General features: G+C 38.1%; 1 long non-coding RNA gene and 1 pseudogene across 2 annotated transcripts; one reads left to right on the top strand and one right to left on the bottom strand.

The window, feature by feature from the left end:
- The first annotated feature begins 25769 nt into the window (after window positions 1–25769).
- LOC117070305 lies at window positions 25770–34596 on the top strand. Of its 2 annotated transcripts, none has more exons than XR_004431863.1 (3): window positions 25770–25849; window positions 33906–34025; window positions 34436–34596. It is a non-coding gene; the product is annotated as an uncharacterized LOC117070305 (long non-coding RNA). The 2 variants fall into 2 exon arrangements; XR_004431864.1 differs by lacking the exon at window positions 25770–25849 and adding an exon at window positions 28562–28658.
- Window positions 34597–53981: 19385 nt separating this feature from the next.
- LOC117071282 lies at window positions 53982–55444 on the bottom strand (annotated as a pseudogene).
- Window positions 55445–72089: the final 16645 nt, after the last annotated feature.

Below are 72089 nucleotides of genomic sequence, written 5' to 3' on the forward strand. Positions count from 1 at the left end.
ATGCAACTGGAACAGATGTTTGAATATTTTAAAACATGGTGAATGTTGTAAATTAAGATTTTGGTCATTAGAATACTTTAAAATTTCTACCTAATCATTTTATGATGTGGCAGAAAAATAGTGTCACTCACATAGTGGCCCTCTTGACAAGTCACCAACCATCTGGAGAAAAAACAAACACCCCTCACAAGTAATTATTTAAATTTTCTTTTTAAAAAAATGCAATATAGAAATACTTTTTCTCCACAAAGAAAAATTAAATAAATTCAGCAATCAGGCAACATTGCGTCATACATAGAAGATGTAAAATTATTATACAACTATACAAAAAACAATAGTATAAAAACGATCTGAAGTTGTTTGTTTTGTTAACTAGCTCATTGATATATCGTGTGACTGGCCTCAAAAGAGTCTTGCAATCATAAATTCAAACACCAAAATAACATAGCTTTTTAAAAACGAGGACAGAGTGGTAAGGAAGAAAAATAATGCCTGGAAGTAGAATGAAACTCTGCACAAGAGTCATACATTAAATGCACACTGGGGGCTGGGCACGGTGGCTCATGCCTGTAATCCCAGCACTTTGGGAGGCCGAGGTGGGCGGATTACATGAGGCCAGGAGTTCGAGAACAGCCTGGCCAACAAAGTGAAACCCTGTCTCTACTAAAAATCCAAAAATTAACCAGGCATGGTGGCATGCACCTATAATCCCAGCTACTTGGGACGGTGAGGTGGGAGAATTGCTTAAACCTGGGAGGCAGAGGTTGCAGTGAGCTGAGATCGTGCCACTGCACTCTAGCCTAGGCAAACAAACATGCTGTTTGTTTTGTTTTGTTTTGCCAGAGGTGGATCACAGAATGAGCACTAAACTTTCTAGCAGCCAACAAGCTGAGAGAAGCATGATTAAACAATTCATGATGTTCACAAGATTCGAGTCAAACATGTTGGAAAGAAGTTTGACTGTTCCTGAAATTGAGACCAGAGAGAATTTCTCCCAAATGATCCTCATGAGAGGAGTGTGCATAATTAGGGAACAATATTTTGCATTTGAAAATGTCTTCACATTAAATAGAAGGAGTTGTTTTACAGGCTAGTTTTTTAAGCTATCCCTAAATATTGGCCAAAGCCATTATGCTAATGGAAGTGCCAGTATGTGCAGTATGATGCAGTATGTGCAGTATGATGAGGGATGTAGCAGTGGGTCCCAGGGTGCTGGTGCACCCGAGGTTGGGGCGTGCAGTGGGGAAGAGATTCATCTGGTTGGGAGGCGTGGTTATGCAGTGGTCATGTGGTGCTTCCTAAAAGAGGGGCTTAAACTGCATACCAAAACAAGAGTAGGCACACCACCGCTAGACAGCCTAGTATGCTATTTTGTAACAAATTTAAATGATAAAATATTCATTTTGCTTCCATTTGTTTTTATTATTGCAGGTAAACTTTTTTTCAAAATAATATTCTTCTCTTTTTAAATTTAAAAAGTAATACCTGGTTATTTAGAACATTTAAAAATATGAAAGTATAGTAAAGAAAATAAAAATTACCCAGAAATAAAATGGCTGGTGTATTCATATATTTTCTTCCAGTTTTTTGTTTGTGCAATATTTATGTACATATGTATTTCACAATTGATATCATACAGTTTGTAAAATGTTGAATGTAACATTGTGTCATTTTTCCAAGTCATTACCAGTCTTTGAAAACTTTAAATAGCTGCATGTTATGAACTTTAATAATCATTTAGGTTGTTTCCATCTTTTTCTAAATAAAAGTGTGCTTCAGTAAATATTTTTTATACATAATCTTTGGATAACTACTGATTATTTTCTTAGGATAGGTTTTTCTAGATGTGCATTTATTGAGTTAAAGAATATAAATATTTCCAAATCATGTAGGACTATTGTGAAATACAAAATGTTTCTACTTTAATTTACATAAACATTTGTGCTTACATATATTTACTTATTTATATTTATGTATCTGAGAGTTTATTTTATTCACATGACAATTAAGTGTATTAGTAAGGCCAGATATTTTCAATAGAAGAAAAAACGTACATACAGAGCAGTCAGATGATCTGCTCAAAGTCATGCAATATGTGAGTGTGCTTTGCCCGAATTGAGCCATGCTTTGTTTTTCTCCTTCATTCTGCAGAACTAGACACTACAATGGTATTTTAAAAATTATATTCTTCTTTTATGAAAATCATCAGATGGCCTGGTGATTTGTTTTGGTGTTCCTTTTGATTATTAATATCTTGTCTTCTAAATATTTAAGTTATAGATGAATTATAAAGCACCTCTAGGGGGAATAGAATTGTTTAACAGAAGTATGAGCTTGTCTGCACGAATATATTATCAAGGTGATCTAACAATACAATAATGTCTTTGCCAATATGCTTGCCTGTCTTGAAAGGATCCTAGCACATTTCAAACGAGTGGCAGTAATGATCTTCACAGAGAGAAATGTAGAAGCAAGGCAAATACATGAATGATTCAGCTAAATAAACATTTTTACCTCAAACATTATATGATCACAACAAAGGCTATTTTCTTTCATTAATGTATTTCATAAGAATCCCACAAATTTTATTTTAATTTTTATGTAAATGCACATATTGAAAGAAATCTTTTGCTCCTTGGACCTAATCAGAACTTGTGAAACAGCAGTGTCCTGAAGTTGGCCTATGATATTTTCCTTGCGTCTTTGCCAGAGGCAGCTTCATAAGGGAGGCCACGTCATAGAAGGTCCTCTTGGTTTTCCATCCAGGACCTAGATGGTGCTACCGCTGAGAATTCTGCCCAGAACTAAGGAGTGGTAAACAGAAAATTCTACTTCTGCTGCTGTTGATCACAAAAGGCTTTGAAAAATGGGGGATACTAAGTGTTTCTTGAGGAAAATGAAGCTATGGATGAGGACTCAAGTCTTCAATGTGAAAATATGAATCAAAAAAAGTCTTTTTTTTTTTGAGATGGAGTCTCACTGTGTCACACAGGCTGGAGTGCAATGGCCTGATCTTGGCCCACTGCAACCTCAGCCTCCTGGGTTCAAGTGATTCTCCTGCCTCAGCCTCCCAAGGAGCTGGGATTCCAGGTGTACACAACCATTCCTGGCTAATTTTTGTATTTTTAGTAGAGACAGGGTTTCATCATGTTGGCCAGGCTGGTCTCAAACTCCTGACCTCAGGTGATCTGCCTACCTTGACCTCCCAAAGTGCTGTGATTACAGGCATGAGTCACCATGCCTGGCCTCAAAGAGTCTTGATCCATTAGAAATGTATCACCGTGGAGGCCAGGTGCAGTGGCTCACATCTGTAATCCCAGCTACTCGGGAGGCTGGGGCAGGAGAATCTCTTGAACCTGGGAGGTGGAGGTTGCAGTGAGGTGAGATCACGCCACTGCACTCCAGCCTGGGCAATAGAGTGAGACCCCGTTCAAAAAAAAAAAAAAGAAAGAAAGAAAAGAAAATGTATCACCATGGAATAAACATATTGCCATCCATACAATTTGGGATACAATTACTTCCGCATTTAGAAGTCCTTTAGGGTAGAGTTTTTTTCTTAGTCCTTTATACAGATTTGTTCCAACCAGATAAGAGGAAAGGTCTATTATCTGCACAATTTTAATTGTAATAATACATTTTAGATAGTTTCATAACATTTAATAAAGCTATAGGCATATAATAAGGTAAAATCCATCTGGAATCTCTTTGATCATGTGTAAGTGATATTAAAATCAATATTTCTCTAAATGCAAACCTATTGACTCATTTACCAAAGGGAATATGCAGCTCAGTGGTTTTAGTACATAAACTCTTTAGAGCATGGCTCATTACCATGAGGCTGAAAAGCCAGCTACATAATATTTCTGCCCTGAGCTCATTATGCACAGAGTTTTGGACTGACTTGTCTTTGTGGCAAGGGTTGTTACTGAACTCGATGATCCAGCTCATTGAGTTGCTGGTCTGTCCCTGCACCTCTAGGGAGCTGTGTGTTAGAACTGTGTGAAGCTGCCTGTTCATGCTCCAGGTTGGCTTGGCAGTTAAAATGGATGCATTTTGCCTAATAAGTAAAGTTGATGTTTTGTCTAGTTCTTAAGAAGTATACCTTGTCCTCTCAGTAAGTTCCACTTTCTCCAGTAAGACCTCGGATTTCATATTTGGGCAAATCCACACATATACTTTAATTTTCTTCTGCAGACACATTGATCCTCTCTTGTGGGAGTCAATCTGCTGTTTTATTTTGAAGAGGAAGCTTTTATTTGAAAAATAAATCCTCTGTTTTTAAGGAAGCATAAGCAAGATTTTGTTGTTTTTAAATAATTTAAAATCTTTAACATTGTTTTGTACTTTTTGGTTTGGTGCATCTTTGCTGTTTTGCATTCATTGCTACTGTTGTCAAAAGTTGTATCACATTAACATGACATTTCTAAGTATATATAAAGTATCCAGTTGTTTGCTAGGCATTGGAAGACAGGCTGCTTCCTTTGGGGAGCCAGCAGTCTAATGGGGATAGAAAGCGATAACATATATCCACAATAATAAATGGAAACATCATCTATAATCAAATGCCAGGTTACATGTTTACTAGAAGAATCACAAGAATTTAGAGACTGGGCAATGGGTAGAGCAGATTGAAAAGAATACAGTGTGTGTGGTGAAGAAACCAGTTAATTAGGATAGGTAAGAATGGCAGGGGTGTACACTGGATTGTGGTGGGAAATACAGGTAAAGTTGAGGAGGCCTGTAGACCAGTGTCAAAGAGCTTGGTTTTGATTAAAAAATAGTAGGAATATATTGTGGTTTCTGAATTAGGGAGATGACATAATAGCTTAGAACAATGTGTATGGCAGTGACATGTCGAGATAATTTATAGAGGGAGAATGTAGAGACAGAAAAATTTAAAAAATTATTATACATCTATCTAATGGGTTTCCTCAGGTGTCTTAATCTGCCATTTGGCTTATTAGTATGTTCAACTTTATTTAGGGTACAGACATTAATCAGACTTGGATTTTTTAGAGTGTGATGATCTGGAATTATTACTTGAATTATTGCTTGAGACTTTCTGTAGTAATTGATGAAGTTCATGTACAACACTCTGCACTTAGCTTTTTAACATCATATTTATGGTTCTACTGTGATTTATTATTTTAAAGAATCTTAAATAGATGTCTTACACTTGCTTTGTGAGTGGACTTCTAGAAATTACCGGAACCACTAAGAATCTTTATTGAGTCAGGATAGGTTAAGTTTGCTGAAGTAACAAACAACTACCAACTCTCAGTGCTTTACCAGTATATGTTTATTTCTGGAAAATGTTTATATACTAAATGTCTATTGTGAGTTATTGCACAGATTCATTGCAGCCAGCTGGAGCTTTTATCACACTATGTTCTTCCATACTTAACAACACTAGAGAAAAGGAACTTGGTGAATTAAATATTTTCTCTTAAAGCTTCTACACAGAAGGGTGTATGTAATTTTTAGTCATTTTGTTGGGTAAAGATATCACCGGGCCATGCCTAACTTCAAAGTGGCAGGGAAGTACTGTGCCATCACATGCCCAAAATAAGGGAAAACAATGTGTGTGAACAGTTCTAATGACTACCACAGGGACATAGCCCCTTTTCAAAGTACTGATGAGCATAGTGCTAGAAAGAATAATGTCTTTCAAATGGAATTTTTTTTTACCGAGAAATATTTCACTATTGCTAAGGTCTTTAGGCTCACAGGCCCAGAGCAAATTCGAATTTAATATAAATGGACAAGGTGACCCCTAACATGACTAGAATATGATTCACCGTTGTGAATTGGTAAGTGTGAAGAGAGTTTATAAAAACTTCTTGTCATAGAAGTTTAGTATTAGATTCATACTTGGTTCTGTACATTTGAGTATGAAAGGCCGGTATCTTTTTTTATGTGAATTTTAGATGATAAAACCATTCAATATAATATGTAAGTCATTATAAATGTAAATTACATAAACACATGCTATTTATTCCCATATACATGGATCTTATTACTTAGTTAACAATTGAGGGATGAGTGATAAACATTGCTGACTCATGGTGAATATGGGTCTCTGTATATGCAACATTATATCCTGGATGATCTTTGAAGCTACAGTACATAGATTTTTAAAGTTTTAAGAAGAGAATTAGAGTATTAGAATAGGAACTGCATTTAAATATATTTCATAATTTATCAGACACAGGCAACAAGATTTGCCAGTATCAGCCACACGCAATAAGATTTACCATTGCTGTACAAAGATCAGATGCTATCTCTTCTATCTAGAAATCTCAATTCAAAGAAAATATCACATTATTGGTACCTTCACTGTTTGCAATTGAGCTGATCAATATGAGACTTCAGATATTTAAGTATGCCTTGTTACTTACAGGACATTTTGGGTTCTTTATAAAGAACTCAAGAAAAATGATACTTTTCAAAATAATTTCATCAACTTGCAATCAAGTGTGTTCTGTATGTACACTTTCACAAGGGCTGACCATTCAGTAATGACTATCAAATAACATGTATTTCTGTATGTGTGTGTGTGTACACAGCATGCACACATAATAGTGAAACTTTCTGATCAATTGATGTTAAAATATCAAAACTGGTTTTCTACTCGCAATTTCACACTGCAAAATATATACCAGTTTTTTGTTTTACTTTTTTTTTTTTTTTTTGAGACAGAGTCTCTCTGTTGCCCAGGCTGGAGTGCAATGGTGTGATCTCAGCTCACTACAACCTCTGCCTCCTGGGTTCAAGCGATTCTCCTGCCTCAGCTCCCAAGTAGCTGGGATTACAGGTGCCCACCATCGAGCCAGGCTAATTTTTTTGTATTTATAGTAGAGATGGGGTTTCGCCAGGCTGGTTTTGAACTCCTGACGTCAGGTGATCCACCTGCCTTGGCCTCCCAAGTGCTGGGATTACAGGCATGAGCCACTACGTCTGGCTTTTTTTTTTTTACTTTTCATTGACAAATGATAATTGTATATATTTATGGGGTACGATGTGACATTTGTATACATTGTGGAATGATCAAAACAGGTTAATTAGCATATCTGTCACATAAAATATTGATCATTTCTTTGTGGTGAGAACATTTAAGATCTTCTCTTTTAGTTATTTTGAAATGTATAATGTTATTATTAACTTCTAGCTTTATGTTGAATAAAAGTGGTCCAAGTGGGCATTCTTGTCTTGTTTCAGTCCTTAGAGAAAATACCTTTAATTTTTGCCTTTTCAGTATGATATTAGCTGTGGATTTGCCATATGTGGCCTTTACTATTTTGAAGTATGTTCCTTCTAACCCATGTTGATGAGGGTGTTGATCTGAAAGGGCTGTTGAACTTTTTCAGAATTTTTTTGGCATCTTGTAAAACAATCATGGAGTTTGTATTCTAGATTCTGTTAATGTGGTGCGCCACATTCATTGATTTGCATGTGTTGAACTATTCTTGCATCCCTGGAATGAATCCCACTTGGGTCACGGTGAATGATCTTTTTAAAGTGTTGCTGAATTTGGTTTGCTTGTATTTTGTTGAGGATGTTTGCATTGATGTTTATCAGTGATTTTGTCCTGTAATTTTCTTTCTTTTGTTGAGTCCTTGTCTGGTTATCAGGGTATGCTGGATACCCTGATATCAGGGTAATGCTGGCCTCATGAATGAATTTGGAAATATCTCCTCCTCTTCAATTTTTTTTTGAAGAATTTGAGTACAATGATATTAGTTCTTCTTTAAGTGTTTGGTAAAATTCAGCAGTGAAGTCATCAGATCCTGGGCTTTTCTTTGATGGGACGATTACGATTGAAATCTTGTTACTCATTATTGATTTGATGACATGTGGTATTTCTTCATGGTTCAATCTTGGCAGGTTTTATATGTCCAGGAATTTATCTATTTCTTCTAGGTTTTCTAATTCATTAGTGTATAGTTGTTCATAATAGTCTCTAACAATCCTGTGTATTTCCGAAGCCTCAGTTGTTATGTCTCCTTTATTTGCCTCTGATTTTAATTATTTGGGTCCTTTCCCGTTTTTCTTAGTCTAGCTAAAGCTTTTTATTTTGTTTATCTTTTCAGAAAACCAGCTTTCATTTCCTTGTCTTGGTGTTCGTGCTCAGCGGACCCATGGAACGCACTTTCTACAGCATTCTGCTGGCATACAACCACTCTGATTTGGCATCTCCTCTGGCTCAGATAGAGAGTAAAGTTTTCAGGGCTGGAGGTGGTATTCCTCTCACTGCTGAATCCTCTATATGTCCTCAGGGATGTTACTGTCTTCACACACTCATGATCTTCCTGTTGGTTAAGGCAGAGACAGTTCTCTTGCCAGGGAACTTAAGATGATGGGCAAGGTGGTTGTCCACATAGATCTCACTTTTTCTAGTGTAGAAACTGAGTTGGGGAAAAATTTCCCACGTGCTTGGTGCTAGGCAGAATGGAGGGAGGGGTGTTGTGAATATGGAAGATTAATCTTCCTGTCCCCTGCTTGGAGTTTTTTCCCTTCCCTGTGGCCCTGGGAATCTGTCTTATCTTTATATATGAGTTCTAGAATATTGCTGGTGATCATCTCAGCACTGCATATTTGTTTTCTGTTTTCTGTGGAAAAAAGTGAAGCCAGCTTGCTTCTGTGCTGCCATTTTGTAACTGGAAGTCCCCTGATGGGAGACTTTTCATTACTAATTCAATCTCCTTATTTGTTATTGGTCTGTTCAGATTTCTAATTGCTTTATTTTTCAGTCTTGTTAGGTTATATATTTTTAAAAATTTATTGATTTCTTCTAGGTTTTTCAGTTTGTTGGCATATAGTTATTCATAGCAGTTATGATCTTTGGATTTCTGTGCTGTCAGTTGTAATGTCTCCCTTTCATTTCTGACTTTATTTGAATTGTCTCTCATTTTTCTTAGTTTAGCTAAGGGTTTGTCAATTTTGTATGGTTTATCAGAAAACCAACTATTAGTTTCATTAATCTTTTCTATTGTTTTTCTAGTTTCTATTTCATTTATTTCTGTTTATATCAGTTTGTTTTGGTAACTGTTGGGCAGGCTGCATAGTATGGTCTTCAGTCACATCTGTCATTTCTAGGTTACTATCTAGGGCAGGTGTCCCCAACCCCTGGCCATGGACCAGTACCAGTTCGTGGCCTGTTAGGAGCCAGGCCACACAGCAGGAGGTGAGCAGCAGGCAAGCAAGCATTATGGCCTTAGCTCTGCCTCCTGTCAGCAAGGCCATTAGTTCTCATAGGAGTGCCAACCCTACTGTGAACTGTGCATGGGAAGGATCTAGGTTACATGTTCCTTATGGGAATCTAACTAATGCCTGATGATCTGAGGTAAAAATGTCATCCTCAAACCACCCCCTCCATCTCGTGTCTGTGGGAAAATTGTCTTCTACAAAACTTGCCCTGATTCCAAAAAGGTTGGGGACCACTGATTAGGGGACCCATCTCAAGGGTCTTCTAGCTATAATTTCAGCCCCTGCTCTCCACTTATGCCCCTCTCTAGTCTTCCTTCCTCCTGCAATATAAGATTGTCCTGGAAAGTTGCTTTCTTTTCAATTCACTGATGTTATTTATCTTAGGATCACTAATTTGGAAGGCATTGGACTGAGATCCTAGGTAAGCAAACCAAAACTTAACTCGGTGTAACTGGTCATATTCTAGGCCATTCAGAAATAGCCAACTAACTTCTCACCTGGAACTTCCTGCTGGGATGTACTCTTTGCCTTGCTTCTGCATTCACCCTGTGAAATCCTTTCCAGAGCAGCTTGTAGTCTGGTGCTATACAATTCATGTATCGCTGTTTTCATACATAAACTCTTCAATATTTGAATGTGTCTAACGTTATCTTTTAACACATATATGAATACAATTTAATGTACTTTGTTGTTGTAGACAAGCTCAGGTGCTACATGAAGAATAGCAGGTTACAGAAGGATAACTACTACTTAGTGTTCAGAGTAGGGTTCTTGTCCTAGCCTTTATCATACATACAAATTCAAATGGAATAAATGGGAAAGAGAGACAAGGACTTGGAAGCATTATAGGTAGTTAGGGCAGCCAAGCACTTGGGAATGAAATCCAGATGGCACAGAATGGGCGTATACTTTTAGGTCACATTTCTTTTCCTGATATTGTCAATTAAGGACATGCATCATCTTACTCTATCATTCATATGAAGGCTTAGTCTACCTTCCACTTTGAGGTAGAGTGTTAAGTCATTTATGCAGATAATTTAGACCAAAAAGAACCCCCTCCACCCACCCATTTACTTGAATTGTCTAGATGTTGCAGGGAAATATGTATTTTAGATCATGAATTAGGCGGATAAGTTTTTTCAATCATCATTTTACTTTTTTCCCAAGCTTTCCACAAGTACAACTTTGGTGAAATATAAAGAGACGAGATATGTGTGTCAGAGACTCAAATTTCTCTTAGCCTTATGTGTTATTATTCAGGCTGCCATGTAATTTCCTCTGAGGATGTCATGATTTGTATACACCCTGAATACATAGCAATTTGCTTGTTTTCATTGGCACTGTGTCTGATATTTGCTGTAATCTTTGGGAAACCTCTTTCATATTTGGGAAGATTACCAGTCTTCTAGAATAGATAATGTTTATTATGTTCTTTCTCATTTTTAATCTCACCCTTAAACTTTTTCTTTTATAGTAGTATCCCCTAGTGATAGAGGCACAATATCATAAAAGCCTAGACCAGTCTCCATTACGTGGAAATTAAGGGAAGGAATATTGTGGATAATATAAAGGAAACATACTCAGCTGAATCTCCATTTTGTGCACTTGTGTTATGAGCTATTTTGGGCTTTATAATGTTTCTAATACAATCATAAAGTCATTATGAGAAATCAGAAGAACATGGAAAATTGTCTCACTTTCTAATTCTTCCCTTTGCTTATGCAACTCCTCCTCCACAGTGTGAAGCTTTATTTTGCTAACACTGAGCTGTACCTTTGCCCTCGATTCTCCGATTGTTTAGTGTATATGGTTTGGGAAGGAGAATATGGGAGGGTCTATTTTTATTTTAAATGCGTGTGTGTGTGTGTGTGTGTGTGTGTGTGTGGTTAGATCTGGATATTTAAAGAGAAGGCAGCTTTCTAAAGTTGTTTGCCCTTCCAGCTCCAAGTGAGCTGTACACATTCAACACATGAAAAGCCAGGGAATACTTCTGGTCCTTTCACACAAAATGAATACTTCTCCAGGAGATAACTAAGATTTGATTCTAATAAAGATTCAGTCATTTCCACTGAAGACTTAAAAAACATACACACAAGACAGAGGAACAGTAAACTCTGGACATTACTTTTTCAGTAACACATCTTTTTCGTGTGTTTTGATAAATGTTCAGTTATCTCCTGTTATCTGCTGCCGGTTTTGCTGGTTGCCACTTGCTGAGACAGACACGCTGGAGGACGAGGGTGCCAGACAGGACCTAGTCAGAACTATTTGCCCTGAAGTGATAGAGACAGTATCACTGAAAATAACACCAGGCCTTTGAAAAGGAAGTCAAGGTCAAATACCAAGAAATGACAGGATTCATATCAGGATGGCACAGGAAACATAGAGTCAGGTTGAGGCTGGGACCATCAGTGCTCCTAATTAGTCAAGTAGATGCTGACCAATATCTTTTTTTACAAGCTCCTCCCTGATCTCTGGCTTCTGCATACATCTCCAGCTTTTTTCTCTCTGGTTCCCAATTTGAATTCTGCTCTAGACCAGTGACTGTCATGCATATCCTCATAGAGGCTTGCTTGCTTTCACCACTAAACCTTCATCCACACCGTCTCTTGCTCAGCAGTCTCTTTCCTCTGTCCCATCTTTGGCTATCTCCTCTAGCTCAGAGAAGAAGCACTTTGTTTACAGGGAGAGTCCAATGTGCTAAGGAGAAAGGCAGAGTTGATACTATTAGGAAAATTTAAAGGACATTGGAAAAAAGCCTTCAAGGAAGAACGGGTAACTACCTGCAACACTGTTGTGTAGGAACAAATGCATATACTTTTTCCTAATCTTAATCAACCACATAGTCAATCTACTTTTTAGGTTCCTGGCAGAAACATTAACCTTGAGTTCCCTGCTGCTCAACTCTTTCCTAAAGCTCACTTAGGGAATAATATTCATAGAGGGACAAGCAATCTATCTATTTCTCTTAATAAATGTTACCCCTGGATCAAGTCACATTATAGGAGAGCAGTGAATGACTTTAAGTGAATTATGCTCTGATGTCCTCCTCTTTATGCACCATGTGAAGTTCCACCCTTTATGGAGCACTTATCTGTAAGTGACTATATTTATTAAGGGGATTTGTTAAATATGATCCAGACTTGATGACCCAGCAATTTCACTTTTAGATATGTTACCAAGTGAAACTCCTGTGCATTTTTAGCAGGAGTCATGTACACAATATTCACAATATTACCACTATTCACAATAGCAAAAACCTCAAAATAATCCAAACATCCACCAAAGAGAGTAAATGAAGGAACTGCGTTATAGTCACACAATGGAAGTTTATTAAGGAATCAAAACAAATGAATTATAGCAACATACAATAGTATAAATGAATCTTAGAAATACAATGTTAAGTGAGAGAATAAGTCCTAAAATCACATACAAAATGATACCCATTTTTATAAAGTTGCAAACAATTAAAATAGGAGAGAGTAAAATTTTAGGAGTACATATAAAATGCTATACATATATATAAAAAGAAAACCAAGGTAATGAGGAGCATGTGATACAGGATGTTGGTTACTTTTCTTGGAGGAGTCTGGATTGGGCTGTGTTGGGAGCATAGAGGTGGTATAGGTTATTGTCAAGGTCCTAGCTCTGGTCATCTGTGGTAGATTCACAGATGCTTATTACATCATTAAAACTCACTCACTCACTCACTAGAAGTGGGAAGAAAAGAACAATGTCCAGTCTAACTCATAAAATCCCCTTAATGAGTGCCCTTGGGGAGATTTCTTTAAAAAATCAGATTTGAGAAATTGGAGCTTCTCCTGAAAAATCACGGGTTTCTATTATATTAACTCTAAGAATTCTCTTTTTCCTTTGGCTGCTAGAAGCCTGAGTCGAATTTACAGGCCATCTTCAGTAAGTATATAGGGCTTATGGTATACATTTCTATGTCTAATTTGAATCCTGATTTCATATTACCCTACCCTAGTTTCTTTTAGTTTTGATTTTTTAAAATCCACTTATTAAAAAAAACCCATTCTATTGTATGCATTTCTATGAGCCTCTGTAAATTCCCTTTAACTAGGCAGAAGATATAAATGAATGAAAATAGATTTACCTGTTATTGTAAAGTATCCAGCATCTATTGCTTGAGAATGAGGGTGACATGTGGCGATTGGTTGTGATGTTATTCCATAGGTATTGTGTTTGTTGTGTTTTGCAGTTGGTAGGAAGGGGAAGTGAGCAAATTTGTTAAGATCAGTCTGGAGGAAATGTGCTGGATAGGTTCTACTCAAATACATGTTTTTTAAATAATAACTTTAAGTACTGTCTACCACACTATGAGAATCCTATAACCTAGATATTACTAAGTACTTGTATTTTAAGACAAGTGGAATATCAGAAAATGGTGTGAAGTAATCAAGGCTTGACAAATTGGCAGAGATTGAGAAGTAGCATTCAAGCAGATATATAGTTACTGATAAAAGCCAGATCTCAGTTATTGGAAGTAACATTTCCTTGAGTCTGGATTGTTGGTCCATTGACAATAGCAATGTGAAATGTGACAATGCATTTGATTATCTGCAATGGATAACCTCCCACATTGGAGGCATAATCTAATCAGAAAACTGTATGGTTCAGGGCTGGTTTCCTTTCATGGTTCCCCCACAAAAGGTATTTAACTGTCTAGACACAGAGCCACTTGATACAAAATTAAGAAAAGTAGCATTTCTTTCTCATTAGATTATATTTAAAAAGTATTTTAGATTAAAGATTCTAATAGGAGATGTTGTGTTTGAATTCCTTGAGAAATTTATAAGTTTTTGGAAAAAATATATCTGTAAAAATGTTCTAATGATCAGCTATAATCTAGTCACTGAATGTGACATCTTCAAAATTGTTAGTTAATAAAATTTCTCTTTGGTATGTACTTATGACCTTTTTTATTTTGGAATCAAATAATTTAGCTGTTTCTTAAGATTCTCAGTATTTTGGCATGTGACCGAATTAATTAAATTGAATAATATTTATAAAAAACAAGTGAAACCACAATTTGTTTTTAAGTGAGCCAAATAATTTTGGAAGATAATTTCTTCAAAAGTAATTTTATTTAGGAAAAATTATAAGTTTAGATGTCTGTCTTCATCACCAAGACATATCAGAAACCCAATGTAGAAGAAAGCATTTCTCAAATTCAAGAATGTGTGAAACAAATTGCTGGCATTTCAAAGCACGGTTGACACAGATTGGTTAGTTTAGTTATGAACATGGTGCTAATTAGAGTGAAATCCACAAGTTCTGTCGTTTAAAAGATATAGCTGTGTTTCTTCATACTGCCATAGATAGCATCACACGTATCTATTAAGATAACAAGTATTTATTAAATACTTTTTATATGTGAAGCAAAGTGGCAGGTATTGTAGAGAATATGAAGATGAATAAAATATAATTCCTGCCCTTAAGGAGCATATGACTCATTGATAGGGATAAGACAAACAGATGAGAATACTGCAAGGATGCAATGGTATAAGAGAAGTATAAGGTGGAAGGACTCTTTCAGTTTTGCTCATCAAACAGGGTCTTTATGTATTGGACAAGCATATGTCCTGATTTGTGTGGGATACCTCCAGTTTACATCTATTGTCCTAGGATAACTATTAGTAGGCCCTCTTACACTCTTTAAAGCATTCCAGTTTGGAAGAAATATCACATGGTTATCCTATTTAGGGAGAAAACATTTAATATTGGTTTTGAAGATTGAATATAATTTCAACAAATAGAGTTCCATAGTATCGGGATACCAAAGATGAATTAGTCAGTTCATCCCGGAGATGGATAGACACCAGGGAAAACACCAAAGAAAAACCAGGGTTGTTTTAAAGATGATTATTCATTTGTGGACAAAGTGAAGGAAGCAACACGCAAACACAGGGACATGAAATGCGTCATACCTGGAGAAGTGCAAGTAATCGATGCTAATGGATGATTGGTGAGAAATGAGCCTAAGGAAATTGTTCAAGGTTCTACAGGCCTTGAAGTAGTTACATACATGTAGTGTAACTGTGTGACTTTTTCTTCTGAGCAATAACGATAGTAGTAGTGGGGTGTTATTGAAACACTTTAGATGGTGCTTTATTATTGGGGTTTTAATTTAAAAATTTGGTGGCAGCATGAACGGATAGATTGGAAGGGTACAAGCTTGGAGACATTATGACCAGTTAAAAGACCATCACAATAGTCATGATAAGAAAAAAATCAAGGTCTGGACTAAGATAGTGACAATAAGAATGAAACTACATATCAAGGGATAAGACAGAAAATGTATTTCAAAAATAATGTCATTTAGCTTTTGACCTACATATAATTCTGCTTTTAAAAATAATTTAAACAAAACTTCGTGAATTATACAAACTTAACTTGATTTTCGTGACCTTAGAAAAATAAATTCTTTTTTTACTGACCAGAATGGAATTAATCTTGCTATGTCAATGACGTTAGGAACTTTGTAATTCAATGCCTTGTTCTTCATTACCAAGCATGGCAAACAGAATACATTATAATCTCAGATGAACTCCTTAGTTAACATATGTCTGTCTATCTATACATGGAAAATGAAAGGTAATATAAAATTATGATAGTATATGTATAATTTAGGGTGAAAAGCACTGAGACATTTGCAATGAAAGCGGGAGTTTTAGAAATGAACTACTTGTACAGTAGCCTCAGTTCTACTGTTGATTCTGTTTACAGTCATAGCCTAAGAATATAGGCTAATAAAGGGAAATGGACCTTTGAACAAAGCAGACTCTGATGGGAAAGGCCTTTAGGGGTTTGTCTATTTCTTCTGCCTCCCACCTGATAAATAATCTTGTATAGTGCCTGGACAGAAGGAAAGAGTGAAATTGTATTTCCTTAACTACATAGAGGCCATAAAGTTTGGGATATGTTCTTTAGGTTGATCCTAAAGCTGCAATATTCTTTGAGCCCTGGATGACTCATAAAAGTGCACTATAATCTTAGATTTGCACTCTCCTGGTCTGCCTTTAACCAAATGGCTTGATTGCTTTTTAAATTGCTTTTTCATGACCAGAGTACACCTAAGTAGCCATTTTCTTCTTTGTAGAATCTCAAAGAAATAGGCCGTATCTATATGTGTAGCAAACGAATTACAGAATTGAAGCAATTACTGAATAATTGAAGAGAATAGACTTATTGTTCTGAAATATGTGAATATTTGAGGAAAGCAAGGCCCTGTTCTGCTGATTTATGTTATCTAAATGATTTCTGTTAATCTTTCATTTTGCTTGTTATGCACAGCTAAATGTCTGCTCGATGGCTTAATTTAGTCTTGCTTTCAAATCTCATTCAATGCTTTCCAATGATCTTTACTTTCTTGTGAGATATAGATCCTTACAAATCGAAGATGCTATGATTTTTTCCCAATGATCTTAGACTCCATCTAACCCTGTTATTGGATTCTTCCTCAACCTACCCCTCACTTTAATTATTCAGATATCCCAAGAATTAACTTAATATTTCACACTTATCTAATTCAAGTAATAAATAATATTAAATGGAAAAAAATCCATTGAAGGAAATAAAAGCACAGAAAGTAGGAAAATGTATATTCTTTATTGAGTACCTATTACATGGATGGCTTTTTACATGAATTATCCAAAATAATCTTCATAGTGACTCTAGAAAATAGGTATCACTATCTCCATAATATACAATGAAATAACAGAGACTCCAGAATAGGGATTGGATCTAGGATTAGTATGTGTTGGTACCCTGTACTACCAAACACCAGGCTCTACCCCAAGCAGGCTTTTGAACCTATGAGAAGTAATGCAGTTGATTTGAACAAGTAGATTGTGGAACTGGTCTCACCTAATCATCTTCTTGAAAGGTTTTCATTTTGTTATCATTCCCTGTATTCCAGCATATCCCCAACAGAAGCAGAATAACCCTTCAGTTTTGCAGTGGCAAATGTGGAAAGATTGGCATTTTGTGGAATGCCACTTGAGAAATGTTTGTCTAGCAGAATGGGTATGCAAAGAAACACTGGTTTTTCTTTTTATTTATTTATTTATTATACTTTAAGTTCTAGGGTACATGTGCATAACGTGCAGGTTTGTTACATATGTATACTTATGCCATGTTGGTGTGCTGCACCCATCAACTCGTCAGCACCCATCAATTCATCATTTATATCAAGTATAACTCCCCAATGCAATCCCTCCCTCCTCCCCCCTCCCCATGATAGGCCCCAGTGTGTGATGTTCCCCTTCCCGAGTCCAAGTGATCTCATTGTTCAGTTCCCACCTATGAGTGAGAACATGCGGTGTTTGGTTTTCTCTTCTTGTGATAGTTTGCTAAGAATGATGGTTTCCAGCTGCATCCATGTCCCTACAAAGGACGCAAACTCATCCTTTTTTATAGCTGCATAGTATTCCATGGTGTATATGTGCCACATTTTCTTAATCCAGTCTGTCACAGATGGACATTTGGGTTGATTCCAAGTCTTTGCTATTGTGAATAGTGCCGCAATAAACATACGTGGAAACACTGGTTTTTCTTATTCCAAAAAGGAAAATAAGTAGAAATCACCTCAGGTCTCTCTGACTACTACTTCCTTTCTTCATGTGTTGGATTGTCACTAGGAGTCTAATAACTATTCACATAGAAATTGCCCTATAAATCACCAACATGCTGTTGAGCTCTTTGAGGTAATTTAAAAATTAAATCCAGTCAGAAGCGCACTAATATATTAACACTTTTTCTCTATTGTGTCTCAGAGTCAGATTAATTATCAATTCAGCACTGAAAAAGACATCGGGAAGTTGCCTAAATAAATAATTGCTTGTTTTTTACTTCACAATAGATACACAAACATTTTGGAAGAAGCTTAGCTAATACACAGGACCATGAATATTAGTTTTAGAAAGAAATAGGTAGCACCAATTCTTTTTTTTTTTTTCTTTTTGAGATGGAGTCTCCCTCTGCCGCCCAAGCTGGGGTGCAGTGGTGTGATCTTGGCTCACTGCAAGCTCCGCCTCCCGGGTTCATGCCATTCTCCTGCCTCAGCCTCCCAAGTAGCTGGGACTACAGGCGCCCTCCACCACGCCCGGCTAATGTTTTGCATTTTTTAGTAGAGGCGGGGTTTCACTGTGTTAGCCAGGATGGTCTTGATCTCCTGACCTCATGATCCGCCCGCCTCAGCCTCCCAAAGTGCTGGGATTACAGGCGTGAGCCACCGCGCCCGGCCGGTAGCACCAATTCTTAAACATGGCCAGAATCTTGGCTTTAAAACATATTGGTTTTGGTCAGATTGAAGAGAGTTGATTAGACCATATATCAAGTTTATACTAAGCTTTATTTTTATTTGTTTTTATTTTTATTATACTTTAAGTTCTAGGGTACATGTTCACAATGTGCAGGTTTGTTACATATGTATACATGTGCCATATTGGTGTATTGTACCCATTAACTCGTCATTTACATTAGGTATATCTCCCAATGCTATCCCTCCCCGCTCCCCCAACTCCATGACAGGCCCTGCTGTGTGATGTTCCCCAGCCTGTGTCCAAGTGTTCTCATTGTTCAATCCCCACCTATGAGTGAGAACATGTGGTGCTTGGTTTTCTGTCCTTGTGATAGTTTGCTCAGAATGATGATTTCCAGCTTCATCCATGTCCCTACAAAGGACATAAACTCATCCTTTTTTATGGCTGCATAGTATTCCATGGTGATTATGTGCCACATTTTCTTAATCCAGTCTATGATTGATGGACATTTGGGTTGGTTCCAAGTCTTCGCTATTGTGAATAGTGCCGCAATAAACATATGTGTGCATGTGTCTTTTTTATAGCAACATGATTTATAATCCTTTGGGTATATATCCAGCAATGGGATGGCTGGGTCAAATGGTATTTCTAGTTCTAGATCCTTGAGGAATCACCACACTGTCTTCCACAATGGTTGAACTAGTTTACAGTCCCACCAACAGTGTAAAGTGTTCCTATTTCTCCACATTCTCTCCAGCATCTGTTGTTTCCTGACTTTTTAATGACTGCCATTCTAACTGGTGTGAGATGGTATCTCATTGTGATTTTGATTTGCATTTCTCTGACGGCCAGTGATGATGAGCATTTTTTCATGTGTCTGTTGGCTGAATAAGTGTCTTCTTTTGAGAAGTGTCTGTTCATACCCTTCGCCCACTTTTTGATGGGACTCTGATTTTTTCTGGTAAATTTGTTTAAGTTCTTTGTAGATTCTGGATATTAGCCCTTTGTCAGATGGGTAGAGGGTAAAAATTGACTCCCTTTCTGTAGGTTGCTTGTTCACTCTGATGGTGGTTTCTTTTGCTGTGCAGAAGCTCTATAGCTTAATTAGATCCCATTTGTCTATTTTGGCTTTTGTTGCCATTGCTTTTGGTGTTTTAGACATGAAATCCTTGCCCATGCCTATGTCCTGAATGGTACAGCCTAGGTTTTCTTCTAGGGTTTTTATGGTTTTAGGTCTAACATTTAAGTCTCTAATCCATCTTGAATTAATTTTTGTATAAGGTGTAAGGAAGGGATCCAGTTTCAGCTTTCTACATACGGCTAGCCAGTTTTCCCAGCACCATTTATTAAATAGGGAATCCTTTCCCCATTTCTTGTTTTGGCAGGCTTGCCAAAGACCAGATGGTTGTAGATGTGTGGTGTTATTTCTGAGGGCTCTGTTCTGTTCCATTGATATATATCTCTGTTTTGGTACCAGTACCATGCTGTTTTGTTTACCGTAGCCTTGTAGTATAGTTTGAAGTCAGGTAGCATGATGCCTCCAGCTTTGTTCTTTTGGCTTAGGATTGTCTTGGCAATGCAGGTTCTTTTTTGGTTCCATATCAACTGTAAAGTAGTTTTTTCCAATTCTGTGAAGAAAGTCATTGGTAGCTTGATGGGGATGGCATTGAATCTATAAATTACCTTGGGCAGTATGGCCACTTTCATGATATTGATTCTTCCTATCCATAAGCATGGAATGTTCTTCCATTTGTTTGTGTCGTCTTTTATTTCATTGAGCGGTGATTTGTAGTTCTCCTTGAAGAGGTCCTTCACATCCCTTGTAAGTTGTATTCCTAGGTATTTTATTCTCTTTGAAGCAATTGTTAATGAGAGTTCATTCATGATTTGGCTCTCTGTCTGTTATTGGTATATAAGAATGCTTGTGATTTTTGCACATTGATTTTGTATCCTGAGACTTTGCTGAAGTTGCTTATCAGCTTAAGGAGATTTTGGGCTGAGATGATGGGGTTTTCTAAATATACAATCATGTCATCTGCAAACAGGGATAATTTGACTTCCTCTTTTCCTGATTGAATACGCTTTATTTCTTTCTCTTGCCTGATTGCCCTGGCCAGAACTTCCAACAGTGTGTTGAACAGGAATGGTAAGAGAGGGCATCCCTGTCTTGTGCCAGTTTTCGAAGGGAATGCTTCCAGTTTTTGCCCATTCAGTATGATTTTCGCTGTGGGTTTGTCATAAATAGCTCTTATTATTTTGAGATACATCCCATCAATACCTAGTTTATTGAGAGTTTTTAGCATGAAGGATTATTGAATTTATCGAAGGCCTTTTCTGCATCTATTGAGATAATCATGTGGTTTTTGTCTTTGGTTTTGTTTATATAATGTATTATGTTTATTGATTTGCGTATGTTGAACCAGCCTTGCATCCCAGGGATGAAGCCCACTTGATCATGGTGGATAAGCTTTTGGGGGTGCTGCTGGATTCAGTTTGCTACTATCTTATTGAGGATTTGTGCATCAATGTTCATCAGGGACATTGGTCTAAAATTCTCTTTTTGTGTTGTGTCTCTGCCAGGCTTTGGTAACAGGGTGATACTGGCCTCAAAATGAGTTAGGGAGGATTCCCTTTTTTTTCTGTGGATTGGAATAGTTTCAGAAGGAATGGTATCAGTTCCTCTTTGTGTCTCTGGTAGAATTCAGCTGTGAATCCGTCTGGTCCTGGACTTTTTTTTGGTTGATAAGCTATTAATTATTGCCTCAATTTCAGAGCCTGTTTTTGGTCTATTCAAAGATTCAACTTGTTCCTGGTTTAGTCTTGGAAGGGTGTATGTGTCCAGGAATTTATCCATTTCTTCTAGATTTTCTAGTTTATTTGCATAGAGGTGTTTATAGTATTCTGTGATGGTAGTGTGTATTTCTGTGGGGTCAGTGGTGATATCCCATTTATCATTTTTTCTTGCATCTGTTTGATTCTTCTCTCTTTTCTTCTTTATTAGTCTTGCTAATGGTCTATCAATTTTGTTGTTCTTTTCAAAAAACCATCTCCTGGATTCATCGATTTTTTTTAAGGGTTTTTTTGTGTCTCTATCTCCTTCAGTTCTGCTCTGATATTAGTCATTCCCTTATGCTAGCTTTTGAATGTGTTTGCTCTTGTTTTTCTAGTTCTTTTAATTGTGATGTTGGGGTGTCAATTTTAGATCTCCCCTGCTTTCTCTTGTGGGCATTTAGTGCCTTAAATTTTCCTCTACACACTGCTTTAAATGTGTCTCAGAGATTCTGGTATGTTGTATCTTTGTTCTCATTGGTTTCAAAGAACATCTTTATTTCTGCCTTCATTTCGTTATGTACTCAGTAGTCATTCAGGAGCAGGTTGTTCAGTTTCTATGTAGTTGAGCAGTTTTGAGTGAGTTTCTTAATCCTGAGTTCCAGTTTGATTGCACTGTGGTCTGAGAGACAGTTTGTTATAATTTCTGTTCTTTTACATTTGCTGAGGAGTGCTTTACATCCAACTATGTGATCAATTTTGGAATAAGTGCGATGTGGTGCTGAGAAGAATGTATATTCTGTTGATTTGGGGTGGAGAGTTCTGTAGATGTCTGTTAGGTCTGTTTGGTGTAGAGCTAGTTCAATTCCTGGATATCCTTGTTAACTTTTTGTCATATTGATCTGTCTAATGTTGACAGCGGGGTGTTAAAGTCTCCCATTATTATTGTGTGGGAATCTAAGTATCTTTGTAGGTCTCTAAGGACTTGCTTGATGAATCTGGGTGCTCCTGTATTGGGTGCATATGTATTCAGGATAATTAGCTCTTCTTGTTGACTTGATCCCTTTATCATTATGTAATGGCCTTCTTTGTCTCTTTTGATCTTTGTTGGTTTAAAGTCTGTTTTATTAGTGACTAGGATTGCAACCCCTGTTTTTTTTTTTATTTTTCATTTGCTTGGTAGATCTTCCTCCATCCCTTTATTTTGAGCCTATGTGTGTCTCTGCATGTGAGATGGGCCTCCTGAATACAGCAAACTGATGGGTCTTGACTCTTTATCCAATTTGCCAGTCTGTGTCTTTTAATTGGGACATTTAGTCCATTTACATTTAAGGTTAATATTGTTATGTGTGAATTTTATTCTGTCATTATGATGTTAGCTGGCATTTTGCTCATTAGTTGATGCAGTTTTTTCCTAGCATCAATGGTCTTTACAATTTGGCATGTTTTTGCAGTGGCTGGTACTGGTTGTTCCTTTCCATGTTTAGTGCTTCCTTCAGGAGCTCTTGTAAGGCAGGCCTGGTGGTGCCAAAATCTCTCAGCATTTGCTTGTCTGTAAAGGATTTTATTTCTCCTTCACTTATGAAGCTTAGTTTTGCTGGATATGAAATTCTGGGTTTAAAATTCTTTTCTTTAAGAATATCGAATATTGGCCCCCACTTTCTTCTTGCTTGTAGAGGTTCTGCTGAGAGATCCATTGTTAGTGTGATGGGCTTCCCTTTGTGGGTAACCCAGCCTTTCTCTCTGGTTGCCCTTAACATTTTTTTCCTTATTTTCAACTTTGGTGAATCTGACAATTATGTGTCTTGGAGGTGCTCTTCTCGAGGAGTATGTTTGTGGTATTCTCTGTATTTTCTGAATTTGAATATTGGCCTGCCTTTCTAGATTGGGGAAGTTCTCCTGGATAATATCCTGAAAAGTGTTTTCCAACTTGGTTTCATTCTCCCAGTCAGTTTCAGGTACACCAATCAGACATAGATTTGGTCTTTTCACATAGTCCCATATTTCTTGGAGGCTTTGTTTGTTTCTTTTTACTCTTTTTTCTCTAAACTTCTCTTCTCACTTCAATTCATTCATTTGATCTTCAATTGCTGATACCCTTTCTTCCACTTGACTGAATTGGCTACTGAAGCTTGTGCATGTGTCACGTAGTTCTCGTGTCATGGTTTTCAGCTCTGTCAGGTCATTTACGTCTTCTCTACTCTGTTTATTCTAGTTAGCCATTCATCTAATCTTTTTTCAAGGGTTTTAGCTTCTTTGTGATGGGTTCAAACTCAAACATCCTCCTTTAGCTCGGAGAAGTTTGTTATTACCATTCGTCTGAAGCCTTCTTCTCTCAACTTGTCAAAATCATTCTCTGTCCAGCTTTGTTCCATTGCTGGCAAGGAGCTGCATTCCTTGGAGGAGACGAGGTGCTCTGATTTTTAGAATTTTCAGCTTTTCTGCTCTGGTTTCTCCCCATCTTTGTGTTTTTATCTACCTTTGGTCTTTGATGATGGTGACGTACAGATGGGATTTTGGTGTGTATGTCCTTTCTGTTTGTTAGTTTTCCTTCTAGCAGTCAGAACTGTCACCTGCAGGTCTGTTGGAGTTTGCTGGAGGTCCACTCCCAACCCTGTTTGCCTGGGTATCACCAGTGGAGGTTGCAGAACAGCAAATATTGCAGAACGCCAAATGTTGCTGCCTGATCCTTCCTCTGGAAGCTTAGTCTCAGAGAGGCACCCAGCTGTATGAGGTGTCAGTCGGCACCTACTGAGAGGTGTCTCCCAGTTAGGCTACTCGGGGTCAGGGAGCCACTTGAGGAGGCAGTCTGTCTGTTTTCAGATCTCAAACTCTGTGCTGGGAGAACCACTGCTCTCTTCAAAGCTGTCAAACAGGGATGTTTAAATCTGTAGAAGTTTCTGCTGCCTTTTGTTCAGCTATGCCCTGCCCCCAAAGGTGGAGTCTACAGAGGCAGGCGGGCCTCCTTGAGCTGCAGTGGGGTCCACCCAGTTCGAGCTTCCTGGTGGCTTTTTTTTACCTACTCAACCCTCAGCAATGATAGATGCCCCTCCCCCAGCCTCACTGCTGCCTTGCGGTTTGATCTCAGACTGCTGTGCTAGCACTGAGCGATGTTCCATGGGCATGGGACCCTCCGAGCCAGGTGTGGGATATAATCTCCTGGTGTGCTGTTTGCTAAGACCATTGGAATAGCGCAGTATTAGGGTGGGAGTGTTCCGATTTTCCAGGTACCATCTGTCATGGCTTCCCTTGGTTAGGAAAGGGAATTCCCTGACCCCTTGCACTTCCCGAGTGAGGCAATGCCCCACCCTGCTTCAACTCACACTCCATGGGCTGTACCCACTGACCGAGAAGCCCCAGTGAGTTGAACCTGGTACCTCAGTTGGAAATGCAGAAATCACCTGTCTTCTGTGTCGCTCATGCTGGGAGCTGTAGACTGGAGCTGTTCCTATTCGGCCATCTTGGAACCTCTCTTAAGCTTTATTTTTAAATATTTACTGAGTAGATTAATATTATAGAAGAGGAAACATATTGGGTATGAATAACACAGTGGAATTTGGAAGATGCTTACCTTGGTGTATACATACATGATGTAGCCCAGCTATTTAAATCTTGTCCTGAACCTCAGTAGTTCTTGGGTCCATCTCAAATATTAGTTATTTTGATCTCGGTATTTTTTCTACAAAATAAATGCAAGTGAAGTCAGCTCATCTCTGCTGGTGGTCTTTCCAGATGTAGTAGCCCTTGATTTACTATAGGTTTGAAAGTTACATATGATATTTATACCCTACATTAGCAAAACTCATTCGTTTTCTTGCATAATCTGCAGGATAGAGTTCTTGTACAATTAAAATAATTTAGACTTGAAAGTCTTTGCAACTTATGTATTAAGCATAAGGGAGGAAGAAAGCTGAAGATATTTGAAGATGGTCATGAAAAGTAAGGAGGCCAGAGGTGTGAGTTACTGAAGAGGAAGCTGTTATTACCATGGCTAGGAGTACAAGGTTAAAGCTAGGGTGAGCCAAAAGAGCCACCTTCAATTTATATTCTGTAGGTTTTACATTATACTCTTCTTAGTCTAAAGAAGGTCTCAAGGAATAATAATAGCAAATATTACTGTGTACTATGTGCCAAGCGTCTTTCATGGGAACCATTCCCCACTTCACAGATCAAGATACTGAGGCATAGATAGGTGAAATAAGCTATCAGAGATCACACAAATTAATGGATTCACAATTAGAACTTAGGCTATTAATTCTATATCTTGTATTGGCAACCTCTACATTTTGATTATGAAGAAGCATTTTCATGTTAGCTTCTCTTCTCAGTGCTCCTTACATGAGGGTTATCCTGTTAACAACTTCTTATCATTTCTGTCTTAAATCTTTAATTTTAGTTTTACTGTAATATCCTTTTCTGCTTGTTTACCAGCTCACTTCCTTTTTCTTATTTGGTGACCATCAGGGAGAAGGTGTGGCCCTTCTTGGTCATAGGAGGGAGTGTGATCTGACACCAGAGGACTTCATATAACATTGCAGCATTAACATCTTCACTGGCAGGTTCATGGACTTTCCCCCTCCTGAATGGTAATGTATCTTCTTATCTGAATCAAGGATGCAGATATAATCTTACATAATCCTTTTTCTTTAGCTTTGTTCCCTATTTGGATTATCAAGGGTTAAATTTTATTATGGGAATGCAGTAAAAAAACTTACAAAGTCTTTGGAATTGTACAACTTCTGGAAAAAACATAATATATGCCTTAAGATTGACTTCTTTAGCACACTGATAATCGAGACAGATGCTGGTTCTGTCCAAGGGCAGAGGCTGCTCCCTGAATACACTTTTGATCAAGACCTAAAATATTTCACATAGCCCACCTACATTCTGAGGAATGCAGACCGATTATTCAAAATTTATATGCTAGGAAAAAGGAAATAACACTCTGAAGCTTCTAATGAGAGTGTGTACAGTGATCCATCTGTAAATAAGGCTTGTGTACTGTATAATCATTTGGATTTGGAAGGAAAAGAAGGATTATTTACAGGCCTTTCTTGCAGATGGTGCATGGCCCTCATGGGGAAATATTTGCATGCCACTCAGGTTATAACTTCATTGGGTCCACATTTTCATGACAGTAAGTGTTGAGCCATCTGAAAGCTCTGATTAAAACCATAACAAATTCTTTTAGAAAAAAGTATACTGTCACATCCACTTGATGATTTCCTTTTATTGGCGGTAAAGCTTAACAAACCTGGAGACATGTTCATTTTATTACCTACTTCCCTCCCTTTTGAGAATTTTCTTAGTAAAGATTGTGTTCTTTATTTGCAGCATTTTAACAACTTGAAATGAACGATGCCTCATGTCTCTGCAGGGTAGATATAGCTCTAACTCTCCGAAGCTGCTGAGAATATTGAAACCTAGGGGTGCCTTTTGAAAGACATAAATTTGGGCCCTGAAGTCGTAGTGGGGAGATGGGATAGGAGAAGGTCCTATAATCTTAAGTGGAAAGACTTGCAGTGTGGAAATTGCATCCCAAAAGGAAGTTGAAGAAAAGGAGAAACTTTTGTGGTAGAAAGATATCTGGGTTGGTGGTTAAGGTTCTGCTGTAATTAGTTGTGAGAAAGTCAGCCAGTTACTCTCTGTGAACCCTACTTTTTAAAAAATAATAATAATCTGCCTATTTCAGAAGTTTGATGCAAGAACCAAGTAGAATCGTTCTTTGTGAATCAAGTATTGAAACATATTCTCATTAAAGTGTGTGCATGGGATTGTGCTAAGCACTGCAGGGGGCGAGATACAAATAATACTTAGAATCTCATCTCAAGCTAGTAAGGCAATAAAATAAGCACCTCAATAAATAGAACTAGTAAATTGCAAAATCAGTAATTTGGAGAGTGGTTTTCACCACTTGAGACATGGTGTCTCTAGAGCAGTGGCTCTCAAATCTGGCTGTTCATTAGAATTACCTGGGAGCTTTAAAAACAAATAATTGTCTAGGCCTCAGCCCCAGAAATTTTGACTTAATTAGTTGGAGATGACTCACCTTCCACTTTCCCCTACATTATCATTTTTAAAAATGTGCTTTACATGTGTTTTATTTGCATCAGAATTGCTTAAAGGGTTTATTAAACCTCAGATTGTTAGGCCCCACTCCTGTACATTATGATTCACTAGGTCTGAGGGCGGGGGCAAGAATGAGCATTTCTCACAAGTTCTGTGATGCTGATTGTCTGCAGATCATACTTCAGAGTCAGTGCATTCATTTCATTTTCCTGTTAATGCTGTGTATGCAATACACATATATATTTTTTCAGGCTGAAGGAAGCAGGTGGACACAAAAGTCCATTCTTTGGTACAATTTTATAGTTGAGAAAGTCAACACTGTGTGGCCAAATGAACACAACTGCATTTGATCAAAGAGATAGTTGGCTGACAGAAACAAATTTCTTCATACAAAGGTTGGTCGCTTGCAAATGTGCTAGTCTGAAATTATCCTCTAAGAAAGAAGACATTATTTAGGGGATACCTGGTAAGCAATAACATGTTCAACAAAAGCACATTTTAAAAGAAAATTTTAGATTTGGAAGGAAATTCAGATTCCTTTTCTTCGTAAATATCTTTCTAAGCAACAGAATGAATGATTCACCTTTCCAAATCCTTGGGTATCAGAATAGCTGAAGCAACATAGCATAATTTTCAGAAATAGACCCCTATTAAAGTTTCACAGCCCATGTAAGATGCCAGTAAGAAAATGTGCAAAATTGATCATCACATCTTTATTACTTATAGAGGCATAGAAGGGCACTCAAGGTTGATTTGAGTATTAAAATGTATGAATTGTCTATTTCCTGAAGAGTGTAAATCCTAAATGTCCATGAACATCAATTATAGGAGACTCTAGGGCTTCAGTCACCTTAAATTAGGAAAATGAGAAATTTACCTTGTCAATTTCTTCCTTAGGGTGTACAGATGAGAACTGAGGCTTTGTAGGTGTATAGATGGAATAACATTCAGTGACTGGGAAGAGCTCAAACTGTTCTATTTTATCACTTTTTTATCATAAATATATTTTATAATATAAGAGAATAGGCTCTTTGCCAGGGCATCCTTTGCTCTTGTTATACCCCACCAATCACAGATTGACTGGGAAAAAGGGTGTTTTAAATATCTACTAAAGTCAAAGGAAAATTTCAGTAGAAAGTTTATATCGAATAAACTTTTTTATGCATAAAAAATAAAAAGCAGCAGTGTGTGAACTTGTCCTTACAGTGGAATAGATAAAAACTAAGCAAGTTTTCATAGACTTCTGTTGTTGCATCTAGAGTTGGACAGGTGAAATATCCACAGTCTTTGTTGACCTGAATCAAGCTCAGAGTGACAGTGTTTAAGGTAAGAATATTAAGGAAGACTGCAGATGGCTTAATAGGATAGAAATGGAGATCTAAATTACAAAGCAGGCATTATACTATGGATTATATAGCCAATAATGTTCAGAAAGGCTTTTATAAGGATACACTTAAAATAAGACAGTAAGAGCATTATATAAATTATAAAACAAATACTAAGGTGGTATCGAAGGATTGTTCAAATTTTATGTCTATCAAGTTTATAATGGAAAGGAACTTGCTACACCTAAGTTCTGTTTTTAAATAGGGACTTAAAACACTTGTAAACTTCTTTCTCAGAGCTGGATGGACCCTTACATTGAGTTAAATGAGTTGACGTAGTGGTAGTACATGTGAAGTTTGGTACTCCTGAGTATTTAGGTTGGTGCAAAAGTAATTGCAGTTTTACCATGAGTTTTAATACATCTTTATTCTGGAGTCTTTGAGGCACCGTTCTCATCTGCATCTCTTTTTATGTCCCCTTGTTGTTGTCCAACATACAGGCTGCTCTTCTTTCATGGGGTCATTCCCTTTTCTCTGAGTCCACACTCTTCTTCAGTTATTACAACATAACTTTAGCAACAACTTTGCTGTTAATGATTCCTGAACTTTATATTTCAGACCCAGATCACTTTCTTCAACCTAAAAGTACAACTGCTGCCTGTATAGCGCTTGGTTAGCTCTGTTTTGTGAGCACCTGAATTCAATGTCATAACACTTAAAGCTTGTTATGTCTTCTGCGTTTCCTGTTTTGATTACGGGTGGCATGATTCTTGCTGCTCAAACCAAAACTTGTAAACCTTTTTAAAGGACTGTCCCTCCTCCACCTCCTTCAAATGGCCATTAGCTTCTGTTAGATTCCACTCAAATATATCTTGGAGTTGTTATCAGTATTTTTCTTTAAAAATGTTAATTTTGTTAAATTTTAAAAAGACAGAAAAGTTCAAAGAAGAAAAATAACAATTATTAAAAATAACAATAACAATAAAAAGGACAATTATCTTCTTCCCATTCTTACCACTTCCACCACTACCATCCTGGTTCCATCATCCTTCACCTGAATTATTCCAATATCACCGCTTCTGCTTTCTGTTTCTACCTTGCTTCTTTGTGGTCTAGTCTCCATACAGCAGACAGAGCAGCACAGGCAGAGACTTTAAGGCAGGATGTATTTGGCATCTTTCCAGACCACAAAAAGGGTCCAAAGGGATGGTGGTAGGAGATGAGGTCAGAGGAGTTGGGGGGTTAGGATGGAGAGAGTGGAACAGTTGTAAAGGACCCTATAGACCATTGTAAGCAGTTTGGTTTTTTTGTCTGGGTGAGACAAGAAGTGGTGAGAGGATTTTTAAACAGGGAATAATTTGACCTGACTTATATTTTTGTATTTTTTTCAAGTAACTATAAACAACAACAACAAAAAAGATACAAGAAACGGTGACTGAAATTATTTCCTATAGTGCCTTTTGGCTATCAAAGAAGAATGTAAATAAAAAATATAGTTAAACAGAGATCCTCAGTAAGTGGAATAAAGCAATGCTCAACTTAGATTAGGGGATACTTTTAAAGCAAAGCCATTTCCATTGTCCTGTAATGTGCAATAATGTCAGACTATGAAAGACACTAACCACCTAAAGTTTATGACAAATGGAAAATTAGGATAAAGGTTTATTTCTTTCAATTTAAAAGTTCTTGTAGCTTTGATGACACTATTGAATGTTTGTCTATCAAATGGTAAGTGAACTTCATTTACAACATCTCACCTAGATCAGTGCTAACAGATATTATTGTACCATGTAATTAGATAAAAACTAAAAAAGACTGAGAAAGCATTCATAGAACATCAATAAAAATATGATTTATTTATATTATTTACATAAAAAGGCTAGGCCAAGAACACATATTAGAATAAAATTGTCTTTCCCAAAGGAAAATGAATAGACCTGTTTTTTGTTGTCTTAATATGATTAATGTAGTAAAAATTAGCCTAAGAGTTTGAGTTATAAATTTTGATTGCCATGTAGATTAAACTAGTAATTTCCAAACTTAATTCAAATTCTCAAATCTTTTGGATTATGAAGACATAGCCTCAGATCAAAGTGGGTAAATATTTTGATTAAGCAGTTACTCTAATAATATCTTAAGCAATTTTCTCCAAATAGTATAGAACAATATTTGAGACTCTTATTTTTGTTTTTTATAATATACTGTCTTAAGTGATCCACTCAACACTATAACTCAGGAACATTTCTTTTTAAACATCATTTTGGGCTACCTTTAGAATAAAACAAGGCAAGACAGATGCATAAGTTCACTTCCTTGTCATGTTTTGGCTGTGAAATAATGTGCTGCTTGATATTCAACCCACTATTTACATTTCAATCTTCGGGATCCCGTAAGACTCAACATTGACTCTCATTTCTCTAGGATTTTCTCATGCTAGTTCTAGAAAATAATTTACAGTAGGAGTTTCTGCCGACTAATAACTGCACTGTCAGTAGCAGATAGCATGAAGATGATCTGGCAAGTCTTTAAGTAGCCTACATTGGTCGTGTAGTAAAATGCCATTTGGTGCCATTCAAGTAAATTTTTATTTGAAGAGCTGATTTTTCAACACTTTGTCCATTCACTTTACTAGTTTAGTGCTACTTCTGCCTATTGTCAAAAGGGTCCCTTGCTTTTTTATGTCGGTATGTTCAATTTACTGAATAGTTTTTGGCTTGTAATTTAACCATTTTTGGAAATAAAAAAATAATATCTCCCTGTAGAAACAATATGAAACTAAGGAAACTCACTGGGCCTTAAAAAGTTTCCTCGATCCTCAACTTTGTGTTCCCAGATGGATGTCACATTACTCATCCTGAATGTGTCGTTAACTTCTCGAATCTGATTTATATATCTGTGGAAGTTGGGCATGTTCCCACTGCTACTGTGAATAGTAAGTTTTGAAAATTTAGCCAATAGCATCAAGCTGTTTGGTTATATAAGCAAGGATAAAAAGATACTTTGAAACAAATAAGCTATTTTATTATCACATTAAATATGTATGTTGTAACATAAAATATCTCAAAGTTTTACAATGTACATACACAAGGCTCTGAAGATGTCTCTTTATAGTACAGAACCTCATAAACTGTTTATGTGACCAGGAATATCCATCTTCCCTTTGTGGTCTGGGGAGATAACTGAGTGTAAGGCCGTGTATAATGCAAACAGTTCTTTCCTCAAGGCATTGCTCTCTGAAATAGTTCATTCTAATGGCTACTCTCATTTATGTAGTCACTGTACTTTTTTTGATGGATTGTGATGACGCTGAGAGATGCTCTGAGAAAGATAAGACACTGTGGCAGAGTAGTTTAACAAGTGTAGAAACTTCCTCTGCATCACAGAATGGATGCTGGATTCAGGCTATGATTCCGTGTTCAGATAAATCTGCATGTTTTGATTGATTTGTCCAATGGAACTGAAAAATTACCCCCATCCCCACACATTAAAAACAAAAAGCTCACCTTTTAAAAGAGTTATGTCTAGAAATACTGCTTTCTTTGTGTGTTTATATAGAACCTTGGCCTACCAAGGATATCAAACACTGTTTTTGTTTCTTTACAGCAATCTATGCATAAAAATGTTTTATAGGCATTTTAATTTATAGATCAGGTAAAATTTGACTCATCAACAGTTCAATAATGCTACTTTTAATTGGGCTTAAACTAAAAATTTTAGTTATAGATAATGGGAATAGGTAAACAGTATCATAAATTGCTTATGTCACCTTATTTCCTGCTACTACTTGTTGCAAGTTATAACTACATGAAAGAGGACAATGTCTATCTGTCTGATTTTGCTAAACCACTGGAAAAGGGTTAAATAGAATGAAAGTCATCACTTTCTCCTGAAAGTTGGATTCATTCTAATCATTTGATGAGTCGAATTCTATGATCATTCGTAGGTGGAGGTAAAGCAAGAATATAAACTGGAAAAAGAAAAAAAGAATACTGGATCCCATGTGTAAGAAAACACTCAAGAGAAAAATATTTATCTATTGATGCTTTTTCTAAATAATTTCTGACAACAATTTAACCAATTACTTACCTCCTTCCCTGGACCCCAGCCGCAGCAACATAGTTGACTAAAGTTGAACAATTGTTTTGCTAAATAAACATTGTTAAAAAGTTAATGTTGGAGAAAAAAAGAAGTCACTCCAGTCAATTTCAATACTTTTATATACATATAAATGCATTTATAAACAATATATAGCATTGTTTTTTCTGTGCTTTGAATGTACAAAAAAGCATACATAACTTATTTTTCATCAGTATTGTATTAAGATTTGTGCTTGTCGATGTAGATTACTTTTAATCTTTCTCAAATGAAAAACAATATTTTTAAAGAGTTAGTGCTGCTTTTCTGGAAATGAGATGCCAAAATTCCTATCTCATTCTAACAGTAACTGTCTCATCGTCTCTATAATAAAATAATTGCTCAGTTCAGTCAACTCATTGGGGAAAACAGTCAAACTATTTCAAAAAAGCAGATAAAAACCTGCAGCAGGCCTTGACATTCTGTACAAAGAACAAATCTGGGCCCCTCCTGCAGTTCCCACTTCTCCAGGACCCTGAGTTCTCTTGATCTTCTAACTTCCTACTGAGGCTTCATCACTCAGTATCTGTCATTGGTCTAATCTGTTCCTTTTCCTTCTTTGCCCAACATTGCGGTTTAGATTTACTTTACAACCTCATCACCATGGCGAGAGTGTTTCCTGTTCTGTCCTGTAATCTGGGACTCAGAGGAGGCCCAGAAACTCCTGGGCTTCTCCTGCTTCTGCTATTCCCACCCCTTTCCCTCTTTGAATTCGTAGCCAAATATATAAGTACCAGTGACAGTTTTGCAATAATTGATGCCAAGGTTCTTTGGATGTGGAAATCTTAATATTTCTCTCTTATCAATTCCTCAATTGGCAGTAACTTCGAGTGAGCATTTTTGCATGTGAAAATCAAACCAAGAGAAAGAAAGAAGCAGATAAATGAGATGTGTGTAAAGTACCTAACACAGTACTTATCATGTGGAAAACTCTCAACAAATGGAAGTTATGAGGATCTAAATATAATTAAATGGTAGAGCTTGTTTTCAAGTTTTGCTTATTTTTATATGTAGAGCTTGGATTTAAAAATCAGGAAATTTCTTTTGTTTAGGCTAATAAAGAACAGGGAACTGCTTTTTTACTCACTGCTCTTTTTTTCCTTATTATTGGAAGTGATCCAGAGGCCTAAGAGTATTTCCATGCCAAGTTCAAGAAGACAGAGGGAAGAGAGGAGTGAGAGGCAGGGCACGAAGTGGGGAACGAATTGACTCTGTACCTGCAAATGCCTAGCAGGTCCCATGGAGATGAAAGTCACTGATGACAGCTGCTGTATAGAAAAGAGAAAAAATTGTTGGACAAAGGACAGGGAAAATTTGTTCTTGATTTCTTTTAAAAAATGTATGAGAGATGGAAAATATGCTGTAAATATAATACTTTAACTCATATTCTATGGCTTATTTTTTAAAGAACAAATATTATCTGGAGCTAAGTATAAAAAAAGAATTCATTTTCATAACTATCACAAAATTTTGTTATAATTGCATACTTTCCGAGTGACCTTTAAGATATGATAATGTTTGAAGTTGGCTTTCCCACTGGATGAGCTGCAATTGTAAGGCAACAGTTATAATAGCTCAGGTCACAGGTGGAATAATTGAATGTCATTAACAATGACATTTGATTATGTTTCTTCATTTTTTCAGATTATATGTCAAGTTCCATGTGAAATGAGAGACCATGGGGATTCATTATTGCTGGAGTTGATGGTATTACAGTTTTACAACCATCTAATAAATTAGCATTTAATACTGAGAGATTTCATCTTAAACTTAGAGGATTGCTTTGTTTTAAAGAAGATCTTTGCAAGGAGAAGCAACGGAAATCAGTCAGAAAATGCAGGAGATAAAAATCCTATCCAAGAAAATGGATCTTGGATCTTTGCATTCACTTGATTTGTCAGAATATTATTCTGTGCTAAAAAATAAAAAGGATTAAATATTAAAAATCACTGAGCTGCAATTCTCTTGAGTTCACCAATTTTGTACTCCTCTGTTTCCAGTTTCTTTTCACATACTTCATTCTCCGTCCTGATTAACCTTGTTCTTTTTGAGCTCATTTCTGATACCAAAATAATTCATAAACATAAAGTTCTATAAGACTAAGAATTCTCTTAGAAGTACAGATTCGCATGAACATCAAAGAAAAAAAATCACATTTTCCCCCCATTTGGTTTAATTATTATTTTATTAGGTCAGGCATGACTTAGGTTAGAACCTTTGTGGTGTTTCTTTTGTTTTGTTTTGTTTTTAAATTCCATTTAGTTAAATATTGACACAATATTTTTGGAATTCTGTATATTTTGACTTTTCCATTAACCTAGGTCTATTTTGGAGGAGGGAAGGGGGTAGGTCATCATTTCTATTTAAAATTGGAATCAGTTGCAAATGGCTAGAGTATGTGTATGTATCTCTCTCTCTGTGTGTGTGTGTATGTATGCGCATGTGTTTGTGTGTGAGCATGTTTTCATGTGTGTGTTGGCATTGAGTATACCAACAACTGGCTATAATGAGGGTTTGTAGTTCATCCTTAATGAAATGTACATGATTTCTAACTTTATAGAGGTAATTATAGAGTACTTGGCATTATTGTTAAATCTATTTCTTTAATATAGAACAATGCATTTCTCAATTCTTTACTAGTAATTCGTTTCCTTTAGGAAAAAATAAAGGACAGAAATTAGTGTCATCAAAGGTGCAGATGAATATATAATGTGACATTTTACATTTTATTTATCGACATTTAGTCCTCTGAAAAGTGTCTAGGCCTGATTAATTTGCTATTAAATGAAAAATGGGCTGTTTTCAAAATAGCTACAACATTGTAGTGCACTGACATGACTTCATGCTTGTCTTATCAACAGCAAGAGATATTAGGAGGATTCATAATGCACATGGAAATGTCGACTATGGTACTCTGATGTTTCAGTGAATGTTTGCTACTTGAATCATTGTTCAGTGGTTGCTTTTAGTTCAGGATGACATCTTTAACACATTTGATAAAAGCTCCTTGTGGTTGTTTGGGGGCTGTGGGGTTTGATACATTTGGAATACTTGTCTGGTCATCCACATCTTTTATTTTTATGGCAAGTAGATTAGATTCAGGGCCATTATTACTCTGCCACTACATTCAAATCAGTTAATTATGTTGTTTTCAAAATAATTTTAAAAGATAATATAAAGTTAGTTATGTTTATAGCTATATGAAGCCATGCTTTCAAGCATGTTGCTGTTTGATCCTGAGTGACTAACACCAAATAAAAGTGAAGGTGATTCTGAAGTAAAAGCATAATAGGTGTTATGAGTGGCCTAGGTGGCTACTTGGTAGATGCCTCTGAAACATTCACATCTGTGTCAGTGGGCATTTTTGAAGCAGCTGAAGGCTGGGATGGCATGATCAGAATATGTACTACAGTTGTACACTTTGGTGGCGGGAACATTGTTGTCTTCTTCGATATTTCTATAGCCCAACAGATATTAAGATGTAGAAGCCATTATATATGTTTAGAATGTTTTGAATTTTTTTCATTTGAAATCCTATTTTTTTAACAATTCAGGGAGAAGGGGAGAAAAACATTGACAAACTAAAGGAGTGACACTTGATCCAAATATTGGTTATATATATGGTGTTTTAGGCATATGTAATATATAGTTTTCTGTAAATGAACATTTATTGTACAAATCTTTCCTTGTGAAGGTAAAGTAATAGATCTATTTGAAACAAAAACATGTTTAACATTTTGCCACAGTTTCTTTCAATTTATCTAATTTGTGGCAGCACCATTTGAACGTAAGTTGCAGATATCATGAACTTCCACCTGTAAATACTTTAACATCTGACTTATATACCATAATATCATTGTCATACCTTGGATGATAAATAACTCAACAATATTATCTAATATACATTTATATGCACATTTTTGTAATTGTCCCCAGAATGCTTTTGAGAGCTGAAGCAAATGTTTTCATATATTTTGTCAAGTGAATCAAGTTCTGATATCAAAATGTCATAATTATATTTTCTTGAATAGTCACTGGCCATTGAATAGGGTTGAGTTTCCATGGCCCCAAGCTGCCAACTGAACCCACTAGAGTAATTTGCTGGAATGAGAAATGCTAACTGCCAAAACTAAAGAATGTTAATCAGCAACCAGGCTGACCATGATTTCCAACGTGCTAATCACTTGGAAAAATTGCCTCTCCTTGGCTCAGTCTATAGATAATTACTAATTGAAAAGCAGCTAGAATGAGAAGGTATATTAGCATGTTAATAGGTCTTTGTGCCCAAAGGCTTTGGATTATAAATTATGAAGACTGCATTAGCCAGATGGGCAGGATTAATTAGCATGCTAGTATTACCTGGTATCCTATGGTGGTTGAGAGTAAACAGTGACCATAATCATTTCAGCATAGTTTGCTATTAAATTGCTTGCTTTTGGTAGCTAGGAATAGAGTTTTATTCTGTAGTTAGAACACTAACCAAGAATCAGTAATTCTGGATGCTAATAGCTAGCAAAGCATTTAGTCCTTTTGTGCTTTGGCTAAAATCAATCTTCCTGTGCTCGATTTCCATCTCTAATAAATGAGAGCTTTATGACAGAGAAAAAAGAACTAGCACTGGAATATTAGAATATAAGAGGCTTATATTCTAATCTTGATATTGGAGAACTCATTTAATCTCTTCATGCCTCAGTTTCCTCATCTGTAACATAAAGAGGCTTAACTAGAAATTCTTTAACATCCTTTCCCGCTTTGAGATTTTATGGAACAATGTAGACTCTTGCCCAGTAACAGATCTGGAGAGGAGAAATAGGCTAAAAGCCAATAGGTTTCACAAGAGCAACTGAAACCAATATTTCAAATGAAGCTAATACCTATAAAGAAACATACCAAGGATGACCTTATATTTCGCAAATCATGCAGACTGCCTTATTGACTTCCTATCTGGATACCTTCCAAGGTAAGTAGGTGATTGTTTTGTTTATTCTTTTCTAGAACTGACTCATACACAGGTACTGGAAGAATCCTGGGAGTGGAAAAAGATTCCAATCTCAGCTCATCAGGGAGCATTGAATGCTCTCTTAAGCTCAATAGGAAGAAGTGAGGCTACTTTCAGGTTTCTCTATCCCAATGGCTTCAATTGTACTAAGGTAAAAACTATTTGACAGAGTATAATTTTTCTGCAATTGTGACATGAACAGTCCAGTTTGTGTCAAAAGAATACTTCCCTCAATGAGTATGTGGTTTTCATTAGAGATATTTCTAATATTAAACATAATAACTAACATTTAATGAGCACTTACTATTTGACATAGAACTAAGTGCTTTCCAAGGATTATTATTATTATTATGAATCCTCACAAATATTATGACATTGGATTCTCAATAGCCTCACCTAATAGACACTCAACTAAGGTAAGGGAAAGAGCTGGGATTTTAACCCCGGGGCATGCTCTGTTTTTTTCTGGTGCTGTGTCTCAAGTTACAGAGGCTTGAAGTCTTTTCTAAGTAATACCTACAGCTCCTTGTCTCCCAGAAGAGACCTGTTATTTAGGGAATCCTTAAAGCTTTTGTCTTCCCTGCTTGTGACTACTTCTATTGCTTGTAGCATATTCCTCAGCAACTTCTTGGTTTTCTGGGCAGAGTGTTGGAAATTATGTGGTAGGATGGATTTAAGAGTTGGAGGGTTGGTTACTGATATGATTTGGCTCTGTGTCCCCATCCAAATCTCACCTTGAATTGTAATCCCCAGGTATTGAGGGAGGGACCAGCTAGGAGGTAATTGGATCAAGGTGGTGGTTTCCCCCATGCTATTCTCATGATAGTGATTGAGTTCTCAAGAGAGCTGATGGTTTTATAAGGGGGGGGTGGGGGGGCGGCTCTTCCCCCTTCACTTCCTCACTCCCTCCTGCCATCTTGTGAAGAAGGTATCTGCTTCCCCTTCGCCTTCCACCATGGTTGTAAATTTCTTGTAAGAGGCCTCCCCAGCCATGCAGAACTGTGAGTCAATTAAACCTCTTTCCTTTATAAATTACCCAGTCTCAGATGGTATTCTACAGCAATGTGAAAACTGACTAATACTGTTACCAAGGTGTATTCTAGTTCGGAGCATCTTCAACCCACCTGCCACTCATAGCATAGATTTGGGTTGTGATAAGCAGTACTTTAGTGCTGGCAGTTAGCCTCATTTCAGCGTGATGCCCCTCACCTGTCACTTTGACGGTTAACATTTAGTTGGTGGAATTGATAAAGCATGTTACAAAATAAGGTGTGTTGACGTGTTAACTTCTATAGAAAGTCACAATGAGAAAAGAGACATCTCTGCTTATGACCTTTGTTTGGTCAGAAGCTCAACGCCATCCTCCTGCCATGTATTGCTGGCTGCCCAGAGTACCTTTCCCTCCACCTGTTTGAACAATGACTCACTAGGCAGCATGACACTTAAGTAGCAGAACTCCGTTAAGGTTTCAGTTTTAAAGACTTTTTTCTTCTCAATCAAAATTTAATCATCTAAAAGACTGAAGGAAACTTAAGAATTATATTTAAAGAACTATTTTGATATTATATTAGTGGTATGTCTATAAAATACACAGTACTGAACTGTTCATTTTCAAAGTGCCCTGGGATCTGACCCCAAAATGGCTCTGCTTCCATTGCTCTATAACACTGATAACCTGATTAATTATTAGTGGTAATAATAATACTAATAATTAACATTTATCAAATATCTCCTGTGTGTCAGGCACTGAGCCAACTATTTCACAGGTGTTATGTCCACTATGTCACTCAACCTTCTAACAACCTGATTAAATACTAATATTATCCTCATTTTTAAAAACAGAATTTCTTTTTGAAAGAAAACCAAATTATCAAAGCACTATACACACATGCTGAACACTGAAGAACTTTCAGTGAAAAGCACCCTTTCATGCTGCTGCTCTCTACCCTGAGTTCCACCCCCATCCCCAGAAGAAACCCTCTTAATTATTTCTAATTCTTTGGGTATTTATCTTCAAAGCTCTAGATATATGCTAATACTTCTGCTTAATGAATTTACTTGACTCTCTCTCGCACCATTCCGTTTATATGAAATGTCCAGAATATGCAAATCCAGAGACAGAAAGCAGATTCCTGGTTGCCAGGGGGCTGGGATGTGGGGGAATGAAGAGTGACTGCCTGTCTACTCAATGGGTGTGAGGTTCCTTTTAGAGGAGATGAAAATGCTCTAAAATTAGATAATGGCAATGGTTATACAACATTGTGAATGCACTAAAAGCTACTGAATTGTACTATTTTAAATGGTTAAAATAGTGAATTTTATGTGATGTCAATTTTTCTTCCATAAAACATGAGATGTCTGTCTGGTTAGAAAGTCACCTACATTACTGTTTTACTTATCAATGTTTCATGTTTATGTTTTTATTTTTAATTCTTTTCACCCTGTTTTTATTTTTATTCATTTTTCACCTGATTTTTAACCACAAAGCAACAAATAAATGTCAGTGCTATTTTTAAATTTAATGTATGTGTTTATAACTAAAACATAATTGTACATATTTTGGGGTACAATGTGATGTTTCAATGCATGTATACATAGTATAATAATCAAATCAGAGTGATTATTATACCCATCACTATAAACATTTATTTCTTTGTGATGACAACATTCAAAATCTTCTCACTACCTTGAAATATACACTACATTGTTATTTGCTATAGTCACCCTACTGTGTAATAGAACACCAATACTTATTTCTCCTGTCTAACTGTAACTTTGTACCAGTTGGCCAGCCTCTCCTGGTATTCCTTCCTGCTTTTCCTCATCAACCACTGGTAACCATTATTCTCTCTCTGTCTATGAAATCAATTTTTTTAGATTCCACATAAGAGTGAGATCATGTGGTTTTGTCTTTCTGTGTCTGGCTTATTTCACTAACACAGTTACCTCCAGGTTCATTCATGTTGCCACAGATGACAGGATTTCATTCTGTTTTATGATTGAATAGTATTTCTTTTTAGGGTTGAGGAAATCGAGGTAAAAGAGGCCGACTTTCCAAGATCACATAAATAGTAAACCTTGGATTTAATCCTATGTAGTCTAACTCCACAGACCACACATGTAACCGCTCTTCAACACTTCCCTCCAAGGTATCAATTTCGGTGGCTGGAATTATGTATGTGAAAAAGCAATTAGACCTTTGAATAATCTTTCAGTTGTCTAGAGACAGAAAATTCCTCTCATACATGTGAACTTTTACTTTAAAAATGCTATTGCATTATAACACCATGATCACCCAAATTATCATTAGACATTATATGCCTTACTACGCATGCAAATAGGAGCGTACTAACGATTGAAGAAATGCTATTAGGGATTTACGAAAGTAGAACCAATCCAGTTTGGTGCATGAAGGGTTACAATAGCTTTTTGCTGATGCATCTTTAAAAATGTGATTTTGGAATTAAGCAGTTCCCGGTTACTGTTAGATTTATGCATGACCCTTGACTGCTAATAGTATGAGCCAACTGTATTCTATTAGTGATCTTAACAGCAAAGCGAGGATGTACAATTGATTGCTGGTGTTGATTTATATGTCTAATAAGCAGCTGGAAGTAAAGCATCTCTGTTTCCGTTTCCAAAAATGATAGAAATGGCTTGCTTTTATCATTGCTAAGAAACAGTGGGTGAGAAGAGATTCGCCCTTCCTTCCCAGAGCCAGTGAATCAGTGCTAGGAAATGATGTCAAATATCATCAAAGGCCCAATGTATTTAAGCAAGGAGGAGAAAATGGTGTCTCAGAAGGGGAATGTTTTTCTCAAAAGCTCCCAGTACCTTTGTTTTGATACTGGGACTGTTTTGTTGTCTGTTTCAATATTTTTGTTTAACATTCAGTAATTCAAGCAAACATTTATTCAGCATTAGACTCCTACAGTGAAACCACTGAGCTAGGTGTGGTGGGAACAACAACGGGTAATAAAGACATAGCTACTCTTGAGAAATTTATGTCGGATTGGCAGGCGAGGCGTACATACAACATGGAACTCCCAGGATTCTTTGATTCATGATAGAATTTAACCAAGGTCTGCACTCCAATGCAGATGACAAGTGCTAGGAGACTCTATAAACAGTTTTTCTTTTGCCATAATCATATAACATAGTTTCTGTCTTGATTTTCCCCACATTACCCAAAATACCTCCCCTCAGCACATCCGTTTTCAAACACAAATACTCCTTTTGAAATGCGTTTTTGGCATTTCTTTTTAATAGCATGGACATGGATGATGTTTGGGTCCACTTTTACTAGCTTTTGGACCTTCACTGAGTTATTTAATTTCATTAAGTCTCAGCTTTCTTATTTGTAAAATGAAGAAAATAATACTAGTTACCTCATACAGTTTTTATGTGAATTAGAAAAGATAGTGTAAGGCACTTAGCACATTGCCTAATACGTGATACTTAGTGATAGCTTTTATTATTACTACATTAAACAAATTGCTAAAAATAAAAAAAAAGATTACTTCTGACTCCCCAACTCAGCATCTGATATTGTTTTTGTGTGTTCCAGTCTTTGATCATATATGGAAATTCTTAAACATAGTTGCAATTTCTCCATTAACTCAAAACGTTGATCTTGCCGATGGCAAGGTTTTATCTAATGTACTTCCTCAGCCCTGTGTGCACAGTGGGAATTTAATAATTATTTGTTGACAAAGTAAGTCCTCTTGTGACTCTGTCTTCAGTTACCTATAGCTCTCTCCTGATTTTCTCAGACAAATTTCCTGAGGGGTTGCTTGCACCTTTGAACTCCCAGACATTTCATAAACTGAGATTGGCCTTTGGCATCCATCACTGTCCAAAGCAGCACTTATCGAAGTCATGGTCCCTTCCTTGTCCCTAATTCTGAAGGACAATTTCAGTCTTTACCTTTTTATTGACCTTGAAGGCACTTGGAGTGCTGTTAACTTTTCCCCCTCCTCCTGGAAATACACTCTCTGGGTTTTCCTGTCCTGTCTCTATCCCCTAGTTTTACCTTCTCCACTTTTACAGCCAAAGTGACTGTTATGAGTTAAATTTGTTCCTCCAAGATTTATATGTTGGAGTTCTAAGTCCCAGTAACTCAGAATGTGACTGTTCAGAGATAAGGTCTTTTTATTTATAAGATAATTTTGAGGTAATTTGGCTAAAACAAGGTCATTAGAGTGAGCCCTAATCCCCTGTGACTGGTGTTGCATTAGAAGAGGAGATTGGGACACAGACACAGGGAGAAGATGACTAGTCCCAGCGAAGGAGAGAGGTGCTGCTTTTCTTGGTACTTATGGCTCCTTCTGTCTGAAACACTTGCCCTCCCTCCTCCCCTTCCCCCACACCTTCTCTTGGTTAACTCTGTGGATCCTTCGGGTCTCAGTTTGGAGGTGCTTGGAGGGCTCTCCTGAGCTCTGGTGTGTTCTCATAATTCCCTATATTTACTTTTATCTGGTGCTTATTGCATGGCTATCATTGCCTGGCTAATTATTTGTATTTCCTTCCTGGGCCATAAACTCCTTGAAGGCAGGGAAAACATTCTCTTCACTTATATCCCTAGAGATGGACGGGATACCTGATGTACAGTAGGGTCTCGAGATTTGTTGGATGAATCAATGAGATTTTATTGCTTAGCAGAAGAAAAAATTATTTTCCTAATTGTGGTTGTGGTTTAATAACACAAAGACTTGGTTAAGAATACAAATGTTAAAGTTACTTTAATTCTGTAGATCTGCCTGATTTTGAAAATTGTCCATTACAGAAGAAACTTATTCTTGGTGCATAAATGTGCCACTTCCTCTACTTCTCTTGAAGATAAAATTCTCAGCCTCTGACACTTTTGTTCTGTGAAGTACCCACTGCTGCAAGAAAAATTCAAAACAGATAGCATGTACGTGTGGAAGATAATTTTATTGTCTTTCATTATATTTTATGCCTGTTTTTCATCTATGTAAAACCCAATTAGAAAAGAATCAGATATAAATGTGTTATTTTGGAAGCAATCAACTCGCCTTCTGAAACTACATAAATAAGAAAGCATTAGAGAAATGGGTCCAAAAAGAGTTTGGTTTTCATATGGTAAACTTAATTGTTATTCTTAGTATCTTGAAGAACCAGCAAACAACAATTGCTGACTTAGAACATATATGTTTTGTGTGTGTGCTGGTGAAAAGAGAGTGGGTGACTTTGTGCTTAAGACAACTCTAGAAGTGTCCTTTTGTGGATGCCAATTCTGCAAAACTATTTGGGACTCTGGATATGTAACTCTTTCAAAACGTGGGTATTAGAAGTTTGGCACTGCATGCCTTTCAGAGGAGAAGGCTCTGCTTTCGGTATAACTGCATGGCTCTAAAGAACGGCAATGAGCAAAGAATGAGAAATAATTTAATCCACTATTGATTAACATGTTTGTTGTTAAAAGCTAATTTTCTGTAACAGCAGAGATGCAGCCCAGGGTTTCTGGAGACTTAAAAATACCTCCAGGCACAGTCAATGTTTAAATTTTCTAAAGTATCCCACACACTGAAGAGATCTGTAAGCATCCAACTAAAGAGAATCAAAATTAGAACTTAGCAAAAATGTACAGATCACTGGTATATATTAAATTTTAATTAGAAAAATGGAGACTCCTACAAGTAAATTTCATTGTATTAGAGGTTATCTCACATTTTGTGAAGTAATAATAAAGAAAATCAGGGAAAACAAATCTTTTCAGTTTGAAATTAACAACAAAAACCAAAGAACCAACCTCTAAAAGCTCTTTTAAAAACTCTATTTTAAAAAAATATCTGCCTAGGTGAGTTTTTTTGATCCATCTTGTTGGCCATGCTTGACTGATGGATGGTACCTGTAAAAACTGACGCACTCTTTGGTGTATGCGTGTTCTCAGAGCAGAGTTGTATCAGGGCTCGATGCTAAAGCATGCTGTAGTTACTATTATCAAATGCTGAATCTCACTTTAGCTATTATAAAAGACTCCTAGTATTAAAACACTGGGTTTATAGATGATAGATGAAAAATGCATTTTTCAAACCATGGCCTTTGTGGTAGAACATGACTTGCTTACTACGGAAATATCTCCAGCTGCCTAGAAATGTTGCCTAGCAACCCCTGGAAACACAGAAAAGCTAATATCTCTGAGTTGCTTGTGAGTAAAGGGATTATTAAAAATATCAGTTAGAGAAAAAGGACTGCAAAGTTTGTTATTGGGCCTGACAACAACTGCTCCTTCCAAGTTTGACAGCGTCTTTGTGCCCTCTTTCTCATGGAATTTCAGATGTTTCTTATGTGTTTCGCATGAATTATCTAGTTTCTAAGTCTCAACAGTGCAGCAAAGAGGGTGACTTGTAGAGGTCATGCCTGTGCTGTCAGAGGACTCAGCCCCGTTCCCCCAGTCCTCAACTGGAAACTGTTCTTTGCCTTGGTGAGCAGCAGCCAGCCAGCCAGCCACGGCAGGTTTGATAGCTGTTGGCTTCCTTCAGACCCAGCAATTTCTGGGTGGCTGGGAACGATTTGTAGTTGCTGCTGCCCTGACTGTTCTGTTCATTGGCCAAGGCTGGGGCAGCTTGCTCTGGAAGAGCACCCTGAATACCCGTCCTCTGATCGGATGCCCTGGCTCTGCCCATAGACTCCACTGAAGGGATGGCACAAAGTCTCTTACCTCTACACCAGGCAGACCTGTGTTCTGTGTTGTAAGCAAAGTAAGACGGCAGACTAGGTTCAGGCTTGACTCTCTTCAAAGTCTCTGCTATTCTTTTTCTCACAGGATTCAAAAATTATTTAGTTGGGCAAATGCATTCTGTGTCTTAGTCAGTTTGGGCTGCTGTACAAAATACCATAAATTGGGTGGCTCATAAATAATAGAAATTTCTCATAGTTTTGGAGGCTGGGAATTTCAAGATCAAGGTGCTGGCAGAACCGATGTTTGTCTTCTGGTCCATAGAGGGTCACATTACTCTAAAACCTCTGTATGGTGACAGGGGTGAATGAGTTCCTTTGGTCTCGTTTATATAGGCACTAATCCTACTCTTGAGGGTAGAGCCTCCCAAAGGCCTCAGCTTCTAATACCTCCTGATACTATCACCTTGTGAATTAGGATTTCAACATGAATTTTTGGGGAAAACAAACATTCAGAATATAGCAATGGGTTCTTGATTCATGTGACAGAAAGTGAATCATTCTGAATTAAATAAGTGAGTGATATTCAAGCTGAAACTGATAATAGCTTTAAGTGTGAACATGGTTTCCTGGTCAGTCTTGAAAAGCCAATCTCCATCAGAATTCGAACTACTCTTAAGAACTGTAATAGCAATAGTAACCACCTCGTACTTCAAATTTCTACAATGTTATAGTCTATAGAATATTTGGACATTTGCATTCTCATGTGATCTAACTGCTTGCTTGCAAGGGTTACTGTTAGCTCCATTTTATAGCAGTAGAAGTTGATGTTCAAAGAGGTAAGATGACTTGTGACAGTAAAGGTAGAGAGATTCCAAACTCCGAAGCTTGGGCCAAGTCAACATCTTTGCTGTGGTTCCAACCACAGTCAGTACAGGACTTTTTGATGGATGCAGAACCAAGTGAGATAGTTTCTCCCACTAGCCCATTAGCAGGTGCTGCTAATGGGTTCCAATCCAGGGCTTTGATCTTGAACTTCTCAGCTACCAACAGGAGTAGTGTAAGCTCCATTTTTCTAGAAGTAGAAAGTGATATTCAAAGAGGTAAGATGACTTTTTCAACGTCATTAGTATGTCATTTCTTGAATTAGGGATTTCTGATTTCCAGGCCACTGTTATTGTTAGTAAGCATTTAAGATGAGGTTCACCTATCATAGAAAGTAGAGACTTGAACAGTGTAAAGATCCACAAATTGGAGGCGTGGACCTCCTTCCTATGGTAAAGCTAGATATGATCTACTTGACTTGCCCCAGTGACCCCATACCTTTCATGGAATGTGCACATATGCCATAGTGACCACCTTTCAGTCATAGCACGACTCCTGGGAACTGAAGCCTCCTTGCTCTAAACCCACCAATTAGAACTCCTTGAGGAACATCTGTTAGGGCAATGCCCTGAACCATATGAAAGACAGAGGTACCATAAGTCCCTCACTCTCTCTCTTGCTCCCTACCCACTGATTGAGTGTGCATGTCCTAAAAGCTCCCCTTTCCCATTGGCCCTACAAGATGTGCTGCCCTCTTCCATCTGGGATTTGTAGTAAACTGTTAAACTACTTTTTTTTTTAATTTGGAAAATAAAGTCAGAGATAGCTCTTCAAAAAAAAAAAAAAAAGAAAAGAAAAGAAAAAAAAGAAAGAAACTGCTTCTGCTATTTTATGTTTTGCTGTGCTGCTTCCTCTGTGTCTCGCCTGACCAATACACCTGAACCTAACTTCCTTCCTGGCCAGGACTCTCTTAGAGAGTGGCTATCCACAGGTCAGACAAGAGTTCCACAAGGGTGTCTGCTAGAATGAAGATTTTCCTGTGTGAGAGACACCTCATCATGGGTTGAACATTTAGGTATTAGGCTATCTATGAGAATAAAGAAGTACCCCGTGAAAGCACACTGTAAGTATCCACGACCATCTACCCTGGAGTCCTGTGAGTAGAGCACTGGAATTTGTACCACTTTCCGGAGGGAGACCTCAAGACCAAATTAGAGGAAAATATAACAATTGTATACTGGAAATTTGCTGAAAGAGTAGATTTTTAAATGCGTTCACGCACACACATACGGGAAATGTAGTTTGCAGACTTCAAGCCCCAGTAGTATAAAATATAGCATAATTGGACAGATGTGAAGCTGAGAAAGATGAGTTAATAACTTGCACAAATGCTCATGAGACAAATTGGCCTGTAGTTTTCATTCTCATAGTGAATTTCTTCATTTCTTTTAAACATCTCTTTATTTTACCATATATTTAAAGTATAAAGCATGATGTTTTGATATACTTATATATAGTAAAATGGTTACTATAGTGAAGCAAATTAACATATCCATCATCTCACAAAGTTACCCTTTTTACACACCTGTTAGGATGGCTGTTACTAAAAAGTCAAAAGGTAAATGTTGTTGAGGCTGTGGAGAAAAGGAAACAGTTGTACATTGTTGATGGGAATGTAGCTTGGTGCAACCATTATGGAAAACAGTATGGAGGTTTCTAAAGAAATTGAAAACAAAAGTACCATATGGCCCAGCAATCACCTTCTGGCCATATACTTGACGGGAGTAAGATCACCACCTTGTCAAGATATATGCACTCACATGTTCTTGTAGGGCTCTCACCTCAGTACTTTGCTGCCTCCAGGACATGGCTGTGAAGGAACATATGTGGCTGACTGTTTGGAATAGAGTCCCTCATTTTAAGGGTTTATTTGAGCTCAATTGTTTTAAATAATTAAGGTGGATTATGTATTAATTTACTTGGATTCAACTGTAATAACATCAAGACCTGGACCGTATTACATTTCTTCTCCTGTTCAATACTTCTCTTAACTAAAGTGGGTCCCTTCCTCCCCACCCATATATCTCTATCTAGCTATTTATCTATATCTAGCTATATTTCTCCACTGATATGCAAGACCTTGACATAGACCCATACATATATGACAAAGAGATTATATTTTATCGCTTTCTAGTCACCGGTAGTAGGAGCCTTCTGTTAGCCTGCTTATCAGCTTTGGCTCACTCAGTCATGGACTCATTATAGTCTCAGGAAACCCTCAGCGCAAATAACTTTTACTAGATCGTCATAGCCCAGGATTTATAACACTGTGGTCCAAGGACACTGGCATCATTATCATCTGAAGATCTTTTTATCTTTCAGACTTCTGAGTATACACCTCAACCTAGTGAGCCCTAACCTTATGGAATGTGAAACCCTGCAATCTGCTTTCTTATCAAACTGCCCAGGGAACTCCAGAGCAAACTGAAGTTTGAGAATCACAAAGAGGCATCTTATACCTCTTCCAAAAATTAATTGCATGCATACGCAGGCTTCCTCCCTTCTCCACTTCACATCTTCCCTCTTTTCTGCTCCATGGTACCTGGAGGAGAAACCTTAAAGACCTTCCTCACTTTTTCTCCATTTGTCTCTTGCTTTTTGCTGTTACCAGTTCTTGCTACCTCCTCCTTCTCATAGGAAGAACCACAGTTGTGGAGGGAAGAGTTATTTGCTCCTTGAATGTTTGAAAAGTTTACATGGCACTTATATATCTTTCAACTTGGTAATTGTCCAAAATGGTCACTGAGAGGCACTGTGCATACTTTACGTGCTGCTGAATTTCAATTCCACAGACATCATTGGTCATTCCCCCTTCTGGGCTGGATGTTTGTATCTCTATCAGTGAGAGTCACCAGACCCTGAATAGGAACATTCACTGAAGAAGGTGTTCTTGTCGGTGTGGGTAGAATGAGAGAATGAGTATAGGCCTGCAGCACTTTGAGACTCCATCAAACTGGCCTCTCAATCTCTCCCTACTCATTTCATTTTTGTTTTTGCCTTATTTTACACCCCAACTGCCATAGGCACTACCCTTACCCATTCATGAATCAATGCTTTCTTGCAAGCTTCCTCTAACTCTTCTGATATCCATGGTAACCTGGCCACAGCTAGCACAGTGCCACAAAGAGGTCAGCTCATGTGACCCCTTGGGAGGGCTTGACTTTATCCTTACAATCTTTGTGTGTGGCTGTTTACATAGAAACTGACAGAGCTCTAAAGAAAGAAGTAGGCAAGTTATAGTGTGCAGGGCCTTGCTCCTCTGCCGCCATTTGAGTTCAATCACTTTGTACTTCATCTCTGATTTCACTTAAAATCCTTACATGCCTTGCAGGGTTTAGCTGGCTGTTCACAATCCCTGGCATACGCCTTTTTCCCTCTACTCATCCACACAAACATTTCCTGGAGTATGCTTTTGCAGTTCCTCCAGAGACTCCTGGTGGATGGAGGTGGAGTGGGGAATGGTACTGAGGTTAACTTGGGTCAAATTGCATATTCTCTTTCTTTTGGAATATCCCAGTAAGGAGTCATTTAGGAGAAAAATATGGTTAATTTAGCCCAATTCAAAATTATTTCATCACAAAACACTAACATAGGGTTCTTTGGAACATGATCCTGTAGAATTCCCTGGGGGATTTTGTCGTGTAACTGCAGACTAACCCTAATCTTTGTTTGTTTTCTTTCCTCCTTAGATAAATTATTGGGCATTGGTACCTGTATTAGAACAAAGATAGAAAAAAAAAGATTAGATGGACTTGCTTAGAAAGGACTAACAAGCTCTTTCAAATGCCTTCCAAAATGAGTATTCCTTCCTTACCTCACTCTGATATTGTAGGTTATTTCTTATGCTCTATGAACTACTTTTCCTAACTGTCACCCCCTTGTGTTCTAAAACATTCTCTCTACTCCAACCACCTGCTGCTTCAGTGTACTATCTGCTTGCTCACTTCTGTGACCTTCTTTATTCATTTTCCCGTGCTTACACTGCCCCCTCTTCACCTCTGTCTCTTTCATGAAACTTTCTTGGCTGACACCTCCCCTTCTCTGTGCTCAATTAACCAAAGAATTCATTCAACATATGCCAATTATGTGAAGGACTGGGTTGGGCTCTCAAGATACAGTAATACTGAAGGCAGACCTGGGCTCTATTACTATGGAAATGGGATTCTCTAGCTTCTGAACCACACCTCACTTCCATAATTGCTTTTACTCATTACCTCTTTTTATAATTTTAATTTTGAAACATTTTCAAAGTACAGAAAAGTTAAATGGTATAAATGACTCAAATATATCCTTCCCCCAGAGACTCCATTTTAGCCTCCTTTATAACAATGGGATATGATCTAAGACAGGACCTTACACCCAGCTGTAATGTGGCTCAAACTTCAAACCTGAAGCAATTCTTTAGTTTTTTTACTTTCCATGACGTTGAAGAGTTATGAAGATTAAAGGCCAATTTGGGTCTGTTTGATGTTTCCTTATGATAACACCCAGAATTTTTGGCCAGAATTTCACAGAAGTGATGCTGTGTTCTTACTTCATCCTCTCTTGGCAGCTGTTTGCCTACTTGTCTCATTGTTGGAGAAGTTAACACTGATTCCTTAGTTAACATGATGTCTGACATTTTTTTTTCTGCTGCAAACCTATCTATCTTTCCCTTTGTAACAACAGGTATTTTGTGGAGAGTCACTTGGAGACTGTGTAAAATCTACTCATCCCAATTTTATCTACCAGTTTTAGCCTCCATTGATGTTTCTTGCCTGAGTTAATTGTTAGCATAACAGTTTGCCAAATGCCATTATTAGTTGCCATTCAGTAGTATGTAAAGATGTAGGTATGTGTATATGTACGTATGTATTGATATAAGTGTGTACTTAGAGACTTACATCGATGAGTTATGATCCATTACAATGATTATTTATTTTGATGTTCAAGTTGTCCCCGATTTGACCAGTGACAGCCTCCTAAACCTGATATACCAAGATGTGCACAAGCACGTCTTCTTTCCTTGCCCCTAACCACCCTGGAATCAGCCATTTATCTAAGATGTCCTGTTTTTGTTTTTTTAAATGGAGAAGTGGCATTCAAAAGTCAAGATCTGTGTGCTTGGTGTGCTTTATTGCTATTGAGATGTTGCTGCCCCTAGGCCCTCTCAGTGGTCAGAGAAAGGAAATCTATGCAAGTATATACACACATGCATACACACCTACATAATATATACATATCTGTGCACATAATGTGTCATACACATGTGTATATACACATTTTCCTCTCTCTATATCTCTGTATCTAGCTATACACTGAAAACCATGAGTTCGTCCAGACAAACTTTAATTCCAATCTAATGCTGCAGGGGTTGTTTCTCCTTCCCCCTTCTCAAATTTGTACCTCATGTTCTCTGACAGTGAAAAGCCTAGTTATCATTATTCTTGATATTTTTACTTATTTACTCAATTCTCCAATAAGTAATTTCCTGACCTTGCTGGGGTGTTGCCCTGCTCTGACCCCTTCCTTGTGTGGTCCCTGGCTGTTCACACTGGGATGCCTTACTGCCAGGGATACTGGAGGGAAGGCAGCCCCATCACCTGTGTGTGGTATGTGTGTGTGTGTGTGTAAAAAATAAGACTTAAAAAATCATAATTTGACAAGTTATGAAATGCCTCTCCCACCTCTTTTTCTTATGCTTCTCTATGTATTGAAAAATAAACTTGTTACTTTCCTTTAAAATAAACCAAATGAACCAGTAACGATGACAATTTTGAGCAAACATATTTTATCAACTTTCGAGTTTACCTTCTTGGCTTAACACCAAAGGACTTGCAGTCATTTACACACATTTTGTTCCTACCCCAGGACTCCAAGCTCCTTGAGGACAGAGGCTGGCTTCTGTTTGTTCTTGAGTCAATGGGACACTTTGCACCAGTGTCTGAAGTGGAATGTGTGTCCAATTTGTTATATTGATTATATTTCTCCTATCAGAACTGACCAGCTGTTTTGCAGAGTTGATTGCACTTACTCATTATTCCAACATTTCATACAAGTAGCTTCAACCCACAGATATATCTCACCTGCAATGTATATTAAGAAGCTTGTGGGAAGCTTCTTAATATACATTAAGAGGTCACAAGTTTATTCACTAGAAAATCTTTTGCAAACTGAATAATGTCCTTAAAAAGGAAATAGGAAGAAAAAATGGTATGAACAAAACAAAGGAGGCATTATGGAGATGCTTGTTTTGTAAAATTAATGAAGATGTTTACTTTTCCTAACACATGAAATACTGTGCAGCAAATAGATTCTGTTTGAAATGGAAATGGTCAATTGATTGGTAAGGGAGATATGTACAAAATGTTTACATTGAAAGTTATAAAATGCAATGATAGACAATTGTAAAAAGTGTTGTAAGCTTAGTGATAGACTTGTTTTAGGTATAATTTGGCTTGAGAAGATATGTTTCACACTGTTGGGATTGTGTCTGGTGTGTAGCGGTCTTCACCAGGCTTTGAGTACATGTTTGTATTACATGCAAGTTACAAGGGCTTCAAGGCCCTGCTACAGGATTTCCCCTCTGCCAATAGTTCTCATGACTGTATATGTAAATCAGTCATTCTCATTGCCATTGCCATCTTCTTAACATGACTTCAGAACGAATCTTCCTTGAAGTCTTTCTGCATTACCACTGGCTGTTTTTGCCCCTCTTCTGGCCTAATACATTAGTTTTTGGACCAATTTAATTTGTTGTCTATTTCAGATAGATTAAAAAAGACGATTGACATCAGACAGCACATCAGGCAAGGTTAAAAATGCAATTTCTGGTTCATTAAACTCAACAGACGAGGTCAATCTTTAATAATTGTATAATCTACTAAGCTATGTTCTCAGAAGACTTCTGGTAGACTTGCTTGTGCCAAAATGTGCACATTTGAGAAAATAAGACCTCATTATGCTTTTAAAATACACACACACACACACACACACACACCACAAATCAATTTGAGATTTACTTTAAGAGATCCACTTAGAAATAATAATTTTGGTCTAATTAAGGCATGAATTAATTTTCTTCTTTTTACTGGCATTAGCAGGAGAGCCTAGAATTGAAGATGGAGGCCAATCTGGCCTGTGGGTTTATAAAAGATGTATTTATTTCATGGTTCTGACGATTATGAGAGCAAGCAACACATTCCAAGTCCTGCTTATAGGAATAAGCTTTCACAGAAAATTATATGGATAAAGTGTCTCTCCAAAATATAGCACTGCTTCCCATTCTTTCCCAATTGAGCTTTCTCTGATTACTAAGGCAAGTCACGTCTTATAATAAACAGTGGGGGCCATTATCCATAGAAGGGGAGAAGTAAGGCTGTTTGTCCTCAGTTATTTATTTATTTATTTTTTGGGCAGAGCTAGCTGAGGTTTTATTTTGAAAACACACACACACACACACACACGCGCATACACACACACACACACAAAGCAATTGAATTGTTCTGTAGCTGGAAGCATGGGCAAGGGGTTTCCCCAGGCAGTAAACTCCCCCGCCAGTGGGCTGAGGGCTAGGGCTGAGCCTCAGGTGGGTCTCCTGTTCCCTGTGCTCCGCGCACAGTGGCCTCCCTCCAAGGCTCTGGGGCAGCCGCATGAGGGGTACGCTGGAGGGGCTGCCGCAGCTGTTCACTTGGGCAGGACATCAGAGCACTCCGACACCAGCTTCCCATCGTGGGTCTCGATCTTCTTCACAACCACGACCCTGGTGGAACAGGTTTGGCTGAAGGAGCTGGAGCCTGCAACAGAGCCAAAACTGGAGCCCAGGCCGTAGCTGAGGCTGGGAGTTGTGAGGTCCCCATAGGCCGAGCTCAGCCTGCCTGCATAGCTGCTGGTGGTCTTCATATGGATACTCATGTTCTGCATCCCAGACTCCAGCTGGTTCTCCTCGCCTGGCGGCAGGTTTCTGTAGGTGATGATCTCGATGTTCAGGGCCAGCTTGATGTTCATCAGCTCCTGGTACTCGCGCAGCTGCCGCTCCAAGTCCTGCTTGGCCTGCTGCTGGGTACCCTCCAGCTCGGACAGCTTGGTGTTGGCATCTTTAACGGCCAGCTCCCTGGCTGTTCAGCAACTGTGATGGCGGCCTCTAGGGAAGCCCTCTGGCCTTTGAGGCCCACAATCTCAGCCTAGAGTTGGCTGATGTTCTGGTTCATCTCGGAGATCTCAGTCTTTGTGCGCCGCAGGTCATCCCCAGGCTTCCCAGCCAGCGTCTGCAGCTCCTCATACTTGATCTGGTACATGCTCTCAGCCTCAGCCCTGCTTCACTTGGTGACCTCCTCCTACCGCACCTTGACCTCAGCGATGATGCTGTCCATGTTCAGGAAGCGGCTGTTGTCCATGGACAGCACCACAGACGTGTCCCAGATCTGGGATAGCAGCTTCCGGATCTCCTCTTCATACAGCTGCCTGAGGAAGTTGATCTCATCAGTCAGCCCTTCCAGGCCAGACTCCAGCTCTAACTTGTTCACATAAGCTTCATCCACATCCTTCTTGATGAAGACAAATTCATTCTCCATCTCTATATGCTTATTGATCTCATCCTTGTACTTGTTCTTGAAGTCCTCCACCGGCCCCTGCGTGATGCCAAGCTCTGCCTCCAGCTTCAGCTTCTCCTGATCCAGTCTCCAGCTGCCGCCTAAGGTTGTTGATGTAGCTCTGGAACATGTTGTTCTTGTTGCTCCAAGCCCTCTTCTGCTGCTGCAGGAGGCTCCACTTGGTCTCCAGCATCTTGTTCTGCTGCTCCAGGAACTGTACCTTGTCGATGAAGGAAGCAAACTTGTTGTTGAGGGTCTTGATCTGCTCCTTCTCCTGTGTGCACACTGCCTGGATGTTGGGGTCCACCTTCAGGTTAAGGGGGCTCAGCAGGCTCTGGTTGACTGTGACAGCCATGATGTCTCCCATGCTGCTGGCCCCACCATAACCTCCACCCAGGCCACGCTGGAAGCTGCTGCTGCCCACTTGGGAGAAGCTCGAGGAGCTGATGAGGGCACTGGGCCCACTCTTGTAGGAGTGGCTGCTGAAGGCCCCTGGCAGAGAAGTGACACCTTGTAGGACTTCTGGGTCACCCTGATGGACATAGTGGAGGCAGGAGTGGAGGCAGGCAGGCTGAACCAGGCAGAGATTCCAGAAGGGGCGGATAAGCTGCTTCTTGGTCCAGTTATTTCTTTTAGTATTCCTAACTTCCCTCCTGGTTCCTAACATGCTGGCATACATAGCCTGGGCTGGTGAGCATTTAAAGTTCCTTATCTGGATTAGGGTCTACTCCAAAAATATGTGTCTACTCCAATGTCCAGTGATTATACATCAGAAATATGGTGAACAGCAATATTAATTTAGTTGGGAAAAGCGTCTTCCTTCAGAGTAAAAAAAATTCAGATTGGGAATCTTGGCTCAGCTACTTCCTAGGTGAGTTTGTATTGATTGACTGAATCTGCCTACTAGGAAATAAGCAAGTTTTTTTTTACTTCTTTGAGTCACAGGTTCTTGTCAATCAATTAAGGGCAATACTACCATGCAGAATAGTTGTGATCACATGAGATAATGTCTACAAAGTGCTTCACATGGTATCTGATACAGAGTAAGCATTCAGAAATGATAGAAATTATTATAATTACATAATACATTTGTGGAAGAGGAAGAATTCCAACTTTTATTATCTACTCATATCCCATTCTCCAAATGAGACTGAAGAATTTCTAAGTCAAAGGACAATACAGATTATTACAGTGGAAAAAAATAAGCTCGTATATCAAAATACAGGATGTTAACTGGGCACAGTGGTATGCACCATAGTCGTAGCTACTTGGGAGGCTGAGGCAGGAGGATCACTTGAGCCCAGGAGTTGGAGACTATAGTGTGTTGTGACTGCATCTGTGAATAGCCACTGCCCTCCAGCCAGGGCAACAAAGGAAGACCTATCTCTAAAATAAATACATACATACATTCATATGTACATAGAAAGGGGAAAAAAAGACCCTAAGAAGTTAGTGGTATCAATTAACCATCTTAAAAGAGGACCAGAAATGTGGAAGGATGCAGGCTAATAGGTGGATTTAGGATATTTACTGCCTGTGTCTCCTACTTACTTTAGATGGCCAGTAGAGCTGCTCCTCCCTTTCAATTTTAGTATCACCTCTTCTGGGCCTTCCTTGAATCTTCCATAGGGGATTCTTTTGGATGATCATTTTATGGCTTAATTGACCTTCATTATTAAAAGACAAAATGGAAACAAAACAATTCTGAACAGAGGCCATCAGTGTACTGTTCAGAGCATCATGTTTTCATAATCAACTTACTCATTTGCTCTAAAGTTCTTCGTAGTTTGAATTCTGAGATATCTAACAGGATGAAGTTTGTCAGAGAATGAAATGAACAGAATGACATTTTATAACAGAATGGCATTTCATAACAGAATGAAAACAACCAAAATGATCATTTCAACAAGCTTCCTCTAATTGCCTTTAGAGAACGTGGCTTCCTCTGCTTACTTGAACATCTAAATAAAGGACAAAACATTTGTAATTTTAATATTAAGAATATACTCAGGGCATGTAATTTTGGTCAGACTGACACCTGATAATTTCAGAAATGGTCAGAGCATATCCTTATGGTTTCACAGTTTAAAACTTTTTTTCTTAAAGGTTTGTTGAATAGAAATCTTAGACACAGTAAATGATAATGTTAAAAACAAATAAGTTATTAGAAAAGGCTATGAATCAGTGTAGTCTACCCAAGGTCATATCTGTTAGTAGGCCTACTGGGGGCTCAGGAGGTATTTAGAATGCACCCAATTGTTCTCAGAAGGCCAGATGTCTCCTATGTCCTGTGAGTCTCCAAGTTCTCCTTTAAACCACATATCTAGCTACTCAGAATGGGGTGTGCTTTGCAGACATCACACAAAGGTGTAATTGGCCAGTAAGTACATCGTTGTCCCTCTCTCTCATCATTCCATTGTCCTTGTGTTCTCTTCTCTTCCTTAAAGAAAAACAAATATACATAATTGTGGTCAATACTGTACTCATTCACATAATAGAAGCGTATAGTACTCAGACAGAGAATATATGATATATGTCCTGGAGTTGTAAAAGGAAGAGGAAAATCAGAGAAATGTGGTGTCCTGGAATCCAAGAGGAGAAGGCATTTTGAGAAGATGGTAGTCAATAATGTCTACTAGAACAGACAGGCCTTGAAAACTAAGAGTTAAGAAAAAGCTACTGGATTTGGTGAGGTCATTGGTTAGCCTTGACAGATTTCAGAATAAAAGTCGTTTGGGAAGCCTGGTTTTATTTTATTTTTATTTTATTTTATTTTTATTTATGAATGTGGGGTGGGAGGGGCTGGTTATGACAGGAATTTTAAGGTGTGTGTGTGTGAGAGCATGAAAACACTGTATTTAGAATATCCTTTAAAGAACTTTGTGAAAGAAAGGCTACATTGAGGATGGTGGCTGGAGAGAGATGTGGTAGCATCAGTGAAACACAGCTTTTCAGCCAATAACACCTGAATACCTTTGAAGACCTGGAGGCTCAAACCTGTGTAAGAAGAAGTTGAGGAGACAGGAATGGGCAGATACAAGAACTAGATCCTCTAGGAGTAAGGAGTGACTCTTACTTTATATTTTTACTTTGTAAACATTCAAAATATCAGCATGTATTAGAAAAAGTCAAGAATGGTGATGTAGTCTTTGTAGAATGGTAGCAGGTATGCAAAGGACCCTTGCCTACAACTTGATGACTAAAAATGAATGCTGACAGTACTGAGCAGGACCTAGTCTACAAAGTTTGCCTGTCAGGAACACATTTTAAACAGAAGCTAAGCTATTGTTCCTAGTAATAGGAAGAACTTGTTAAAGTTTCAGGTTAGATTAGTTCTCTGAGGGTGGAGCCTATTATGGACAGTCTACATCAACCTGTCATGTTCTGCTGCCCAAGTATGGTAAATTCTCCCATTGGAACGTAGAACTGAAAAACGATGTCGTAAATAACAATTCCAGGCTGTCAGCGTGGAGTGATCACTGCTCCCACCCTCCTGGTTCTACTCTTATTCTAAAGGCCAAATAAATTCTGAGAATATTTATGTTCTATTCAGATTAACAAATTGAGATTTTGGCCTTTTTCTCTAGTTGCCTGTTCCTTTACTCAAAATTAATTTGTTACAAGGCACAGTGAGTTAATTAGTATGATTAGCTCCCTTGTCTTCATGCTTGCATTTTTAAGGACTTCAAAGTCAAGGTACTGCTTACACAGATGATTATTTGCAGACAGCTAATTCTTGAGTTATTGTCTTGGGATGGCCATAATCATATTATTAGCATGCCTTTTACATTTCTTGATTTTTAAAGAAATGTTTCATTTTTATATTCTAGTTTAGAACTTTCATTGTCAGTAAATATTACCAATGAGCTTCGTTCTGTTAACATTTTCATGTCACATATTTTCAAAATATGAGATTTCAAATTCCAAAATAATTTGTTTCTATAAGTTTAGGGAAGTGGTGGTAGTAAGCATTTCATTAATAAAGTTGTTGTTATAATGAGTAATCAATGTGTATTCAGTGTGTATGTGTTGATAATTTGAAGCAGAACAATAGAGAGGGAAAAGGAAAAGAATGTACCACTAGGGGCCACTCTGATCTTAAAGCTTGAACCAATGAATGACAATTGCAACAATGACAATGGTGGTGACATCGATAGACACTTTATTTATGATAAAATGGAGGTAGTTGGTGTGAATATAATATTCTAAATTTAGGACATGAAATTTTAAGCTTGATGAGATTTTGTCTGAACATGATTTTTTTTCAGACGCTTTGTAAATACTTTGTATTAGTTGATATTACTAAATCATTTATGAAATTAACAAATGTGGAAGTATTGCTAACTTTTGTAAAGGAGAAAGGTGTGGTTTGATGATCCCAGGATACAGAGTCATCAATTTAGCATTGACATCAACTTTCACTATCATAGTAATAAAGCTATTGAACTCTTCTTCTCTGGCTTGGTTATCCAGAAGAGATATCTCTTTCTCAGGAGTGTCATAAAAGATACTTGGTTAAAGTGTGAATAGTGTCCTGATTACAGTAATTGTTAAATATTATTATGTAAAGCGAGGTAATGATAGTAAAAGTAAATGAAATACATGAATGAAGCAGTTACCTGGTGATCAAACTACAAATAAAACATCAGTCCTGTGTGGTAATTAAAAGTTATCTCTTTACAGAGTATTTCCAGATAAAGTAGTCAAAGACTGTTTTCCCGAATTGTTGATATTTGGCTTTCAATAGTTACTGGTTCACAAAAAGCCACTTGATTACCAGACTAATCTAATTGACCTAGGATAGCAGTGAGAGAGCTGTAAGGGGCTCTCTCTTCTTCACCTAGAAGACCTTGCTGAACAAAATCTAGCAGATCCTTGAAATTGTTAGCAAAGTATAAGGATATGTACATATGTGTAGGTTCAGCAATACACATATATCTCATTGGAACTTCAAAGACACTCATGACCAAAAAAGGGTTATATCTACTCTTCTAGGGTATTTGATAGTGGCAGTGGCTAACATCATATCCAAGGGCTTGATTGAAGGTAAAAATCAGTGAGAATGAACATCAAAAGCAACTTTCAGTGGGAAAAGTGACAAAGGGTCAACCTAAGGTCTCAGCAGGAACTTTGGTTGTCCTATGTAAAGCAATAAAGGCACTCCTTAGGACAACCTATACATATATGAGGGCCAACAATTTTTTTTTTGTTTAGGTTTTTAAGTTCTATTTTAAAAATCACATCTTCCCTCAAGTGCTGCAAACAAAAAATAATTCCAGTCCTTTTACTTTCAAAATTGTGGCCCCTTTCTCTCTCCCTTTCCCGAAACCAAAGGCCTGCGTGTGATCTTTGAACGAACTCACCCAACCTAGCAAAGTCATGATGCATTATTCCATGATGGGTGGGCCAGTGGGAGGGCTACCGTTACAGAATAATTTTTCTTGGACTAGAAAGGTTTCCTAGGAGAATGAAGACAGAAGTTAAGAATATTGAACTGGAAGAATTCATGCACTCGGTTAAAATGAAGAGACACTGCCTCCTGGAGGCCTGTATTGGGATGGCCGTGGTACAGTGTGAGGAAACAAGTAGGGAGTAGGTTACATTCCCAGCCTAGATGGAATCAAAGCTTACTCCAGCCATGGCTGAGAGTGTGTCTGGAGACATAGCTAAGAGAGAATTTATATTTTCTGACTGACTGACTGAATGACTGACAGTGAAAAATGAATGTTTTCACACTGGGGTAACTAAAATTTGGGGCAGTCATCTTTATTCAGATCTGAATAAAACACCAATTCACGACGGGCTTCAGGTTGCTTAGTCAATCAGTTATGCGGCCAAAACTGCCGCGTCTGAGTCTCTTCTTCTCAACTGGGCAGTTCCTTTTGGTTGTTTTAATTAGGTCTCAGTGTTACCTCCCCTGTGTTCTTCTTCTGTTATGTGCTCCAACAGGACAGAATTATTGGATCTGTACCGTCTTTGGAACGTAATTATTTTCCTGTCTCACATGCTGCATTGATATATCCAGGTTTCCAAACATATGTGTAGTTACAATTACAGTGTGAATTTAAACTACTTAAATCCTATTTTAATCCACCAAAGATTAAAGATGTTAATAACAACAGCACATGAAGATTGTATTTTGGATTATAATTTAAGAGAGTGTACCTTTGATGGTTAATACTGAGTGTCACCTTGATTGAATTGAAGGATTCAATCAAGGATTAAATTATTGATCCTGGGTGTGTCTGTGAGGGTGTTGCCAAAGGAGATTACCATTTGAGTCAGTGGGCTAAGAAAGGCAGACCCACCCTTAATCTGGGTGGGCACAAATCTAATTAGCTGCCAGCACAGCTAGAATATAAGCAGGCAGAAACATGTGAAAAGAGAGACTGGCCTAGCCTCCCAGCCTGTAGCTTTCTCCCATGCTGGATTCTTCCTGTCCTCAAACATTGAACTCCAAGTTTTTCAGTTTGGGAACTTGGACTGGCTCTTTTTGCTCCCCAGCCTGCAGATGGCCTGTTGTGGGACCTTGTGGTCATGTGAGTTAATACTTCATAAACTCCCCGTTATATATATGTCTATTCTATTAGCTCTGTCCCTCTAGAGAACCCTAATATAGTACCCACTTAGACTATTAAATAATTAGTCATCTTAAGGAAAAGAAAATAGCAACACAGACCTAAATTGAGTTGTACTATTCTAAGCACTTTACATGTATTGTTGATTTTTATCACCATAACAGACCTTACGAAAGAGATACCGTGGAATAATAGACTTTATATATAATCTGATCTTGTTTTAAAAAAGGGAAGCAAATGCCTTGACATGTATTTGGAAATAGTACCTTTAGTTTGGGCTGCTGTGTTTCTTATTTGGAGTCTTGACTTAAGGCCCCTGGATTTGCAACTGTCAGCTAACAGCTGACAACTCTCTCACCTGGTATGTCAGTCAGATCTAGAAAATAACAATAATTTGCAAATAGCTCTTTAAAAAGTTAGGCTTTTAGGACACAAAATTCTTCAGCTGGTATGGCATTTGTCTGATGAGTAAGGAGAGATGACTTGAGATGCTTAATGAGAAAAAATGTGCTGAGTCCAGAAGTAAATATAATAAGTTACAAAAGAAAAATTGACCTTGTAGTAAATGGTCTTAGAAATGTTTAGTGGGGATCACAGGATAACTTGTTTAAAAAATGTGACATATGCAATGGATTCCCAAAAGGTTTGTATACACATATGGAGAGAGAATGGCCATGTGGGATGAAGAGGGAGGGATGCAGGTAGTGAAGGCTTGGACTCAGGAGGCTAACAACGTCAGAGAACTACTAGTACAGCACTTGTGGGCTAATTGTTGGGTGGGGGAGGCAGAGAATGCAAGGAACTCAACACAATATTTGGTATAGTAACAGGCCCTGTATGCTTGAGCTACGGTATTGATCATTATATTCAATTAGTCAGAACCTTTTTAAGTAAGGTTTCTACTTTACCATTTTTTAAAGATGTGAAGAAATCAGAGCGTGACCTGAGACAAAAACACAATATTTATTCATCAAGTCATTTGTTCAACCTACTTTTTGCCACACATGTTGTTTGGCATTGGGGATACAAGAATAAACCTTCACGAGGCTTACATATGGAGTTCATGGAGTTGGCACGAACTGAGATTAAACAACTGTAGGAGGAGATTTGGTTTGGAGTAAGGAGAAGACTAGACCTCAGTTTTGAAGATGTTTAGTTTGAGGGGTTTTTTTTTTTTTTTTTTTTGAGATGGAATCTCACTCTTTTTCCCAGGCTGGAGTGCAGGGGCACGATCTCGGCTCACTGCAACCTCTGCCTCCCGGGTTCAAGTGATCTCCTGTCTCAGCTTCCAAAATAGCTAGGACTACAGGCATACACCACCATGCCTGGCTAACTTTTGTATTTTTTTTTTTTGAAACGGAGTCTCGCTCTGTCGTCCAGGCTGGAGTGCAGTGGCGCCATCTCGGCTCACTGCAAGCTCCGCCTCCCAGGTTCACGCCATTCTCCTGACTCAGCCTCCCCAGTAGCTGGGACTACAGGCGCCCGCCACCATGCACGGCTAATTTTTTTGTATCTTTAGTAGAGACGGGGTTTCACAGTGTTAGCCAGGATGGTCTCGTTCTCCTGACCTCGTGATCCGACCGCCTCAGCCTCCCAAAGTGCTGGGATTAGCTTTTGTATTTTTTAGTAGAGACAAGGTTTCACCATGTCGGCCAGGCTGGTCTTGAACTCCAGACCTCAGGTGATCCGCCCACCTCGGACTCCCAAAGTGTTGGGATTACAGGCGTGAGCCACTGTGCCTGGCCAGTTTGAGGTTTTAGTTAGATATCTAAGTGAAGATGCTGAGCAGAGAGTTAGGTACGTGAAAAAAGAGTTTAGGAAGAAGCCTAGGCAGGAGATATACATTTGGGAGTTTTGGTAATCACTAGTGTCATTCACCAGATATTTCCATTTCATCTTCTAATATGGTTTTATGTTAGAATTGTATTTTCCTACTCATTATGGCCCTCTGACTTGCTCTGTCCAACTAAAATCAAGTGGAAATAATACGTGTTACTTCTGGATGGAAGCTTTAGTAATTAATGCACAATGTCACATTTTTATCTCTGTCACAGCAGCTGGCAGTACTCTTTATGGTAGCTGCTCTATGAGCTGTGTCCCAGAGAAAGGACAACATGGGATAGAACACCCAGGCAAACCACAACTGAAAGGGAGCATGAGTGAGAAACCTTTCTTAAGCTACTGGGACTGGGGGTTGGTTGTTGTTAACCCAGGAAGACTTAGACTGTTCTGACTTGAATGGGGATCATGATAGATGGATAGAGGGATGAAGCTAGAGATATAGACAGATAATAGGAAAGAGAAGTTTCAGGGCAAGGGAGCCTGGGAGTTTTCCAACATTAAAAGGTTGGGGAGTAAAGGAACCAGCCAAGACTGAGAGGAAGCTTTTGAGACCATGTGGTGTCCTGGAAGTCAAGTGAAGAAAGTGCTTCAAGAAGGAAATAACATTTAACCATGTCAACGGCTGCTAAGTCAAGCAAGATGAGGAATCTGAATTTCCACTGTGGAGATCATTGGGAAGCTTGGCAGGAGCAGTTTTGATGGAGCAATCAGGCAAAAGCATACTCCGAGTGGGTTTAAGTGAGAACAGGAAGAGAGAAATTGGACAGAGCAAGTCTATTCATTTGTTTCAAAGTGTGGAAATGGGGTCATACCAGGACAGGAAAGTGGGATTGTGAGTGCCTTAAAAATATTATAGATATATTGCATGTCGAGTACAGATGGGAAAATAAAACATGTAGGAGGAAGGGGCAATTGTGGGAGTTATATCCTTGAGCAGGAGAGATGGAATTAGATTTAAGTGTTCAAATGGAGGGGTCAGCTTTGTTTGGAAATGGGTGGTCATGAATTTAAAATGAGATTAATCAGTACAATTATGTGTTTTCCTTCAGACACATTCAGCTGTGTGGGTGCAGGTGTGGAGTAGATGAAGCGCTGGATTCAACTAGGCTTGAAAGTGATGACTTGATTACCATTTTCAAGTACAGTCGTCCCTCAGTATCCATGGCGGATTGATGCCAAACCCCCATCCCCCAACCCCTCCGGGATGCCAAAGTCCTCTTATTTCAAAATGGCATAGTAAAGACAGGTTGGTGGTGCGTGCATATGATCCCAGCTACTCGGGAGGCTGAAGTAGGAGGATCACCCGAGAGTTCAAGGCCAGCCTGGGCAACATAGTGAGACCCCATGTCTAAAAAAAAAAATTAAAAAATGGCATAGTATTTGCATTAACTTACATACACCTTCATGTATACTTTAGATAATTTCTAGATTAGTTATACCTAATGCAATGTGAATACCACATAAACAATTATACTGTATTGTTTAAGGACTAATAACAAGAAAAATCTATATGTGTTCAGTACAAGTGTGTTTTTTTCCTGAATATTTTTCATCTATGGTTGGTTGAATCCATGGATATGGAGCTCAGATATAGAGGGCTGACTGTATGTTAGCTGTTGTTCTCAATGTTTTTGGGAAATCTAATGAGAGAAATGGCCTTTAATTAAAAAAATAAAAAAGAACAACCCTGAGATATTTAAGAGAAGACCCATTCCTGGTCAAAGAACCAATAACAAAACAAGGATGAAACTTTTATTTCTGAAGAAGGTTTTTGTTTTGTTTTGTTTTTGGCGGATTTTCAATAAGAGTAGATTCTCTCTGGCTAGAGAGTCCCTTCAATAAGGAAAAGTAAGTAATTAGACTTACTGATCCAAACACCTGTTGATTCTGATCTTTTGACAGTAACCAATAGCTCTGACTTTGTGTCTTTTATCCTCTCCCCAGAATATTTAATCATTTTTTGTCACTAGCTTTGTAAAAGGGCACTAAGTAAACAAGATAACAATATAAGCAAGCGGTTTTTGAGCCCAGCTCATGCTAGTTATTGGCACACATTGAATATGGCATCTGGATGGGAAATCCATACTGAGATTAAGGCAATGAAGTGAGAAAATGAAAAATTCATCCAGGAAGTGAATGTCCGTGGCCAAATTACCAATGTTTATATATGTATATAAAACAACTTAGCATCAATTTGTTGCAGTAGTTATAACAGGCCTTGGCAAGGAGTTTTAGGCCAGAAGAGGATTTAAGTTTATTATAAACTAGACTGTTGTGATGTTCAATGTGTTAGGGTTTCATCTGGAACACTGAATCAGTGTTCTGATGAGGGGAAGGAGACGTGACTAAAATTAGCAAACTTGGGTCTAGTTGGCTGCACCAAAGCAGAAGTCAGCTGTGTCACACCTGTTCTGCATGACTGACTGTTTATATAAGATAATATCAGGCAGAGAATGCTGGGAGAACATTACCAAAATCACGCAAGGCCTAGCGTTTCAAATGTGTCTGCGAAAATGGCTGATTTATGACAAGGAATATGCTCATAATAGGATATTGAAAGAAATAACCCAGATATCAATTTTAGGCAATAGTATGTTCTCAGCTGTTTTTTTTTAAGGTATAGGAAAATGGGCTAGAAGGAAATGAATGTTAATTGTCTTTTTGTGATTGATGCCTGGAGCATTAAACCTCGAGACAAAATATTGAGGCAAATCTTGGTCAGGCACTTAGGAGTACTGAAAGCAAAAACTATTTCTGGGTTTGTTTCCTTTTTGATTGCCTGTTTTGTTTGTGTTATAATTTGTATAATATGTGACCTGATAATAGGGATTTAATATATGGCTATTGCTTTTTATACCATATGAATGCTGGAAGAATATACTTTTAGACATGCGTATTGTGAATTCTGTTTTAGGAAACTCAGAGATATGTTTATACATATAACATATTTATTGAACAACTGCTATGTGTCACTCTTATTAGGCACTGGTCATTTCAGATACAGTCCCTAACCTCATGGAGCTTGCAGAATAAAATGGAGAGTATATTAGTTTTCTGTTGCTGCATAATTAGCAGCTTAACACAACACACATTAATTGTCGCACAGTTTCTGTGGGCAGGATGCAGGGCATGGCTTACTGGGTCCTTGGCTCAGGACCTCACATGGTTGCAATCAAAGTGTTGCCAGGCTGCATCCTTATCCAATGGCTCAACTGGGGAAAATGTGCTTTGAAGCTCACTTGCGGTATTGATAGAATTCACCTCCCTGTGGCATGATTGAGGGCTCTGGCTTCTTGCTGGCTGTTGGCTGGAGGCTACTCTCAGTTCCTAGAGGCCACCTTCAGTTCCTTGCCATGCGGCTTTCCCAGCATGACCCTTTAATTATTCAGAGCTAGCTTAGAAGAGAGAATCACTAGTGAGTCTGTCACCGAGAGAGCTGTATATAATATAATGTAGTCACAAGAGTGATGTTCTGTTGTCTTTGCATATTCTGCTGGTTAGAAGAAAGCCACAGTTCTATATACAGTTAGCCACTGCTATGGGCAAATGGGGCTTATTCTGCTGGGAATGCTCTGAGAGGTCTCATAAAATACACCTTCGAATGGAATGCAGCTGTCATTCAGGGTTGGTCAAGGGTTGCCCCATGGGGGAGAATTCTGACTTCAAGGCATGTAGATGGCTCAGAATGACTGAGCGGGTTCCCAAAGGCATCTCTCATGGGGGCAGCAGTGAAGCCCTGGGTGAAAGTGATAGCCACCTAGAGCAGCTGAGGTCAGGTATTACTAGGTTACAGGTTTGCAGTGCTGGTTCCCACAGCAATGGCTGGAGTAAAAAGGCAGACTGAGAGAGTGTGTGGTGGGACTAAGAAGTGTTTGATGTACACAAGGTGGTGAGAGGCAGATCTAGAGGCTAAGTCTGTCTGACTCTATTGCCATCAGCTGCTACATGACCATTCTCCTGCACTTTGTTTAACAAATTCACTTTTTTTCATAAGTACTATATTTCTTCTCTGCACTGAAATTCTTAATTTAACTCTCATTGCTTTGGGTAAAACTATTTACAGCAGTGCTTCTCAAAATGTAATGTGCATACAGATCACCTGGGGATCTTGTTAAATTGCTGATTCTGATTCAGTACATCAGGTGTGGTCTTATAGGCTGCATGTCTAACAAGCTCCCAGGTGATGCCAATGCTGCTCGTCTGCAGACCACACTTTGAGTAGCAAGGTAGTTAAGGAAAATATAAATGAAAATGTCTAGTAAAAGGTAAAAAATAAGTGAAAAATATAAATGTGTAATTAGGTTGTATATTTGAATGAACTGAATAGAAGACAGGCATAGTGAAGCCTTCTGGTGTTGCAATCTCAACAGAGCCTTTGACAAACGTATTTGCTTTCCCTGTGGTCAGAGGTTTACTAAACCCTCTAAGTGTATTTTGAATGATGATTTGAATAATATTTTTATATAAAACCCTCTCCCAGAATGGTTCAAAGTGCTCTTTGAGGGTACTAATTCTTTTTACATAGGTAGTATTATAATAATATAGTAGTAGTGTGAAAACTCAAATATGTAGTTCCTACAAAACATCATTTGATTGCACTGCATGTACATCCTCATTAAAAATTGCATTCCCTAAACCAAAATAACAGTATCATTAGGGTACAGTGAACTTATTGGAGTTTTGTCTCTGCTTCCTAAAGGGAAAAACATTGAGTTTCAAAGTCCTGCATCATCTGCTAATAAGTTTTGTTCTGGGAACACTGTGTTTACTACTGACTGATCCAATTTGATTAGATTTTCATTCATGGTATTTCTTCCAAAGAAGAAAAAAATGAAGTAATCTCAGGGATCCTATATTTATGTAGTTCTCTAAAAGACATGATTAACTTCTGCAATATGGTTTCTCAAGAAGCACTTTGAAAGAAAATATGTGAAAGCATACCTCTAAGGTTTCAAGCTAAATTGAGATTTGATATGGTAATATGATACTGCAGATAAGGAACTGACTTAAACCATGAAGACTTAACAAACCCAATAATGGTTTAAAAATTATTTAGATGCTTTTATTATTTTAGGCTTTCTATTTATTCACTCCATGTTCAACAAACATCTATTGAGCATCCATTGCAAGCATTGACATAGTCCTGGTTATGCAGTGAGGAACAAAATAGAGTTCTTGATCTCATGGAAGTTACACCGGGGGAGAAGGCAGACCTTAAGCAAATAGTCATACAAATGCACACATCATTACTTATGCGGTGAGTGTTATGAAATAAACTGCAGAGTTCTAGAGGAAGGAGTGTGCTCCTCACATTCGAGGAATTAAAGAAGCCCAGGGTGCTGGAGCAGGGCACCAATAAGGAAGACATGGGAAAATGCTTATATAGCACACCCAATGTATCAGGAGGAGCCATCAATCAATTCAAGTCCTTACTACCACCTTGTGAGGCCAATGTCAGTATTATTCTCATTTTATAGGTCAGAGGCATAGAGGGTATGCCGATTGCTCAGTGTTTCCTGGGTAGTGTGTTTCAACACAAGATATCTGGCTTAGAGTCTTCCTCCTCTGCCCTGCATTGCCTCTCTGCAGGGGAAAGGCAGCAGGGCTCAGCAGATCACATACATTGGCAGCTTGCTCTTTTCTCCTCTCTCTGTGTATAATAATATGCAACTTCAAAGCTTTAGGTATTATGTGAAAGAACAGGAGGTTAGTTGACTTAATTAGATAAAATAACCGTGAAATAAAATCGTAATAATTCATTACCTCATAAGACAACATATAGAGCTGATAAGTAAGCACCCATAATGCATAACCATGTTGTCATTTCAAAAGATCTCTCCATGAGGGATATATGGAAGAAAATAACCATAAACTGCTTTCACATCTCAGCATGGGTGAGTCAGGTCTTCGTTTTCTGACTGGGATAGTAACATGCTCTGATGGTGAATATTACATGTCAATTTGATCAGATTGAAGGATGCAAAGTATTGTTCCTGGGTGTATCTGTGATGGTGTTGCCAAAGGAGATTAACATTTGAGTCAGTGGACTGGGAGAGACAGATCTATCCTCAATCTGGGTGGGCACCATCTAGTCAGCTGCCACTGTGGCTAGAATAAAGTAGGCAGGAAAAGATGGAAGGGCAGACTTGCTGGGTCTTCCGGTCTTCATCTTTCTCCTGTGCTGAATGCTTCCTGCCCTCGAACATCAGACTCCAAGTTCTTTAGCTTTTGAACTCTTGGACTTAGACCAGTGGTTTGCCAAGGGCTCTCGGGCCTTTGGCCACAGACTGAAAGCTGCAGGGGCAGCTTCTTTACTTTTGAGGTTTTGGGACTTGGACTGATCCACTACTGGCTTCCTTGCTCCTCAACCTGCAGACAGCCTATCTTGGGACTTTACCTTGTGATCGTGTGAGTTAATTCTCTTTAATAAACTTCCTTTCATATATACATATATCCTATTAGTTCTGTCCCTTTAGAGAACCCTGACTAATACACATGCCCTTTCTATAATTCCTTGAAGATGTGTAAGTGATGTGTAAGTGATACAACCCATTGAGGAGACTTTTTTTTTTGTTTTGTATTTTCTTTTTTATTTCTTTCTTCTTTTCTTTTCTTTTCTTTTGAGAGGGGGTCTTGCTCTGTCACCCAGGTTGGACTGCAGTAGCGCGATCTCGGCTCACTGCAAGCTCCGCCTCCCGGGGTCACGCCATTCTCCTGCCTCAGTCTCCGAGTAACTGGGACTACAAGTGCCTGCCACCACGCCGGGCTAATTTTTTGTATTTTTAGTAGAGACGGGGTTTCACCGTGTTAGCCAGGATGGTCTCCATCTCTTGACCTCGTGATCCGCCCACCTCGGCCTCCCAAAGTGCTGGGATTACAGGCATGAGCCACCGTGCCTGGCCTTTTTTGTATTTTCTAAGGCAGGAAAATGATGTAGTAAATGTTTAGATGTTATAGCAGGATTCTAAGAAATGAAATTTTGAGTAATTTTCCTTTTGTCACTCCAGTAGTTTAGTTTTGCTATAGATTTACCTTAAGCTTTAAATAATAAGTGCCTATAAACTTAAAAATATTTATTGCAATTTTCATTTAATTTCCTACTTAAACCAGGTAAATTTCCCAGCACTGAAAGCAAACAGTTGGATAGATTTTTGCTGTCATAGTTTAGTAAGTGGCAATGCTGTGGAAGAGAACAAAACAGGTGCAGGGATGCTAATCACACCAAGGAATCCAGACGCCTCCATGCAGTTAGCTATCCGATGAGAAACTCAGAAAAAGACAAATATGAAGTTCTTACATTTCATGATCTAGGCTTTTCGGAGCTTCACCTTTTGTGACTGGCTTTTATCAAATGGCATGGTTAATAGTAGGCAGAAAAAGATAAGAAAAAGCATAAACTAACCATAAGCTGGATAATACATCTTTGAGAAACTAAAAGTTGGGTGTTTGGAGCATTGATTGTTATAGAATCATAGGAATGTTAGAAATACTGTCACCTGACTTTTTCCCTTTTAAAGATGAAAAGCAAGGCTGAGACATAAGTGAATTTTCCAAGATCATACATCAAGCTGGTAGCAGAGCACGAGATAGAGCCACACTCTCCTGACTCATAGGCAGTGACCTCAGCATTGAGATTAGGGGTGTGCATCTGTGTGTGTGCAACAATGTGCTTTAGGTTTCCTAAGACAAAGTTCATGAAACTAGAAACACAATACGCAGTTCTCCAGGAAACATACATATCCAGAGCACATAGAAAATCCCAAACTTAGAGTGCACATGGCTTCTGAAGCAAAGGTAAGTTAATATATGGGGATAATGTTTGAGCTACTACGGTCTTAAAATTAATAAAACACCTTCACTCTTGGTAAGGCAGCAAACTATGGTCCTTTTTGATTTAATCAGATATTTTTAAAGACTAAAACACCTTACAGGTAGTCTACATTTTGAAAAATGTTAGGGTACTTTAATGAATTTATTATTCTTTTGTCCACTCTTGGCCATGTAGAACCAGGTATGATCTCCTACTAGCATACTCCTGTGAGAAGCCCTCTCAGAACCTTCCCAGAACTGTAGCTACCCAGGGGCTGTGGTGGGAGAGGTCTGCCCAGGGCACAGAGAGCATAGCTGCTGCTGTGAGCTTGGACTTTTAAACCATGTCAAGGAGAAAATACCACTCCCTGCTGGGGCTGACCACACCAATTCCTGCTCTCCCCTTAATGCCAAGGCTCCAAGAGACTGTTCCACCAGGTCCAAAGGCAGAGGAAGAGGGAGGGGATGGAAGCTGCAAGTAGATAATATTTGCTTCTTTACTGATCTTCAAATTGGCATCTAGGAATACAAGAAAACCATCTAAGCAGTGAATAGTACTAATACGAGAAATAAGATTTTCTGTTACAAGTTAAATATTAATAAAAGGAATAAAACCATAATCAAATAGCTTTCCTTTATTCAATAGAAAATCAACTATAAAATACAATGGAGAAAAACCACTTTTACAGTAACAATAAAGACTATGAAATATCTAGAAATACATTTTACCTCAAACATATAAAACCTATATAAAGAAAAATAAAGCTTTCCTGAATTATGAAAGAAGACTTGAATAAATGGTGGGGCATGCCATACTCTTGGTTGTAAAGATTTTACTTTTCCCTGAGTGAGCTTGTGTTTATAATACAATTCCAATAAAAATTCAATAGGATTGAATACATACACACATATTTCAAAATTTGACTTTGGACATGATACATAAGGCCTTTGGACTTTGGTATGAGAATAAACTG

This window comes from Trachypithecus francoisi, unplaced genomic scaffold (assembly GCF_009764315.1).
Source record: "Trachypithecus francoisi isolate TF-2019V2 unplaced genomic scaffold, Tfra_2.0 Lachesis_group3, whole genome shotgun sequence".
NCBI lineage: Eukaryota > Metazoa > Chordata > Mammalia > Primates > Cercopithecidae > Trachypithecus > Trachypithecus francoisi.